Source organism: Gastrolobium bilobum, unplaced genomic scaffold (assembly GCF_033153095.1).
Source record: "Gastrolobium bilobum isolate Gb01-03AN ecotype WA unplaced genomic scaffold, APGP_CSIRO_Gbil_v1 utg2743, whole genome shotgun sequence".
Classification (NCBI taxonomy): Eukaryota; Viridiplantae; Streptophyta; class Magnoliopsida; order Fabales; family Fabaceae; genus Gastrolobium; species Gastrolobium bilobum.
In genome coordinates this window covers 155,620-227,014 of record NW_026897046.1, presented here as the reverse complement: position 1 = coordinate 227,014, position 71,395 = coordinate 155,620, and the positions used below count along the sequence as shown (strand labels likewise).

The window sequence follows — 71,395 nt, the reverse complement described above, 5'->3', positions numbered from 1 at the left end:
CTTCCCCTAGGGTGAGACGCCTCAATGAGGCGTCACAGTGTGCAATAGATCCGTAATTTTTTTCAAAACTGCAATAAATACGTAATTATTTAATTAAATAACATTATTTTAATTTTTTTGCCCACCCATTATATTTTGAATTAATGTGCATCATAAGTTCACAAGTATCTTTTTGTTTAATCTTTATGGCAGTTAAACTTCTTATGTTGGTGAAAAAAAAATTCTTCTAGAACAAACATATATTTACCATAATAAGACGTAGGATTTTGGTATTTTTTAATAAAAAAATAATAAATATCATTTTTCTGTGTCTGTTACAAAATTTTGTTTTCTGCAATAGTTGCAGAAAAAAAAACTCAATCTTTATATGGGAATAATTATCTCAAGTTGTATGAGATAATTATCTTATGCAACAGAGATAAGATAATGAGGTTCACTATCTTTTCTTTTTTTCCCTTTTTTTTAAAAAAAATAGTTAACCCCACTATCTTGTTTATGTTGCATGAGATAAATAGATTTCTCTTTATATATACAAAAACCAACAAAATGAAAGCTAATGTCATGTTGGTATAGTAGCATGTTGCATATCCTATTAACTTTTGTGTTAAAATAATGACTTGTGTGTAGTGTTATTAAACCCGACGCGGGCATTGACCCGGTCAAGATATTGGGTCATTGGTCAGACCGGTTGACCCAAATATATGTATAAATATATATAAATATGAACATATGAAGTTAATCATATCCTCCATATCTAAAATAAGTTAAACAAGGTTCACTAAATAAGCTATAAAATTACCCAATCACATTTTTACAAGTTCATGAAGCACAAATGAATGAAAATGCACGCTATTACTATGTCAATTTAAATTGCAACTTAAAATCCCCATAAACATACCTCTCAATGATATTGAACTCATATTTTTCAAAATCATCTATATTGAAATGACATATGTCACATTCTCTTAATTTATTATTTCGCAAATTGTTTCAGTATTGGAAGCTGAAATTTGAGGTCATTGTAGAATAATATACTACTAGCAAATAAAATTACAAAAATGAGTTCTACATTTTTTTTTGAAAGATGAAACAATTTTGATTTTTTTTTAATAAAAATGCATAAGCTGACTGGGTCACCAATTTTGTCCGAATTTGGTGGGGTTTTGACCGAATCTGATACATAACTAATCCAATATCAAATTGCCGGGTTCCAAATTAACCCAATCGGGACGAGCCGGGTTTTATGAATTGACCGATTCTCTAAACATTACTCTGCTTTTATTTATTTTTTGGTAAGCTAAACATTACTCTGCTTATAACTTCATTACATTTCTCATGTTCAACCTTACGTGCTTATCTTAGGATTTATGAGAAGAGAAAAGCAAATTACATGAAATAGTTAAAACAATTACTTTTTTTTTTGGTAAGCTAAACATTACTCTGCTAATAACTTCATTACATTTCTCATGTTCAACCTTACGTCCTTATTTAGGATTTATGAGAAGAGAAAAACAAATTACATTAAATAGTTAAAAGAATTACTTTCAAATTTTCGATGGTACTTATCCACTTCTATTTGTTTTTAACTTATAAATCTCAATCGAAGTCAAAGAAAATTAAAAGTAGCTTGTCGTGAAATATCATTCATCCACAAAAAATCAAATTAAAGACCTTGAGGAACATGCAAGATGTGATGGATTGATTTGAGAGTTCACCAATTCAAAATTCAAACAACGCAGGAATTTAATAGATTTCACACTAGATGAACCATTAATAAATAAATTTTATTTTAATATGAGATTATTTCTTCGTTGTCGGATAAAATTAAAATCTAATGGTGTCGAGAAGGATAGGTAAATATAAGAAAAATAAGGGTCGGCAAAATAACTTATCACCTTATTTTATTTTATTTTTCTATTTTGCAATGTATAAAATCTTACAAGAACCAAATAAAATTAAACTTGAACAAATCCACCGACACAAGTGAGAGATAATTATTATAATAATTATTGAGAAAAAAGACTATCATTTAAAAGGATACAAGTTGTGTTCTTTTAGATGATTTACACAAAATATGACCGGTTATACTTTGTGTAAATCGAAAAACTGTTTTTTTTTCTCTCTTCAGTCACATAACTGATATGTAAAGTGAAAAAAAAAAAAAATATGATCGATCATTCTATGTGTAAGTCAATAAAACATGTGTCGTTTTCATTGACATGCGCTAAACCCATAAATTATTATCATTGCGGTCACCAAATGCCCATGCTTTGGGACATAGTCAGAAACGTTATTATCTACTGAACACAATGGGCGTTTGTGGGGAATTAGTAAATTTTGATTCCCATCAAATCATGGTGAACATATGTCCCTCCGAACCCTAATACGCAGGGGATGAACAGGTTGGCGCAGACCAAGAAGATTATGTTCCACCAAGCTTGTTCTAGTCCAAGCTGTAGTGGAACTGCTGATGCAACATTTGGATAACATTGAACGACACTTTGGTGAGCGTCAAGGTAAAAATGCAGGACAACACCACAACATGATATCCAAGCTCAAGATTTCAAGAAATGTGACATGTATTGAGGGTTAAGATTTGAACATGTTTCTAGCATGATTCATTGTCAAGTTTCTTTAGTAAAATTTGCTTTAATTATTAGAACTATTTCATTTTAGTTGTTTTATCTTATTTTAGGTTGATTTAATGCTGATTTTAATTAACTATCTTTATTTTAGGAAAAACAAATTATTTAGAATTGTTTAATGTTGATTGTATTATAATTAGTCATCATTAAAAACCATCTTTATCCCTGATTATGTCTAATTTGTAATTGGCCTATGAAAATATGTACAATAATTAAAAGACATGGTAAATGATATTTAGGGTTTCAAGTTTAGACTCGTTTATAGTAATTTTCTTTGGTTTTTGGATCGTTCAACCAGTTCACCAATTCACTGATCATCGAATATCCTAGACACCAGTTATTTTATCAGTTCACCAACCTTTATTTAAACCAGCTAGTCTGACCTAATTTTTAAACAATTTGTAAAACATTAGTTGTACCAATCAAAACTATATAACTAGACAAACAACTCAATAGTATCTTACTATGAAAACCGGCACAGTGCTATATTAGACAATTAAAACGCTAGAAACCGATGAACTTGAAGATACTTAACACTCCAATTTTTACAAATATTGGTGTGCCATAATCAATATCTAATTTAATACCTTCATTAGCTGCTATTTAAGACAACTTTTAATTAAATTAAGATTCCCTCTATGAACAAACAAAATTGAGGCATGAAAATAAGACAAAACCCGTGACTGAGAAATTGAGCATCACCCTATTCTTCATTTATTCCCCTTTCTTCCCTTCTTAGCAGAGGCCTTTGAAGATCCTTTCACCTTCGGAGACTTACCCTTCATCTTGGAACCTCCTTTTCCTGCCTTACCACCCATTCCATGTTTCCTAGCATCCTTCTTCATTCTGCGATCAACAAGGACTTTACCCTTGCCAGTCTTAACTTGGACACCTTTCTTTGCAACTACATATGATATGCATCATCAAGTATCTGCTCCCTTTGCTTTTTCCTCATCATCTTCTTAGCATAAGCCAGTATCTCAGCTTTGGTTTCAACATCTTCCTCCTCCGACTCATCAGAGGATGAATCATCGCTTGAATCAGTAGCAGGTGCAGGAACTATCTCAAAATCCCCCTCTGCTTTAGATGCTTGAGATTTAGGCCCATCTATCACTGAAGCCATTGTTTTATTTTCTCTGACCTTTTTTGCAATGGACATCTTCTCCTATTAGGCCCATCTATATCCATCTCATCTTCACTCTGAGACTTCTCAAAGTCTCCTTCCTCTACAGCTTCAGCAAAGACATCCTGACTAAACCACTTATTTGTGATCTCCTCTGGGGTGGGTTCTGTCCCATCATTAAGTGGCACCATCAAAGGATTTGCTTCTTGATCACGCTGATCTTCATCTGAATCGTATTTGGACTGAACAATATCACCTTCCTCATCAGCCTGCACTGCCAAGAGGCCATAATCTACATGTAAAAAAAATTCTTGATATATATCTCAGCAGATTCAGAACGACTGGCTGCGGGTTTATCCACCTCAACCTTTTCAAACAACTGCAATGCAAATATTCCACCACAAAAAACAAAACAATTCTCAACCAATTCACACTAACACCCATTAAACCACATAAAAACACAAAATAGAATTATTATTTTTCTTAAAAAAATAAAAAAAAAACTATCACCTGCTTTAAGCAATACACCATAGAACTGTAATCCTGGTGTAAAGAACCTTGGATACACCACTCCAAAAGCTAGCTCAAAGGGTGGAAGTGCCGAAAGTCTTTAAAGACCATATTAACACGCCTCCTCACGCAAGAGCCCTTTGATGGTGACTAGAAGCGTGGAATTGCACAGGCCCAATTTTTGGTTTACCTTTTTGTGCTTTTTATTTTAATTCCACTTTTTAAAGCGGGGGATGGTAAGACTCTGATACCATGTAAAGAACCTTGGGATACACCACTCCAAAAACTAGCTCAAAGGGTGGAAGTGCCGAAGGTCTTATAAAGGTCATATTAATTGTTCATTCAATCAATGATGTGAGACTATATATAACCTGAAAATCTATCATATAACAAAAGAATTAACAATAATCAAAATAAGAATGAGAATCAGTCATAAATAACAATTAAGTTGAATGAAAAATACCTTAGTGACAAATATGCCCTTGGGGGCTAAGAACTGTGTGGCTAACTTAACCGCATCGATGACGAGAGCGTTCTGGCTCATTGCTTCCTGAGCCCACGCGCCACCGACGTTGGGCGAACCATCGTGCAATATAACGTCAAACGCGCGACAACCGTGCTCGTTCATGAGCTTCTTGATTCGAGACTTGCACTCGGGCCTGGTGATATCTTCCTGTATGGCGATGGCACCGCGGATGGGAGCGATGGGAGCGAGATCGACGCCGATGACGAGGTGGTCGACGGGGACGCAATTATTAATTAAACTTTTATATTAGCCCAAGATTGGCCTGTTAAGCAAAATAGTCAGGCCAAGCTGGTTCAGTAGCCGGCCTGTTAAGCAAAAGGGGGGAAAAATGCACAATTGAATGTATCGGATCAATTTGGATCAATTTTTTTTAAATAAAAAAATTATGAATTTATTGTTGTTTTGAAAGTAAGTATAATAGTTGGGATTAACATAATCAATCTAATGGTGGAATTGATTGGTAGTAACACTAATTGGTTGTAACAATATCCTATCCTCCATTTTAATCCATTAAAAAAAAGTCGACTTGTGGTCCTTCATAAATTTAAAATAAATTCAATTAATTGAAATCATGGTCCTTCAAAAATTCAAAGAAGACTTATATAATTTTTTTGGCTTGGAAGTCCGAAGCAGGTGATTTTTTTTTTCACATAACTTTTTGATATCTACGCACTGAAAAATTTTCGGAGAATTATTTCTTAATACTGGGAAGTAAAAATTTAAATAACATCATTCAAAGATGAAATTATGCCAAAGGAACATCCAATTGAAGGCTTTCTCATGAAACATGCTTTGATAAGAGGGTTTGAGGTGCTATACATGTTTGTAATAATGCATAAGAACATATTTTTAATGCATTATATCAAAAGTTTTGCATTCTTTGATAGAACTTAAAGAACATTATATTCTCACCAATCTCTCTCACACTTTTATATTGGGGCACTTTCTTTTCTCACAATATTATACATATTTTTTTCAAATATTTGGTAGAAAGTATATATTTTACTATAACATTAAGTATTTTTATTTAAAGATGGACTAATCCACTTTGGTGACATCATTAACTTCAGACCACGACTTACAAGATAAAGTCTCAATATTGCAAATTCAAATTGTGTTTGTAGAGATAAAATATATCAAATGAGGTGTCATTGCGTAGATCTCGAAAAGTTATGTGGAATCAAAAAAAAAATTACCTGATTTGGATACCCGAGTCAAAAGTTATGGTTTTTAGAAATTTTAAGGTTAAAATGTTAATTTTTTGTGACACGTGTCAACACCATATAAGTGACGCCTAATTTAGGCGTGACTGCCTCGAGGATGATGCCTAACTTAGACGTGACTGGTAACGCCCAATCCGAATGTGACACGCTGCAATACACGCATAAATAATTTCAAAACAGTAATATATTTATAACTTTTTATTTACAATTAATTAATTTTTTTGCCGAATTAGCTCATAGGAAATTATTTTAAACTTTACGGCTCGCTCACGGAGTTTAATGCGCTTTGCAACTATATGAAGTTAGCTAAATATTTATAACACCTTGCCTATACAAATTGGAAGAAATACATTAATCAATTGTGACATAACATAAATATTTATGTAATTATTGAAGTTAGCTAAATATTTATAAACACCTCCCTCCAAATCAAAATCCCTATGCACAAACCTAGAGTACGAATCAACAACAATCAATATCATATAGGTTAATGTAATCATGACTTTAGTTCAAACTTTCACTTGTTAGCAGCCATACCATCCCATCACTACATCACCTATCCATCATTGTTTCATATTCACATATAATCAAACACCTCATTTGCATAAATTTCATCATGAAGGCAGATTTGCCTATTGGACTTTTTTTTTTTATAAACTTTCATGCCACATTCATCTTTACATAGGTAGACAACCATCAACCAACAACAAGAGAAGAGACCTTAATACACATCTAGAACATATCAAAACATAATCTTCCCCCACTCTTTTTCATCATGGCCGAAGCATACATGTGGAGGAATCAAGTGCGATTCAAACTTTTAATACCAAAATCTTGTTATTTTCTAACAACTTTCCATTACATCAGTTAATCATTAAATCATCAACAAACCATGATTTCACATACACAATTTATCAAACATTTGACCTACATAATTTACTAGGCTTGGGCTGAATTCCATTTTTAATATTAGGTCATCCCATTTAAAGTTTTCATCATCATTCATGGTAGTTTCAACAACAACAACAACAACAACAAAGGACAAATTATAACCATTATCAAACTCCATCACAAGGGACCATCAAAACACTATGAAAACCATGAAAATCCAACCAAAACCTAAGCTTGAATCATGAAATATAACCATTGAATAGTAGCAAAATAAACTGTGTTTATTCAAATAATCCAAATATGAATATAAGGTACATTGAATCATGCATTTTATTCTATTCTAGACTTCTTGTAAATATCCCAATGGCCAATATGGTCGCACAAGGTAAAAGCATAAACAAAACTAACAATTCAAATAAATTTAGTGGTTCATACACATATCACAATGCCTTCTATTCTAGTTGTTATTCCACCTGAATTGTTTCTCAAGATTGTCCACTATTCTATTGTCCACTTGAAAAGCCTTTGTAAGAACTTCTTTAGATATGCGTGGATTGGACCCAAATACAGAATTAGCAATTGTTATAACTCCTGGATTCTGGCTGCTAAGTCCAGAAATAGCAACAGCATTTGCATAACCAACATTGAATTGGAAGTGAATGAGACCAATTGGGAACACAAAGACATCTCCTTTGTTGAGTACTTTGGTGATGAGACGGTTCTCTGGGTTGGATGTAACAAAACCAACATAAAGGGTACCCTCCAAAACTACAAGTATCTCAGTGCCTCTAGGGTGAGTGTGAGGAGGATTTAAGCCTTTAGGTGCAAAGTCAATGCGAGCAAGGGACATGCCAAGAGTGTTCAGTCCTAGTATCTCATTAACACTAGCAGGAGTCACTTTGAAACCAAGTGGATTAGATGTGTTTCCTTGCTTGAGTGAAAAGAAGAAATCATTTGCACTAACAAGTTTTGGGTCTTTGCAGAATTTTCCATTCACAAAAACTGTAAACAAATTTATAAGAGAAATCATTCACTTCTCATACTAAAATAGGATGGTCAAGCCTGTTAAATGCATAGAATCTAGTTATAAAGAAGGGATTAATATTTTTAGGAGATAAAATTATCTCCTACACACGTAAAAGTGTTTGCGGTCCTTATAGAACCATGTGAAGAGAAGACAGAAAAAAAGAAAATATGAGTCTCGCATACTTTTATGTGTGTATGAGATAAAAATATCTATCGCAACATGAGAAACACTAATTCCTATAAAGAAACATAAGGTACATTAAACTTACCACCCATCTTTGTGTCATTGATGGCCACACAAAAGTCCTGTAGAGGGCTGGGATCAAATGCTAAGGTACATGATGCCAAAGCCAAGAATGCTGTAAGGATCAAGTAACCACCAGTCTTCATGTTTTCTCTAGCAATAATTTGTTTTGGCAATTCTTTTGTGTAATTGCTTGATTATGTATATGAGGGTTTGAGGTTATTGGGCAATGCAAACTTCCTCTATTTATAAGCTGGAGACATTGAATTGGTTCATATTCTTAATTTCACAATGCTTTGTAAAGACCTAGTAAATCTTAATCAACTATTGTGTCTTTAATATTTTATTAGTTGGACATTGGATGAAACATTCTTTAACAACTATATACTACCAATTATTCTTCTTTTTCTAAGATCAAATTAGCACATATATACTTATTAAATATATAAGTTCCCACTGTTTGATGTAGTCAATTGAATTTTTGTAAGTAATTTAGAATTAGCAAGGACGGTTAATGGAACATGATTCCTGTTTGAACTTGTCCCTATTAACTATTCATGAAATGGAGTTTTCCATAACATACATATGCGAGTATGAAAGTATGAATTGGTTTGGTCAACTTAATGCGAATCGGTCAGATTAACATTTATTTAGTATTTTTCAGAGTTGTGTATGTTTATAATCAAAGGCTTCAATTGCAAGTAAGAAGAAATTTTTCCCTTACTTTCGGCAAACAATAAATATTTTAACCCTTGGTGTGATGCAAAAGCATCAATTAAGTTTACATATTTTGACTTTTCTGAGCAAAGAATTTCTCCATATACAACTTTTGAGTATGACTTGTGTTGGAACTATTATTATGATAATTAACTCCTTTTGGCTTCGGTAAGCGGAATTATCTAATATACTAGTGTCGAACTATTTGTTTGGTGCTATCAGCTAATAGAAATTCATGAATAACTGTGATATTTGTATACATAGGAGAGAGAAATATTTCTTTTATCCAAATACTAGTTGCTCAATGGAAGAATTACCTATTACAGTTGTACGAAAGATGTTCTCCCAGCTAGCCGCGTAACGTGAAAGTCCAAATAAAATCATTTAGATATGGTAATAATATTCACTTTTTGTTTTTCTTGAGCACATCCAAACCTTACTCTATCCAAAAACAAAATCGGAAAAATGATCATGTAATTGAGCAAGTTAGTACTAGTAGTAACTAATGAAACCCAATGAGCATATGTGCAAAATTATCAGATTTTTATTGTAACAAATTCTCACTTGGTATACTTTAACAAATTATATGTTTACTTTTTTCATGGTTATAGTGTGTCGATAAAGGTGTTAATTCTGCAAGAAATGGTAACTAAATAGGTCCATAGTTATACTTTTTAATTTTTTACAACCAAGTTTACAGAATATCTAAGTCAATATCAAAAGACTCATTAAAGTGACCTCGTGGAAGGACAAAAAAAAAAAAAAAATTGGTATGCTAGAAGGACCAAAATTTTACTTATAAACTAGGAGATGCTGCAGTTGAATATATATATATATATATATATATATATATATATATATATATATATATATATATATATAACCATAGGTTGCAATAAAATCCCAAGTTTTGTCTTATATTAAAATTAACTTGGCCTAATTAATATAAAAATGTATTGCAGCAGTGAAGCTGTTCTCTCCTTAATATCTTTACTTTTAAGTTTCGATCTTAATTTTTAGCATTTTATTTATATATTAATGTTGGAAATATTCAAATGTAAATAGTAACTATAATAACTCTAACCGGTGTAATATGGAATTTTGAGATGATTAATGATATAATTAGATTGAAAATCTAATTAGGTAAAAATAAGGCATTTTTTGAAAAAAGTGCAAATAGTGGGAGTTTTGAGGTAAAAATGCGGGTAGACAAAAATTGCGTGGAACTTATAAATAATTGAATGGAGCATTATGAAATACTTTTAGTGAAAATCTAAAATCAAGTTAGATGAATTAAATTGAGGGGAGGGTTATATTTACAAACTTTTTGTTTACAAACTCTTACAAACTACACTATATACTCCCGGGAGAACACTAAGTTTCACTATATTCTCCGGGAAGTACATAGTGTAATTTGCAAAAATTTGTAAACAAAAATTTGTAAACGTATCATTCCCCTTAAATTGATGAGAGGACATAACATGGAATACATAATAATAACATACGTTTTAAGAAAAGAAAAAGTTTATCCGTGTTTTAATCAATTGTTGTGATTGTAACTGCGCTTAATATCATACATAATAATAACAAATCGGTTCTAGAATGGGGTGTTACAGTCTATGATGCACCGACACCGACACGGGACACGACACGCCGACACGTTAACTCTAAAAAATGTCATATTTCGACACGTTTTGATATTTAATAAAAATTTTAATATATATAATATAATTTATATTTAATATATATAAGAGTCCATAATAAGTCATATAACCAATCAAATATTTAAATTTTATAACATAAATATAAATATAAATAATTTTCCGTACTTTGTTACTTTTTCATGTCAAATTTTATAATAGAAAAAAATTAATTTATAATTTTTTTATATTTAGTTAATAAAATAAAATTAAGATTAAAAAAAGCATGTCCGAGCGTTGACCGCGTGTCGGAAAAAATTGACCGCGTGTCGGAAAAAATTGACCGCGTGTCGGAGTGTTCACCACGTGTCCCCAAATGTTGACCGCGTGTCGAACGCGTCTCGTAGTGTGTCCGTGTCTGACACGCAAATTTTGAAAATTTTAGCGTGTCCATGCTTGCTTGGTTACAGTAACAAAGTCCCGCATCGATTAGAAATAAATTAACTAAATACCCTATAACCGCGAAAGACTCATAAACTTACTATCTTAGGTCTTGGATTGAGATATGATATTAATCTATTTATTGTGATTTATCATTTGATCTATTGGTAGAAGATCCTTTGTAAAGGGTTTTGTACTCCCGTACCATTATTTAACAATTTAACTAGTTTTGCTAGTTAATTGCAGAGAAAAACCACAACGTAGAACTTGCTTTCTTTTGCTCTGTTTTCACCTTTAAGTTGGTGTACTTGGTTTTGAACTTATGTTCTAGCTCGTTTCTTGGCTTAAAGATTGCTCCTTTTAATTGCTTCACTTTTAGTCAGTCTATGTTCTTAAAGGTTTGAAATTTAAGTGAAAATTTACTTGATCTTTTGTTTCTTTAATTTGAATTTATACATATGTTTAGTTTTAAAATTCATTATTTTGCTACTATTTTAATTATGTAGGCTAAACTTCAAACAACTTCGTTTTTTTTTTGTCCAAGTGTAGAAGATTTTGTGGTTAATACAATTCTACCCGGTTTCCGTTAATTTAACCTTCAAGGCATTCACAGGTATAATAATACTAATAATAAAATAAACTGTGTTTATTCAAATAAACCAAATATAAGGTACATTGAATCATGCATTTTATTCTATTCTAGACTTGTAAATATCACAATGGGTTTGGATCAAAGGCAAAGGACAAGATGCCAAAGCCATGAAGACTAAGGCGTTTGGTAGAAGGGAAAAAAAAAAATTATCTGCGAATCTCGATTTTCAAAAATATAATTTTTACATTCAGTTTACGATAATATTCGAAAATTAAAAATTTAAAAAAATTCAGTTTTTCGGAAATCCTCCGCGTACCAAACGCCCCACTCAGATCAAGTAACCAGTCTTCATGTTGTCTCTAGTAGCACGTTTTAGGAATACTCTTGTATATTTGCTTGTGATATATGTATGTGTATGATGGGTGAGATTTTCACAATGCAGACATTGTGTATTCAAAAGCAAGAGGCATTGAACTGGTCTCTATATTTTTCCTTACACAAAGCACATAAAAGATTTAATAAGTCTTCATGAACTGGTTTTGTCAACTTCATGAGAATATGTCAAAATTAAGCCAATATATATGGGGTGTTAAGTAAAAATTGTCTACCGTTATTTATTTATTTTTGTGATCTTTTGACATATATATCGAGGAGTATTATATTATTGTTTCATATTTTTTTTTAAAAATTTAATGAAAAAAAATTATTCATTCATTAAAAAGAGAGGTATTTTAGAATACCTCGTTTTTGTTGTATCATCATTCATCACCACATGCCCTCTTTGCTTCTTTCCGAATGCTGGTTTCGAACCGAACACTCGAGGATCGAAGATAAACTCCAATCCAACGAGCAATTCGGGAAAGAAGCAACGTCAATTACTAGAAGAATGTATTTAAATAATAATTTTATCGTTCGTATGGTCGGATACGAAGATGCAAAGCATAAATAAAATATGGCAACTCTTTTATTTTTAAAGCAGTGGGCCCCTTTTTTTTTGTTTTTGTCTCGGGAGAAAATTTTCTTTTATGCTACCGGCGAAAAATAACCTCAATCAAATGATGAGATTAATATTTATGAGGTTATAAAAGATAATTTTATTTTTTATTTTTTTGAATAACAAAAAATTTAAGTGGGGTTAGACATCGGTATCCCACTAGGGTCAGGGAAGACCACCCAACCTCAAATTATACACATAAAAATAGAGAAAAATATTTCTGCAGTTACAAAAGATAAGTTATCTGTATTTATTCTTAAAATGACGTCGTTTTGGTATTGAAATATTAAAAAATTATAAATACAAAGACTATTATAATCCTGAAATAAATTAAAATTACAAAAACATCATGATTTCTGCTCCAAAACGACGTCGTATTGAGCTTACTTCAGATAACTTATCTACATTAATGGCGGAAAAAGTGAACCCATAAAAATATGTGGGGCTCATAATTTTTTTTGTGTTTAATGTTTATCCGAGCACCGAAAATAAAGATATCTCCAAAAAGCTCAAAATAATATTATTTTGAGATTGAGAGATTAAAAAATTATAATAATAAATACTAATATAATACTTGAATAAATTAGAGTTCCAAAAATACATTTTTCTTAACATCAGATGACATCATTTTGGACATTCGAAAGAAAAGTTATCTCCATTTAATGTAGATATATTAAATCTCTTTTTTTTTTTCTTTTTTCTATTTACATGTCTTCATATAGAACCCCCGCTTTTTTTTATGTATATAGCAAACAAAATTATCTCATATATTATGATAAACCTTAATTCCTAAAATGACATATCTTATGATTTTCAAAGCAAAGGTAATTTACCTCAACAACTTTTGTGCACGTCTTCTGTTGGAGTTAAAAATTTTATACATATATATATATATATATATATATATATATATATATATATAGAGGCAGGATCATTTGACACCGGTGTCAAATTTGAAATTTGACTCCTCATCTGAGAGACGTTAGATCAAAAAAGATCAACGACTCTGATTTGTAAGCATGTGACACCATTGATCTTTTTTGATCTAACGTCTCTAAGATGAGGAGTCAAATTTCAAATTTGACACCAGTGTCGAAGGATCATATCTCATATATATATATATATATATATATATATATATATATATATATAAGGATAAAAGATATTGATTATTTTTTTAAGGAGGTTCAATTTTCTTAAAAATTAAAGGATTTTATGTTTGATTTAAAATATATTAATAAGAGATAATAGAATATTAATTATAAAAGCAATTTTTGTTTTATATTTTTAAAGTAAAACTTATAAACTCGATGATGAAAAGTGAAAACTCCAATTATTATATCTTTTTAGGTTAAAAAAAGTTTATTCTTTCTCATGTCGTAAGAAATAAATTTATCTCTTACTATACATAAAAGTGTATGAGACTCATATTTTTTATTTCTCTCTCTTCTTCTTAAATGGACTCACATGAGCCTCACACACTTTTATGTGTGTAGTAGATAAAATTTATCTCCTAGAAACATTAGTCCCTAAAAGGATCCATTTTTTCTCATGCTGCAAAAATAATCTTAGTATATCATTAATTATAACTATGTATTTCGAAGAGTACATAGGTATAATATTAAGAAAAAAATTCTCTCTTCATGTCAGCAGATAACTTTAAATAGAGAAAAAATAACCTTGATATTATGACTATGTACTTCTGATAGTATATAATTATAATGGGTGAAATGAGAAGATTTTTTTTTTTCAGCAAAATGAGAAATAGATTACCAAAAAAAAAAAATTGGTAAAAATCTAAGAAGAAGAATAAACAATTGGAGGCATGGAGCTCGTGGTAGGAACAGAACTATCCTTTGTCTCTTGTAAACAGAAGGGGTGTTAACTTTCTTGTGGTCAACATTCAACAATGCCAATGGAGTCTCTCTCTCACTTCGTTCAAATACCTTCCCTGTTTATTTGAATTTTAACTGAGAAATTTGCTGGGAATATTTGAGTGACTGAATCATAACTTACACACAAAAATTTCCCATGGCTAAGATCTTGTGGTTCTCTAACTTGAATTAATGTATTGTTTAGCCTTCAAATTCATTATCTTGCTACAATTGCGCTAAACTTCAGTTTTTCGAGTGTAGAAGACTCCAAAACAAATATAATTGAACCCTGTTTGCATTAATTTAATCTTCATGGCATTCACAAGTACAATAAAAAAATAAAAATAAAACTTTGTTTATTCAAAAAATCCAAATATGAATATAAGGTACAGCTAACCTTGCATTTTATTCTATTCTAGATTTCTTGTAAATATCACAATAATGACCAGTATGGTGGCACTGGGTGAAAGGAGAAAAAAATCCAAACAATTCAAATAAATTTAGTGGTTCAAATAATATCACAACTTCTAGTTCTATTTTAGTTGTTGTCCATCCAGAATTGCTTTTGAAGATTATCAACTATTTTGTTGTCCACTTGAAAAGCCTTAGTAAGAACTTCTTGAGATATGCGCGGATTGGAATATTATTTTGGATTGGAATATTATTTAAGATTAAATGGAGTGTGAGTCTTGGAACCGTGATAAGGTTATTTTTTGTGACCAGAAAGTCACGAATTTGAGTTAGAGAAACAACGTCCTTGCAAAAATGCAAGAATATAGTTGCATATTATTGATCCTGACTGAGCAAGCTATACCCCAAAATTAGCAAAGCATATTCGTGATTCTTTGGGACCTGAAAAGTGAAGATCTCATCGTTACCTAATTATCCGTTTTGTTAAAAAAATTAAAATAATTACTTGAGCAGACAGGGCAACAAAGTAATTCCGCCACTGCCCTCACCTATACATACTCTTGCAACTCAGAGAACCTTATGCACTAAGACTTACTCTCTTTATTATTTAAGATTAAGAGAAATGATATTCTTATTACCAAAATCTTTTATTACCAACTTACTATCTATCTGATCACTATTGGATCAAATAGAGAGAATGTTAAATATTGATCCAATGATAATTAGATAGGTAGTGAGTTAGTAGTAAAAAAACTTGATAATAATAATATCCTTCTTCTAAGTTTAAATGCATGATATGTGGAAATAAAAACAGCACTAAGGTACATACCACCAGTCTAAAATAATTCATTGAAAAGAGAGGTATTTTAGAATACCTCATTCCGAAGGAACATCCAAAGGTTCATTCATATGTTCACTGTCTCTCTCTCTCTGAATGCCGGGTTACGAACCGAAGACTTGAGGATTGAAGATAAACTCTCCAAACCAACAAGCTAATCGGGGAACCAGCAATGCACGTTACTAAAAGAAAATATTTAAAGTAATACCATAAGATGATGTGTTCTCAAGACAACGTTAGAAAATTCTATTGGATAGGATATAATTTATCTCTCTCGGAGTAGAAATACTCTCTCTCTTTCTAACAAAATAATTCTTCTTTTGGTAATTACCAACCCATGTCTAAAGCCCTAACGATGGTTTGAGTCTTATTACTGTCTTTGCGAATTGTAATTATTATTATTTTTTGGATAGGTTAAATTGTTAAAAAATAATATAAATCAATAAAAAAACTATCACTCAATACCTTAAGATTTTGGGATAAAAAGTGATTCTTTACATAATATAAGAGTATTAATGGCCATAAGATCACGAGTTTGATCCTTCCCGTCTTTCACTTTCAAGTGGAACTAAATAAACACAAGTAAAACAAAAAAAATTGGGCATGTGGAATATCCACGCTTCAAGCCCAAAAGGTGATGTATTTGAAAATAGTATAAACCATTAAAAAGACCATCACTCATCACCTTAAAATTTTGAATTGAAGTGATTATTTATATAAATTCTGAAATGTAATTGGAATGTCAGTGGGCCAATCACTCTTCGATTAAGAATTTTTTTTTAATACATTAAAATTTTTGATTTTCTCTTTTTTGGAAATACAATGAAAATTAAAGTAACATCAAAAAAAGCCCTATACTGGGCACAATCTTGGGAGACTAACTCCCCTCAAGTCATTACGAAGCAATTCCAAACAAGCCGTTGGAGGGACATCCAGCACAATCAGTTGTCCATCCTGATGAGGTGCATGAGTAGCAAGCCAATCAGCAACAAAATTGCCTTCTCTATAAGTATGACTAAGCTGAATAATCCAGTCTCTTTGAAGCATGCTACGAGCTCGGATGATTAAAGCAGAAAGAGGATGACTTACGTCACACCCTTTTCTTATAAATTCCAAAGCCACCTTGGAGTCACCCTCCACAAAGACTCTCCTAAATCCCTTATGCCAAGCCAGATCCATACCTGTCAAGAACCCCCAAATTTCCGCTGAAGTAGAAGTACCACTCCCAAGGAATTTTGTAAAACCAGTTAACCAGTTCCCAGCAGCATCCCTTATGACTCCACCACATGCAGTCCTTTGCCCACTGTCTATACTGGAACCATCCACATTAAGTTTAACATAACCCTCAGAGGGAAAATTCCAGTGAATAAGACGTTCCTTTCTTCTAAGCTCCTGATGACCAATCTTAATAAGAGTTTCATTAGCCAATTGAATATTACCACAAGTATAGGTAATGCGCCTAATGAGACCATACTTCGAGGTGATAGTTTGATCAAAGATCGCCTTATTTCTTTCCCCCCACAAACACCAAGCTATCACCCCAAAATACAAAGGCCAAGTTCGATCAGTTTGAAACGGACCTTTTAATCCTAGATTTGTCTGAATCCATAGGTGAAGATCCATGGAGAAAAAGTCACTACGGTTATCAGAAGGAACCCAATGCTCCCATAATTCCCATAATTCCCATAATTTTTGATTTTCTCTCTGGATCATTCTTCCATGTTTTAAATTTCTATATAATTAATGAAGAATTTTCTAAACATAGGGATTTGCCCCCGTAGCGTTTGAATGATATTTTATAGTTGGTATTGTCGAATTCATAGATTCAAAGCATAAATAAAATGATTTTCCGAGCAAAGGTAATTTACCTCAACTTCTTTTGTGCATGTCTTGTGTTGAGTTATTTTCATAAAAAATTAACATATTTAAAAGGATAAAAGATATTTATTATTTTTTTAGGGGTTTAATTTGCTAAAATTTGAAGGATTTTATGCTTGATTTTCAAAATAGTAACAAGAGAAAATAAGATATTAATTATAAAATAGTTTTAAAAAAATTAATGCTTCTTCTCCAACATGAAATAAAATTATTTTCTACAAACTCACGTTGTTTTGGAACACAGACCAAAATGTCACTGTTCACCAAGTTTTTTACCCAAATGTCACGCGAACAGTGTTATTTCTCAATATGCCACGTGTGCAAGTTCACTGGGTACTATAGCGAACTCAATTTGCTGACATGTCACGTTTCTAGTAGACACCAAGTACCAAGTTCGTTACCTGGGATAGCGAACTTGGTTGCAATGCATAATTTTTATGTATTGCAACCAAGTTCGCTATCTCATGTAGAGAACTTGGTGTCAACTATAAACGTGACACTTCAGCAAACTGAGTTCGCTACAGTGCCCAACGAACTTGCCCACGTGGCATATTGTGATATAACACTGTTCGAGTGGCATTTGGGTAAACAACTTGATGAATAGTGACATTTTGGTCACTGTTCCCGTTGTTTTGGGGTTTGAAAAAAAAATACAACATATTTTAATAAAATACATAATATTAAAAAAAAATTAAACAAATTATAAAATCGAGCAAAAAAAATTAAAATATTGCTATTTTAATAAATAATTACGAATATATAACTGTTTCAGAACTATTTATGAATTTATTACACTCATTTATGCCCAATTTGGGCATGACCATTGTAACGCCCCGTTCTAGAACCGGTTTGTTAACATCGCATTATGATATTAAGCGCAGTTACAATCACATGGGTTCAATTAAAATCCGGATAAATTTTTCATTTTAAAACGTACCGAACTTATAATACCCAATTTCGTGATCATAACCATATTACCTTGCGGAAATAGATAAATTAAGCTTAACATCATGTTCATTTTCCATTTTTAAACCATTAATTTACTTCTTGTTTAATTTTCTTCATTAGCTACCCGTGGCTTCAAACCGTGCTCAAATCAGAGCACTGTAGCCCAAGTTAGGACAATTTGAAGCAACACAAGAGAGTGTTGGTCACAGGCCCCGCGCGCTTCAGCGCGCTACCGGGAGCTCAAGTGCGCGCTATCGGGCGCTAAAGCCTCCATCTGGGCGCTTAAGCGCACGGAGGCAGTAAGCATCAGGCATTCCAGTGTGGATGGGCGCTTAAGCGCGCAACAGGGCGCTCAGGCGCGCTATCCTGGGCGCTCAAGCTCCCACGGGGATGTTTTAGCGCGCAGAGACAGAAGCATTTCCTCCTTCAGTGGCGAAGGGCGCTTAAGCGCGGACCAGGGCGCTCAAGCGCGCAACCCTGGGCGCTTAAGCTCCACCCTGGGCGCTAAAACACGAGGGGGCAGTAAGCCACCCAACTTTCTGCAGCAAAGGGCGCTTAAGCGCACGCCAGGGCGCTCCAGCGCGCAATCCTGAGCACTTAAGCCCCCACTTGGGCGCTCCAGCGCGAGGAGGCAGAATGCATTGGCACTCGCAGGGGCAGCAGGGCGCTTGGGCGCGCTCCTGGGCGCTTAAGCGCGCTGCCAGGGAATTCCAATTCCCACATTTCTCAAGTCCAAGCCTAGGGGAAGATGCATCCCCATTACAAACCCCAATTGTCCATGCCCCAATACTAAATCCTAGCACTCATCCAACCTCTCCTCATGAGATTTAGCTAGAATTTGGGCAGCATGACCTTTGTTTTCTCATCGTTTCCCAAATTTAAACAAAAGGTACCTAATTGATTCTCAGCCCAACCAATTCAACAACTCAATACATAACAAGCATGCATATATTGAATTTCAAGTAGGCATCATTTACATTACATATCCTTTACAAATCATAGAACTTAGCTTACAAAACACTATGATCATTCCCTTGGCTCCCATCAACAAAAGGTGTAACCAAAGGCATGAGCATAGGCTAAGTTCATCCAATGAATCAAGATATACAAATGACCATGGGCTTTCCAAATAAAATCCTATACATGTCAACTACAAAAGGCATGCATAAACTCAAAAGAAATGCCACATTTCATGCATAATCCAGATATGGCCATTTGCCACCAGAGGCTCCTGCAGCATCCTTACCTGAAAGGGGGTCCCCACAACACGGGGTGAGATATACGAATATATCCAGTAAACCAGGGGTCCTTGGAGCATCTCTCCACCCCACAGTTCCATATCAGTGTAATAGCAATAACAATAATAATGCAGTAAATACATATCCATGCAAAGTGCAATAACATCTCCAGGAGAAATCCCTCGAGCTCTCAAGCTGTCCTAAGGAAACTCAGATGCAAATAGTCCTACTGGCCAGCTAACTACCAAGTATGATTTACGCATCGTCATGCAACATACCACATAGGGAAACACCATCCTATGCCACACCAAATGCATACACATACGTATAACAAAGCATTACACTATTTTATTGCATTTATATACACAATCACAACCTCTACCCTTTCAGGGCTTGGTAGAACAGTCAAGGGAATTACACCCAAGGTCCGAAGGCTTACCTCAATGCTTCAGTCAACCTTTGTTCTTCACCAACAGTTTCAGGAATCAACTTTTACAAACATACACCTACACATGGTGTAATGCAATCAACACATTGCATCCAAGAGTATTTCACAATCAACCATCAATTACTCAATTCAAAGCACAACACAAGTATGAGCTTACCAATTCCAATGAGCTATTCAAGCTCCATAGCTTGCCCCAATGGTTGATCACTCACGGTTGGTCCAAATGTCTCAATCCTAGACATCACAAGGATCCAATCAATCATTCAACTCACTAATTGTTCAACATGCTAGAATACTAACCAATCCAAGCATGAATTTTCCAATATTATGAACAATTATCAAATGACTATCTAGGCTCATTTCCACCAATTAAATGACATTCCTAGCATTTTCCATAACATGCTCTAAGCTCCATTCTTCCTAGAACATAGCTAATTTAACAACATTCATCAAAATCCCTAAAACACTATTCATAAACCCTAACTCATGCAATTTTCAAGGAATCATGAGGTTCAAGGGTTAGAATCTTACCACCAATGGTCACACAACCAAGCAAGGAGTGTTCCTCAAGCTCCCATGGAGGTTGAAACTCTCAAAACCCCAATTTTCACCAAAGGGCCGAATTTTTGAGAGGTAATATCTCTCTCCACAATGCTCCCCACTCAAAACAAAGCTAGGATTATGAAAGAGGGGAAGATTTAGAGTGATTTAGGCTTTTGAATCACCCAAAACCATCAAGGTTTGATCTCTCTCTCTCTTCCTCCCTTCCTTCCTCTTCTTTCTCCTTCTTCTTCTCCTTCTCTTTGTTTTCTGGCGACGGGACTTGGGGGGAAATGGGGGTCATTTTGGCTTTTAGTCACTTAACATAGGTTAAGTGGCTTTAAGCGGGTATTGGTTCGTCTATCTATTCAACTCCAATAATTACCAAACTTTACCCAAAAGTCTGGAATATTATTCTAGGAATATTACTATTTTTATTTTTATATTTTGGGTACTTTTGCCAGTACCCATTTATACCCCTTAATTTTCACTGAGTACACTTTTTAACTCCAAAGTGACTCAGATTCATTTAATTAAGCCTTATACTTAATTTCACTCACTAAAACATGTTTAATTAATTAATTACACTTGATTTACTAATTAATTAAGATGGGCTATTATAACCATTCACACCTAAGTTAGGCGTGACTCACGAGACATTCATGCCTAAGTTAGGCGTGACTCATATGGTATTCACACGTGGCACGAAAAAGTCAATAGTTTTATCATGGGCCTGTTGCATTGTCCACTCTTCAAGCCCAATGGGCTCTTGTGTGAGGGGGCGTGTTGAGATAGATAGTCCCATATTGGTTGTATGTGCAACTAATGTGGTCTTTATAAGACCTTGGGCACTCCCACCCTTTGAGCTAGCTTTTGGGGTGGTGTATCCCAAGGTTCTTTATATGGTATCAGAGCCTCGTCGCCCCCAACTTTCTCTTATGGCGTTTCTTAGCACAGGTGGGCTGGGCGTGTTGCATTGTCCACTCTTCAAGCCCAATGGGCTCTTGTGTGAGGGGGCGTGTTGAGATAGATAGTCCCATATTGGTTGTATGTGCAACTAATGTGGTCTTTATAAAACCTTGGGCACTCCCACCCTTTGAGCTAGCTTTTGGGGTGGTGTATCCCAAGGTTCTTTGGACAATGCAACAGGCCCAGCCTACCTGTGCTAAGAAACGCCACAAGAGAAAGTGGGGGGCAGTGAGGCTCTGATACCATGTAAAGAACCTTGGGATACACCACCCCAAAAGCTAGCTCAAAGGGTGGGAGTGTCCAAAGTCTTATAAAGACCACATTAGTTGCACATACAACCAATATGGGACTATCTATCTCAACATCGTAAAATTTTGGAAGGCCATAACTTTTCGAGATTTACGCAATGACATATTATATGACATATTTTATCTCTCATAAATACAATTCAAATTTGCAACAATAATACTATAAGAGCGTTTAAATCCAAAAGTCCTTGAGTTTTTTTTGGAATCAACATCAAACAGAGTATTCATCCTACTAATCTCCTTACCCCTATCATATGGGCTGTATTCTTATCACTGTGAATTGAAAACTTATCTTGTAAATTGTGGCATGAAATTAAAGATGGATGGCACTAAAGTGGGTTAGTCCATCTATAAATAAGGATACTTAATGTTATAGTAAAATATATATTTACTACCAAGTGTTTGAAAAAAAAAGTGTATACCATTGTGAGAAAAGAAAGTGCCACAATATAAAAGTGTGAGAAAAAATTGGTGAGAATATAATGTGTGAGAAAGATTAGTGAGAGTTCCATGTTCTTTATTTTTTATACATGAATTCTATGTTCTTTAAGTTGGATTAAAAAATGCAAAACTTTTGATGTACTGCATTAAAAATATATAAAAGTTTCTCTCCATGTTCTATTTCTTTTAATTTCTAACATTTTGTAACTTCGTGACTACAGCTGTAGCATCTAATTGCAGGTTTTTTATCGGCATCCAATCCAATTTCTTATCCCAGGTTTAACTTGACATATTGATTGCACAACATAGAAACATATAATTTCCTCTAAAGTGAAGTACTTTGATTTCTTAAAAACAACCTCACAAAATGTGAAAACAAAATTTAGAGTGTAATTTCTTTTATTTTAGATCGTTAAAAAAAGAATTCTATGACTTATTTTAGTTCGGAAAAAAACTCGAAGGCTTATGGGTTTAAACACTCTTATACTACTATTGTTGCACATTCGAACTGTGTTCGTAAGAGATAAAATATGCCAAATGAGATGTCATTACGTAGATCTCGAAAAGTTATATTGAATAAAAAAAATTGTATGATTCGGACACCGAGTTAAAAGTTATGGCCTTCAAGCTTTTCGGTTAAAATATTAATTTTTGTGTACCACGTGTCAATACCAGATAAGTCATTTAACTTAGGTGTGAATGTATGATGAGTCATGCCTAAATATTTGTAATTATTTATTAAAACAATAATAATTTAATTTTTTTTCCCCTATAAACTCAATTATGAAGATTTGAATTATTATATCATTTTAAATTAAAAAAAATGGTAAAAATCTAAGAAGAGGAAGAATAAACAATTGGAGGCATGGGGCTCGTGGTAGGAACAGAACTATCCTTTGTCTCTTGTAAAGCGAAGGGTTGTTGACTTTCTTGTGGTCAACGATACCATGGAGTCTCACTCACTTCGTTCCCATGCCTTCCCAAGGTACTCTTTGATTCCCCCGTTCAATTTTTAGGTACCCATGTTCCTTCTCGTTCTATGCTTCACCTCAAAATTTCCTCTTTTTATTTATTTATTTTTCATTGGTGTTGTTCTCGTTGCTTTTATAGTTTTTCTGCAATTCAAATCGGAACAAACTCGAGATGGGCACCCTTGAAATCCTCGAATTTTCTCAGTTGTTCCTCAAAGCCTCGAAATTTAAGCATATTTTTGTGTCTCAGCACTCAAAGCGGTGGCTTCAGAGAAAACTCTGGTGGGGTTGGTCGCGGAGATGCAGTGATAATTGTGGATCATGGGTCGCGTCGAGAAGAGTCCAATCTCATGCTTAGTAAGCTGATTACGGTCTCTGAATTTGTTTCTTGTGTATTCCCACTTTTGTTGTATTAATTTGATACATGAAAATTTTCTTTTCTTTTCTTTTTTTTGAAAAAAAAAAAAAGTTTATGTACTTGGGAATACTTTAATTTGATGTCTAAAAGTTGTCTTGTTTTGAATGTCAGATGAATTTGTGAAGATGTTTAAAAATAAAACTGGGTACGAGATTGTGGAGCCTGCTCATATGGTAATTTGCTGTAATCTGTCGAGTTTTGGTTCATGTTAAATACAGAAAGTCTTTATAAAAAAAAATAAAAAAAAATACAGAAAGTCAAAATGAAGATAGAATATGAAATGTGAATAATAGTAGATAGATACTTGAGTTTCAGTATTTGCTATAGTCTCTATAGCCAATTGGGCATCTCTTGCTTCTATTTAAGGATAAACCTTACTTGGTCTTTATTTGATCATCTAATCTTGCAAGCATTTGTCATGTGACCTAGTCTGGCATTACGTCGTTTGGTACTCTGTAACAATTTGGATGACCAGGAAAGTGGAAGTGGGAAATTTTTATCCCCACATTTGGTAGAAGAAAAACATAAAATTTTTCTGGGTATAGTTTTTTCCCTGGCTTCCATATTACACTACCAATTGTGAATTCTGATTACCATGTAGAACATGGTAATTATTTGTTCCCACGTCTTGGTTTGTGTTTCACAAATTTATCAGACTAAATTACCCTCGGTGCCCTAGCTTATCGTCTTTAAAAGTTATGTATTACAAGGGTAGTTTTGTAAAATTTCATCGTATTCCCAGCAATATTTTGTTATCAACCAAACAGCCTTTCAGAAAAATTAACCAATATTTCCAATAATATTTTCGCCAACCAAATACCTTTTTCGTAACATTCTTGAAAAAATTTTGTTCCCACTATATTCCAAGTAATCGTGATTCCCGGATACAAAAAAATTTCTCCAGTACCAAACGTCCCCAATTCTTAGCATTTTCCTTGGGTTGTTTAGCATGCACAATAAAACATGATTTGCGTTCATGAGGAAATTTAGTTAGCTTCTTCCTTTCCTTTCATTCTATGTCTGGTAGCTAGAAATTAACAAATAGCTGTAAGAGAATTTTCTTTATGCATTTAGCCACATATTTGCTTTTGCATTTTTTGACACAATTGTAGCTATAGAGCAATTTCTTGGTGCTTTAATAATATTTATACAATTTTCAGGAGTTAGCAGAACCATCAATAGGGGACGCTTTCCAATCTTGCGTTCAACAAGGTGCGAACCACATTATTGTCAGTCCCTTTTTCCTTGCTCCTGGAAAACATTGGAGTCAGGTAGGCCTGCTTAGAACTCTGTCATACCCTTGTATAAATTGTCATATGATTTCTTCGACTTGATGAAGATAGAAAGTGGCAAAATTTTTGAACTCAACTATATTATGCAGGATATTCCTTCCTTAAGTGCAGAGGCAGCGAAGGAGCACCCTAGTGTGTCATACATTGTAACTGCACCCCTTGGAAATCATGAACTACTTGTGGTATGAATTCTCTTATTTTAGATAAAAATCATATAAAACCATTAATATAGCCTTCACCTAATATGTTGAATTAGTTCTTTTGTGACCAAATGGTCATAAATTCGATCCTTATCGCTCTCATTCTATTAATAAATAATTAAATATTCTGGAGTTTCTTAGTATAGGTAGGTGGACCTATGCATTGTCTATCCTTCAAGTCCAATAGACTCTCGTGTGAGGGGGCATGTCAGAGAAATATAATATAAAACCATTAATATTCATCTAATAGTTTGAGTTTCTGGGTTGAGTTGGTTCTTTATATCTTACATATGCTATATTTTATATAAACTATCCTGAGTTGAATTTGTTAAAGCATTCCCTGAAAGTTGTTTCTGTTTCCAAATTTCCAGTTTGATTGTATTTTTTTTCATGGTCTAACAACTTTGATTGGACCTATTATTTCTAAAATGTCATGTGTCAAAATGTTCTCTTTATTTCAAATAACATTTTATGAACCAATTGGAAATGTATGTGAAAGTGGAAATAGTAAAACACTATAATGGATCTATTTTGCATTATATCTGTTCATCTTGAACTTGAACACTCTTGTGTTGCAGGATGTTGTGAATGATAGGATTAATCATTGCTTAAAGCATGTAGCTGGAGAAGCAGATGAGTGTTCAGTTTGTGCTGGCACTGGAAAATGCAGGCTCTATAATGTATGATGAGTTGATAACTAAATTATTTTGGGTGCTCTTCCTTCAATGTAGATGAGGCTGAAAGTCAAAGGAATCTGTAAATTGAGTTGCAACTGTTCTGAAGCTGTGTCTTCAATTTGTAGATGGATCCTTGTAGATCAATGTTTCCTGTTTCAGGAGCCAAAGCTGGATTCAATATGGTTTCATAACCAGAATTGTCTCTGACACTTGAAATTGATTGTTCAATAAGTGATCAAGCTTGTTTTTCTCAACTGTGAACTATTGCTTTCTTAACTACTATGCCATGCTTCCTAAATGTAGTTTAGTTGAATTTGTTTCATAAAATAATTTGCAATGGCACTGACATTATAATTATGGTTTATATACGTCAAGTTGTAACATTATATGTAATATATATGCTGATGCACTTGAACTTAGTACTCTTGTTTGGTCTTCCGTGGATTCTTTAAGGAGTTTCTTTTATGTTTCCTCTTCTAATGTATTTTAACATTTATGAAAAGGCTGGTCTTTTGTGACCCAAAAACATGAAACAATCTCTTTCTAATTATACAGGTATAAGGTTTGTTTTTATCCCATTGTCCCTAGTTGGGGTTTAATTGGAGTGAATTTAAAAAAAATAAAAAATTAAGGATCTAATATTGTTTATTATAATAATACATATTTTTTTTTCATTTATATCAACTTTAATAATCCTAATTTAAATATAATGATCAAAATTGAGAATATATATATATATATATATATATATATATATATAGGTAAGATCTTTTAATATTGGTGTCAAATGAAAAAAGTTTGACATCAAATTTTAATCGTTAATTTTTATGGATCTAATAGTAATAATTTATTGGGTTATATTTATTAATTAATTTTTAATAAATTAGAACCGTTAATTTGGAGAAAATTAACTGTCGATATCAAAGAATCTTGTACAATATATATATATATATAAACGATTTTATAGCTCTCCTGAAAAAAAAAAAAAAAAAAACTTCTGTAGCAACATTAGGATAAAATTTGGATCCTAGTGTGTTTTTACTTTTTTTAAAAAGTAAATGGGATCCACTTGCTTGTGTCTGCTGCACCCAATAAAACTGTGCAGTGGCTGCGAAAAATTTGCACCCATATATATATATATATATATATATATATATATATATATATATATATATATATATATATATATATATATTTGAGGTAGGATCCTTTGACACTGGTGTCAAATTTGAAGTTTGACACCTCATTTGAGAGCCGTTAGATCAAAAAAGATCAACGACTCTGATTTGTAACCATGTAACACCATTGATCTTTTTTGATCTAACGGCTCTCAGATGAGGTGTCAAAGGATCCTACCTCTATATATATATATATATATATATATATATATATATATATAGAGGTAGGATCCTTTGACACCGGTGTCAAATTTTAATTTTGACACCTCATATGATAGCCGTTAGATAAAAAAAAAATCAACGACTGCACATGCTTGCAAATCAGAGTCGTTGATCTTTTTTGATCTAACGGCCCTCAGATGAGGTGTCAAAATTGAAATTTGACACTGGTGTCAAATGATCCTACCTATATATATATATATATATATATATATATATATATATATATATATATATATATAGAGAGAGAGAGAGAGAGAGAGAGAGACAAGATCCGTTTACAAACTTTTTTTACAATTACACTAATGTAGGACCTGTCGTACACTGTATGATTAATGTAGGACCGGTCTTACATAGTGTAGTTTGTAAAAGTTTGTAAACAAAAAAGTTTGTAAATATAACCTGCCCCATATATATATATATGAAATAATTTTTTTTATGCTGTAAGAAAATAGTTATCTTATGTTATAGAAATAAGATTGCAAGTGAGACTCATAGATAAGAAGAGAGAAAAAAGAAGTGGGACTCACCCTTCTTTTGTGTGTATAGGAAATTTAGTTATTTCATGCAAAATGAGATAAATATAACCCTATATATATATATGTATAGATGAGTTCGCTTTTTCTACGATCAATGTAGATAATTTATCTACAGTGAGCCCAAAACGACATCGTTTTGTGGTGGAAATCAAGATATTTTTGTAATTATAATTTATTTCAGGGTTATAATAGTCTTTTTCATTACAATTTTTAAATTTTTCAACACAAAACGACGTCATTTTGGAAGTAAATGTAGATAACTTATCTATATTCACTGTAGAAACATTAAAGCATATATATATATATATATATATATATATATATATATGCTCGTTTTTTCTGCAGTTACTGTATATATATAAGTTATTTACAGTAAGCCCAATACGACGTCGTTTTGTGACGAAAATCATGGTATTTTTGTAATTTTAATTTATTTCAGAGTTATTATAGTTTTTATAATTATAATTTTTTAATATTTCAATCCCAAAACGACGTCGTTTTGGAATTAAATGCAGATAACTTATCTTCAGTAACTATAGAAATATTTTTCTGATATATATATATATATATATATAATTTAAGCTGAACTCACCTTAATTTGTACCTACTTATGTAACTGTACTGGGGGTGATTTAAGTAGCATTTTGAGTTAAGTTTTCTTAATTTAAAAACATCTTTCGGATTTTATTTTTTTTTTGGTACATTGCCAGGAGATATCCCCATTCAACCTTCTCCGGGCACCATGCCCTCAGGATACGGCCTGTTTGGGCTAGCTCCTAATTGTAACAATGGCAGTGGGTGCACTAAGCTTCGCAACCGGAGAAAGGACGAGACTTTAGCTTATCCTCTAGCTTCCAAAAATTTTCCAAAAAATTACTTGAGGCAGGATTTGATCCCTACACCAAACAATCCCTTAAGAGCTCAGCTGCCAACTGACCTACCGTTATGTTTCCGAATTTTTATATGTTTGTTTGTTTGAATATAAAGAGAGTGAGGTAGCTTTACCAAGAAAAAGAGAAAAAGAAAAAGAGAGAGTGAGGTAAACAAATGAGGGGAGGGGAGAGGAGGAGGAGAAATGAAGAGTAAGGGAAGAAAGAAAAGATGAGAAAGTTTATGAATGTAATTAGATTTACTGCTTTCTCTTCATCCCAATATTATTCTTCAATCTCTCGTTTCAAACACTTCACTACCACTACCTGTAAGTGTACCCCTTCTTCCTCCTTCTCCTTCTTCTTCTTCTTTTTAATTTTACCTTTCATCGCTTTCTTTTCCTTATCTTTTTTTTTAATTATTATTATTATTATTATTATTTTTTGATTCAGATTACAACAAATTGAAATTCGATTCAGTAAGAACACTACTGAAAGTGAAGACCCTCCTCCAGCTTTCACTCTCTCCACGCGCCTTCCTTTTTCAATCGCCTCTTCGTCTTACCTCTAACTACCTCCGTAATTTCCGCTTTTCTGGTAAGTTTAACTAATTATGTTTCTTTCTTTCTTTCTTTTTAATTTTTTTTTTGTTTTTTTTTTCTCTTGCTCCAATCATCAACTCAATTGCTTCATGTAGACAACAAAACTTGGTGATTCTGTATTTTCCAGTTTTGAAGTTTTTTAAATACACTGTTTGGGTCAATCGGTTTAAACTGGTGTATTCAATTTGAAATAGAATAACTGCTTTTTAATTTTATTAATTTAATTCTCGTTAACATGTTTGTGCCATTTTACTTTTTCTATCAATGCCATGCACTAGCTACTGAATATTGGTATAGGTAATTGGTACAGTAGGATATATTATATAGAAATATAAAAATGTAAATGATAAAGTAATCAAATCATTAGATTAATATACTTTTTATCATGTTCTAAATCGAGTAAGCAAAAGAATTATGTGCTACAAGTTTGGTTTGGTGCTAGATATGCCCGGCAAACCAGTGGTCTCGAGTTCGAGTCCTAGGTATGCAGCTGTGTTAAAAATTTGATAGGGAAAGCCTTGTTTTGCCCTTGTAGTCCTAATGGATTAATCGATGAATCGATGGAGAAATCTCCCAAAAAAAGAAAAAAAAATGCCCAACACAGCTAAAAGTTTATTTTATCTGAAATTGAAGTGATATGCAAAAGGAATACGCTAATGTTGAAAGTTGACACAACACAACCCTTTGATTATCTGTGAGCATTATCAATTTTAATGTTACATGGGGTTTTTGGTACATTTATTCCAGGTAGTTACGTGGTCAGTGGAAGCATCTTAGGTGTGTCAATTACATCTGCATCAATTATTGCTCATGCCATGGATGGTGAGCTGCATATTTGATTGGTATTATGTACTTTAGCTTTTCAATTTTCTAATTAACTGTCCTCCCTATGGAAATTTTTTTAGTCCTAAGTAATATGTACTACATTCACTTAAATTATAACACATGGACTTATATGGTATTAGAAATGAAGAAGTTGTGAAGAAAATGGGTGTGAATACAATATGATGAGTCCATGTGTTGTAATTTAAGGTAGAACAAAAAATTTATCCACCCTTTTCCCGGTTTTTCTTTTAATAACTTGAGCATTTTTATTTGCAACAAGTAGCTGGGGATGCTTTGGTGGATGATCCTTGTAATGACTCACAGGACGATTCAGAGGAGGAAGAAAATGTGCGCCACTTGTGGAAATTGGCTAGGAAATTTTGGCTTCCTATTTTTTTCTTTCTTACAGTGTTGACAAACTTGGATGATCCAATTGCAATATTATTCATAAAACTTACCTTGTTCCTCCTCACCACAAGGCCCAATCCTTTCTCTGTCTATGTTTTTGTTGATCAGGTCAGATACCGCATTGATAATTTGAAAAAAGTGTAAACTACCAGCATATAATGTACCTGAATATCTTTGTTGGCTTTTTTCCAACAACCTTAAGATTTACCTTGTTGGTTTTTTTCAATATATTTCATTAGGTTACTCTTGAGTTTTCTTTATGTGACAAAATCATTTTTCTGACCCTATTTTTAACTAAGGCCTCTTCTATTTTGAATAAATGTTTTTTTTTTTGAACAATGAATGGTGTTTATGTGATTTTATTTTGCTTGACAACGTGTTTACAATTTCTTATATTGCAGTTGTGCCAACAATCTATGCATCAAGAAACTCGATTTCTTAAGGTTAAGGTTCGTGAATAGTGACCATATCTTATATTTGATTATGTTTTTAGCATGGATATCTAAATAAATATCTGTTTTTCCACGTATATATTACATGGATAACTGATGGAATGAATGAAGTTCCCTTGCTGTTCCTGTAGCACTTAATTATGTATTTGTTTAGATACCAGAGTTGTTATTTATCTGCTTCCTTATGAAGGCAAATTGATGAACCTTTAGTTTAGCACCACATAAGTGTCCCAGCAAACTAACTTTGCATGTTCAGTGATACTATAATCTGTTGTTACTCTCTATCTTTTGTTGCTCAAGGTCACCCAGGTGTAGTCAATTATGTGTCTGTTTATCTCCTTACGCCTATGGAATCTAATATTTACCAATGTGGCACTGGGTACATTGTTTGATAATATGCCAAATTACTATGCTTGTTTACTTATTTATTGACTATTATATGATTTCTGTTTGAAAAGAATTTTTCCACTATGGATTTTATAAAGTGGTGTCAAAAAGGAATTTCAGATATTCAGATGCAATAATGTGTGCATTGAAAAATTGGATCCTCAGTGTTGGTAGAACAAATATCATATTTTGACTGTGAATTTGTAATGTGTATACCAACACCAAAATTCAGGACATTTTAGATCTTATATGTGATCTGGATTTCACTAATTTCAACGGCTTGGAACACTTTTGCTGGTTGACTATTGCGTTTCACATCCGGTGATCCTTTTATCTGCAGTCACTATACGCCAGCAAAGTTGAAGTACAGGACTATAAGCTTCTTTGCCTGGCTGCTGTTGAAGTAAGAGATCAAAAGTTCACTTTGGTTGGAATTCTTGGTAATTGGTGGACTTTGCCTCATTTACCATCTTGGGAAGCATTCTCTATTGCTAGAAATAGACTTGGAAGCATCTTGGTGAAAACAATTGAACAAGGTAATCTGCTAATTTAAAATTAGCAGTCCTTCTATGTTGAACTGAAGTGTCTGTCATTTTAGCTTCAGGATGGCAAATATGTCCCATTGAAAAGCCATGATTTTTTTTTTTTTGGTTTCTTTTGTGATGAACAAGTTAATCATTCTAATTTAAGAGGGTTATGTTATTCATTGAATCAGATGAGCCCCCTCTTGGTTTTGTCCCCTTGGGAGCTTTCTAATAGAATTATGTTATTCATTGAAAAAAAGGAGGGGAAGAGTTAGGGCTGATGCTTCTAATTAAATTAGCCTATCTTATAGTAACTGCTTATACTAGAATGTCATACCCCTCATGTTCACTTAATGCGTCTCTCATGCAAAAGCCAAAATGTAATTCATATCTTGGTAAGGAATTAATTTCCAATACTCTTAAACATCTATTAAAATTAAAAAAATACGACTCGTCTAACTCCATTTACTTATTATTCATAAAAAATAGTTTTACCAAGAATTGTTTTGTAATTTTCCGTTTTGTTCATATATATTGAGAAGCCTTGGTGACAAAACCAGGTCACACCATTTCAAGTTTTTTTAACAGAAAATGAAGCCATTAAAGAAGCAATACGCTTGCAATATCTATATGAATAGAAGGACGAAATGCTTTTGAGTGAACAGTCAATAAATTTGGGTGTAAAATTCCAACGTAAATTAATCAAGAATAACGCTTTTAGGCTTATACATTTATCTGATACCTATGTTGCATTGACACGCGATACGACACGATATGATATTTACGTTAATTCTAAAAAAAATTAAATTTTGACATGTTAAGACACGTTTTGATATTATATAATATTTTTAATTTATGTAGTGTATATTATATTTAATATTTAATAATTTATTAAAAAAATAAAGCTACATGTATAATACCCATCAATTTTATAAAGAAACATAAGATATCCCAAATATTTATATTAAACTCAATAAAATGATAATTGTAATTCTACGAATCTAATAGTTGAAATTCAAAATGCAACGCAACGTAATCTTTGAACTTTTTTTTAATCTTTGCAACAAATATTGGAGTGTCAAAAAATATCAGAGTGTCAAAAAATGTTAGATACGACACGTCAAGATTTTTGAAGTGTCAGTGATACGATACGGATATGTAACATCTGATGGCATGGATAACCAAGGTTCCATTTGGTTTATATTTTAGTATAGTTACTTTTAAAAGATTTAACATTAAAACAATTAATTTGTAATTGAAAATTATATTTCAGAATTAAAAAAAAAAAAACGTAAGGATTTCACACTTTTAAGATGTGATTGTAAATATATTCTTAAAATCATGTAATAAATATTACATATAAAATCAATTCTTCACAACGAAAAAACTAAAAAATGTCTAATCTTAAAATCAATTCTACAACCCAAATAGATTTTCCTAAGAACTCCCTTGTTGCAGCCAAACATGTTTTACAGTCAATAGAATCAATTGTGACTCTTAAACCGTGATTTTAATTACCGCCACCACAAAAACAAACAAGCTCTAAATATCAGTGAATTACACTGAATGTCTTATTATGAAATGGCAGTCATGATGACAAACTTGCATCAAGAATCTCTTAAGACCCATTTTCCAACAGCTTTCTCAAGCTTCATAGAGTTAATTTGAGGGCAGGGCAGTGAAAAAGTTCCAAAAGTCCATTGGAATTATGCATTATCCCACTGAGATCAGTTATATGGATCGATTGATGTTGTTAGGCTCTATCAAAAACCAATGTTTCAATAAAATCATTGGTGTCCGCTGGAAGAATTTCTTCCAAGCTATCATATCATCTTGATAGTATACATCCATGGGCTCTCTCAAGAAAGGAATGACCACTAGGAAGTTATTCATCATCCACTGTAGTCAATACTGGAATTCCCTTGCTAGAAAAGCTTGAGCACACAACTTGCATCTTATCACCTATCTTAAAGTCCCTTTTGCTATCTTCCTGCATGACACAACAAGAATTGGTAAGTAAGTTAATTGGATGGTTCATGTCGCAGACAAAAAACAAAGGGGGTTAAGCGGTGATGCATCAAGAGGAAGAGAATAATACAATTTAATAATAGAGCAAAACAGATGGTATGTATTTCTTAAGTTTATGTGTAAATTGATGCAACCATGAAATTGATTAGTATTTGCAGAAATTGATAAACAAGAGGAAAGAAAGAGAGACATCAATTTGTAAGTGTGTAAACTTATGTGTATGACTGATCATCTAAGCAATTACTTTGAGAAACGGATACATAATGTACAACACATGTATCATTGTGCCACTAAAAATGCATATAGTATGATCAACTAAAAAATGTAACTGACTAGAGAATATCTCTCCAACACAAAATCATGAGAAAAGGATGTTAAGGCTGGCAAAGTGGTAGAAATCAACAAAAAACAAACAAATTCTAATAAGAAACTCTACGTTGCTTAGGATACAAATAAGATGAGTCTTACCTCAAACCGGTACATTCCTCGAACTCCTCCACCCAAATCCAATACTAACCCATGTGCACGAATTTGATAAACTTTGGCAGTAACTTCTGTTCCAAGTTTCAGATCTTTTGCAGTCACTGATGCCTTATCTTTAGCTTCCTCCTCATCCCCCGATGGCCTTTGAAAATCAGAATTTGATTCTTTTTGCATTGTAACTTTTGACTTCTTAGCATTTGTATATGGGAAGGGTCCTGAATGAGAACATCGAGAATCAGTCACATCTTGAGTTCGGCGAGATTTTGACTTGGGTGATGAATCAATCACATTTTGAGATCCACGAGATTTCGACTTGCGATCCGGTTGTACCACATTAACTATTGGAGAACCCTCTGAAGACAGATTCAAGCTGGTAGATTTCTCCTCCTCATCACACTCTGCAGCACTACGTATTAAAATTACTGGTATTTGGGAGGTGGGTTTTTTTGCTTCATCCACCTCATGTTTGCCTACAGGCAACTCAGAAGCAGAATTTTGTTGTTCTTGTGTAGTAGACACATTCCAAACTGGTGCCCAAATGTTGGCTGTTTCTTTTGCAGATGTAACAGATCCTTCAACTACATCATTAGTCTCCAATCCTCCAGAACGAGGCAAAGCCGCTTTAAGGGATAATTTAATGTTACCATGAACATCTTGGCCTATGCACATCACAGAAAGCTGCTGGCCAACAGAAACTACATCTGAAACTCGGGAAACCTAAAGAAAGGATACACAAAGTTCAAAAAAAATAAAATTATTTAAATTAAAGAAAAATCGTTATATACAAATTCCTATGTCTGTTGATAGCAGAGATGACAACAATATGGTTCTTAATGATGAGCAAATAAAATATTTAAATTAAAATCATACATACCGGTTCATGTGACAACTCAGAAATGTGGAGAAGCCCCTGCTGGCCACCATTAAACTCCACAAAAGCTCCATATTCTTTTATAGAGGAGACAAAACCTTTGTACATCCCCCCAACTTCAATTTCGCGGCCAACTATAAAATCAACCTTCGAAATGACAGCCACAAAGAAAAGGGATGAGGGCCAGATTATTTCACCATTCATGATTAATAATTACATGAAATTGCGTGTTCTTTTGGTATATACATGAACAAATATAGAGTAATAAAATGGTTTGTAGGAGAAATTTGTAAGGAAAACATTACTGCATGATATTATCAGCACATCAATTCCTGACATAGGCCTGAGACATTTGTCTCACTTAGAACAATGCAACATTGAAGGAAAAGCATGATTAGAGAAAAATTAATGGTTCAACAGAATGAAAGAACTACCTTTTCTAGTACTTTGTCCATTACAGATTGATTCTTAGCAACTATTGTAAGTGTTCCATCACCAACAGACATCCGTGCACCTGATTGTAGTGCATAATAACATGTTCAGTGGGCGTAAAGTGATACAATCGTGTTCTGTTCCACAAAAATTATATATAATACAGCATGCAAAAATTCTGTTGAAAGCACATACGTAATTAGAAGCCAAAAATGCAAAGTATTTTAATGCCAAGTTTTAATAGAATTTTGATATAAACATTGCAACAAATTTTGTAACTGATGAAACAAGATCAAGAAGAATCAGAACTGGCAGGACAACAAAATGTGAACAAATGAATTCTTCTTCCTCAAAAATCATAACAGGAAGTATAGTAGAACTTCATTACTTCAAAATACAATCAAAAACACAGAGGAAGATTGAATCAAGTAGTTAAAACAGGTGAATGATTGCTTAAGAATATTAAACAAAATTTCGTTTCTATGTGAAGTGCAAAGAAATACTAAAGGAACCACATTTCACTTTTTTATTTGTAAGAAAAATTTGAGGAACCACAAGCCTCAGTAAGAACTTAGCATGATATTTACATATCTTTTACCAAGGGAATGGTTGGCAACAAGAATCAAACCTAGCCCTTTCAAGCAAAGGGCTTTGATCTGAACCCATTGAATCAATTCCCTTGGCAGACCTCATATCAATTTCACTGTTTTACATCATTAATTGAAATGGAAAAAAATGGCAATGTTCCAATGACTACATGAGTGAAAGAAGCTTAACCAATATATTACAGCAAAAAATTATTATAGTAGAATAAAAAAAAAGGTGATCCCCAAACACTACATTTATACGTAAACCATTGAGAGAATAGAAAATTGTTAAACTTCAAATTTAAATTGACCTGTTTCCTCTTCCATTTTTTTCTTTAGAGCACCCATTGGCCCAATTAGGCGACGAAGAGCATCATTGCTGTACTTCAAGGTCGCTGCATCATCAATGGTGAGTTCCAAACGTAAGGATGTTGTATATTACCTAGAAGCGTAACTAAAACCAATAGCATACAAATACAAGGGAAAAGAAAGTTAAAATCTAAACCTAGTCGTGGAGAAGTACTGTCGTTCTTGTTACGAGGTGCATTAATTTCCTGTTCCATGTGATCAAGAATTTGAAGACGGGCTTTATGTGCAGGTTCTAAACATTCACATATGATATCTAGAGGAATTCCAGATGGTTTCATATCCAATTGAATGGCAGTCACTCCTTTTCGAGTTCCAGCAATCTTGAAGTCTATGTCACCCAAATGGTCTTCCAAGCCCTTAGAAAAATTAAAATTTAATAATACCATTGCATGAAATCAATAATCTCTTTTTTGTTCAGTATCTTCCTCTGTGCTTAGTAATATAGAATTACTGAATCACATCAGGCTACCATGAATAGAAGAGGTCAAAAGTGCAACTATGTTATTATTAAAAACAAATATTTGGTAGCCAAAAGTAGGAAACTCAAGTATCACAACAATGTATCTATATAAAATCATCTTCTCAACAACTATACAAACATGGGGCAGGTTATTCTTGTATCGGTGTAAGAATAAAAAGTCTTACACCAAATCTTAGCTATTCGTTTGGTTGGATCTAACGGCTCATATCTAGTAAATCAGAATCGTTAGATATAAATAGTATCAACAGTCAAGATTGAGAGTGTAAATTACACCCATGTAAAATGATCCTGACCTAAAATGTATTTTTGTTTTTTAACAGCATTATTTATGGGGTTTGGTGTTTGTCATTTTAAATGACATAAGTTATGTCATTTTAGGAGAGAGATAGACACAGAAAAACGGAAATCATGGGAGAGAGAAAGTGTGTGGTTTTTTTTAATTTAAAATTCAAATTTTCCGTGTCTGTATCTCTCTTAAAATGATATAACTTTCTGTCATTTAAAATGACAAACACTTTTCCTTATTTATGTATAGAAATGTCATTATAAAAAATATAGAAATAGTTCACAAGCATTGATATTAGTTATTTCAAAAAATCATAAAATACACTGAGAGCCCGTTTGGATGGGCTTTTTTTTCTTCAAAAGCTGATTTTCTTAAGAAAAAAAAGCACTTCTCGAAAAAAGTCTGTTTGGATGCCTGCTTTTAAAAAAAGCAGAAGTCATAAAAAAAGCCAAAAACCTGCTTTTTTTGAAAGCTAAAGTCAAAAGCCAAATATTTTTTTAAAAATCTAAATAGCCATAGCTTTTATAGAAAGTACTTTTAAAATAAAGAAGTCATAAAAAAGACTTTTTTGATAAGTCAATGCAAACGGGCTCTGAGTACCGAAGCAGTTTATTAATTAGAAAATTAAAAAATATTTAATTGGATTATGGATATTCCTCAAACAGACATTGTATGAAATGATAAAACACAGTAAGTTCTGAAAAATACCAAAATATCAGTCAATATACGATAATCCCCAATTTCGCCAGTGCTCGGATCAAGTTCAGTAACAAGACCAACGGAAACACCAGCAACATGTTCACGTACTGGAATACCAGCATCCATCAAAGCCATACTACCTGAAAAATAAAAAGGATTCACAGTGAATTTGCTCTCTATTTTGCCATGGACACAGGCCTGTAATTTGCTGTTGGTCAAATTACATTAAATTTCATGGCTTTCTTGTCCCGATTTTCTGTATGCGTACCTGGTTACAATCTACATCATACTTGCATATTGACTTTCCTTTTTCTAATAATAATTCCTCATTTGAAAAACACTATATGCAGTAGGACCCAAAAGTATAAATGGGAACAAGGTCAGAGTTAGTTAGACGGTGGGGTATTTGTTTGTTTAGTTAGTTACAGTTAGAATCTATCAAGGGAATAGGTAGTTAGGCACAAGGGTTCAGGCTTAAATTCATTGAGCGCTATAGAAAGGAGGGTTCGGGAATTTAGATTTGGGAACTAAACAAAGCTCTGTTGTGAAAGGGGCAACTCTTTGTGAAAGGGAAACCCTTAGAAGGAGAATCCTCTCCTTAGGTTCCTTGTAATTCAATAAACACTACCAAAGTATTCTTCTTCTGGACCTTTCACTGTTTTTCCCATCTCTCTTTCTGAAAACTCAGAACCCATTTCTGTGTTCGTAACAATATGTCACCTATCAATTTAAAACTACATCAGCAAGAAAAATATCAGAAAAGTATTCAATCTTCTGAGACTTTAACGTGAACTAAGATCAAGAAATGAATCACAGATGCTATTACTATGAGTTGAAAGACTACCTCCACATACGGTTGCCATTGATGTTGAACCATCTGAAGCCATGACTTCTGAGTTGACACGAACAGTATATGGAAAATCATTTTCAGGAGGCAAAACAGCAAGAAGTGCTTTCTCAGCAAGAGTTCCTACAAAAGCAAAACAACAAAAAAGCCAACCTCTCTAATTAATGAACTTTAGTTTTGTCTGAAGCCAAACTCCAATTATTTAAGATTAGTAAGAACTCCCTTATTTCTCTATACTTTCATTGTCCATCTGTTTATTATTTTATAAACTGCTGGAGCTTTTAATAAAACAAGCCTAAACCTGGAGAAGTCAATTGTCGTAAAGTAACTTTGTTCTTTCACATAAATCATTTTTTTTCCCATTCTATTGATAATTTTTTAGCCCCGTTTTGTCTTAAAATGATAGACCAATTCTCACTTTTCAAGCCATTTACAATAGTATTGAATTTATACCCATTGCTTCCATGTTATAAGAGATATCAAATTTCAAATTCAAACTCCAAAGCCTTCTGGTAATCCTATTCATTTCTTTTATTATCTGGAAGACAACTAACTTTGACTTTTAATATTGTGTATAATATTCTTTATATTAATTTATCTCCCTTCCCCCCTCTATTATTTCTCGATTTTTCATTGTATGATTCATGGCATCCAAAAAGCATCACAGAATCATCCACCACCAAAATCTTCAGATAAGCACATATCTGCAGCCATAGCCAATAACTGCTGAGACATAAAACATCCAGCCTTCATAAACTTCTCTCACTCCCCCTCAATTAGCAATCGCTGAAGCTTCCTCACCAAGACCCCCAGATTGGTTAATTAATCAAAAGTCGAAACAAATGAAATCTCCCATTCCTATTCTAGGGCCGCAATGCTCATCTTTTAACAATGAGGGAGTATTCCTGTCGTAATTTCTTAAACTAAATTAATATTTCTGTTATGTTTTAATGAACATTTTGATGAGACTTAATGTTGTGAAAAGAAATTATAATAGGGGAGATCTTAGCCATTTTGCATACACAGGAGACAATCTCCGTAACATACCCCAAAATGTCTAAACAGCAGGCAAAATTATTATGGATAATCCTAGCAAGTTACTCATTTACCATGACCAACTTCACGCCTGTTCAGACCAGCACGTTTACCAACTTCATTTATGCAGAAGGGAGGAAAACTATAGTGAAGCATAAATCTCTTTGTCGGAGGACCAACTAAAGAATCCAATCGTTGAGCATCTGTAGGTGCTCCAAGTGTTACTGTACATAGGACCTGTCCAAGATATCAATATATATCACCTCAGATGGAACTGAAACCTCTCAGGAAAAAAGAAAGAAAGATTATTTCACAGTTATCTAACTTTCAGCAACCAATAGCAGAAAAACATAAAATATATTTGACCTGTGTTTCTCCACGGGAAAAAAGTGCAGATCCATGCAATATGGACAAATATCCAGCTTCACAATACAAAGGCCTAACTTCATCTAGCTGTCTTCCATCAAGTCTGAATCCTTCTGCAACAATTCTTTTACGGACTATCTGTATTGTATGATAATATAAACACCAATCTTCAACAAATACATTTGAAATCAACAAGATAAATGAGATATATAAGTTAGAAAGCACAAATTTGATACATATATGGATACAAGAATATGGAAATGTTTTAAAAAAAAAAACAAAGAACAAAGAATACAAAAGAAGAAGAAGCTTCTATATGGCGGGGATATGCCTACTTATGTGTGTCTGTATGAAGAATTAAAGATTTAGAGATAACATGACCAGTAATACTCTTAGTAGCAGAGCACAATCATCTTTCTTTACATACCAATGCCATAGTGGATAATTATACACCGATAGTCCGATATAAGTTTGTAGGGTATCTTCAGAATAATAAAACAAGATAAATATAGCAACGAGCTTCACTAAATTAGATATAAGGGGAAGGGATTTCACCAAGATCAAATAAAACTTTCCTTCTGCATTATTTTTTCAAGTTTAGCATTAAAAACTTTATGTCAAAAACAGTTATTATTTCTTTATTTCTTTGGAAACTTTAAAGATAATGAATTAGACCAATATTCCTCTATAAGAAATATTGAATTAGACTAATTCCCTTATTTCTTTATATTTTACCCCAACAATGGCCCAAGTGAATACTCTACCCCAACAAGAATAATATGGCCTATGGAAAGATAGGGATTTTATAAACAGCCGAGGTTTCATATAAAATGGTCAAACTTTCAGAGTTAAGTGAAGTATTAAGGATAATATATTTGTCTATTGAAAACAATAAGCCCAATAATATCTAAATTTCTAACTAACCTATAACAATGCTCCATACCTTCTTCCTCACTGTATCTACTGCCTTTGGCAAAACTTTTAAGCTTTCTTCATCACCTTCTTCTTCAAGCACTCTCTTTACATCATGTGTAATATTGTCTAACGCTTCTCCACGTTCAAACTGGAAGTAATTATAACAGAAAATCCATAAATAAAACGGGAGAGTAAAACACCTAACTTTCTCAACACATACAAAGGGAGAAAAAAAAAAGGGAGGGAAAATGCGAACACCTTTCCATAGGTAGGATCAGTAAAAACAGCTTCGATAGGTGCTTCTGCCAATTTACGAACTTTCTCCAGCGTTTTGTCAGACATCATAGACAATTTGTATTCCTTCTTAGATTTACCAACTTTAGCAGCAAATCTGATTTGAGGTTCAATATACTTAACTGCCTGAACAATTAGAGCATTACATCTCAATAACATTCAATCAAGAGTCAAACATGTAACTAATTTCAAAATCACCTCTGGATGAGCCAGCCTTAACCCAGCTTCTAGGTCTTTCTCGGATATCTCACGAGATTGTACATCAATCATCAAGGTTTTGTCCTTCGTACAGGCATATACCAAGTTAAGATCACTTAAGCTGAGCTGCAATGCCAGAATGAGAAGCAATAAGAGAACAGGGAAGAAGGCTATTCAACCAACCAACTGAACCAAGTATAATTGGTAAAAAAAGTCATATACTACTACTATCTTTCACCATAAAGAATATTGCTTGAGATCAAACTAAGATGCAAAAACCAACCTCCAAAATATTTTTCTTTTTGCAGATAATCGCTTTTAAAAAGATATCAACAATAGCTGTATAAGAAACTGATCAAAGAAAAAAGCATTGGCAATTCAACTCAAAATTCAAATTCAAAAGAACAAGACAAGATAAATAAATAAAACTGAAAAAGGAGACTGTTGAGATATATAATTCCACATTGGTTGTATGTGCAACTAATGTGGAGTTTATAAGGTCTTGGGCACTCCCACCCTTTGAGCTAGCTTTTGGGGTGGTGTATCCCAAGGTTCTTTACATGGTATCAGAGCCTCGCCGCCCCCCGCTTTCTCTTGTGGCGTTTCTTAGCACAGGTAGGCTGGGCTGTTGCATTATCCACTCTTCAAGCCCAATGGGCTCTAGTGTGAGGGGGCGTGTTGAGATATATAGTCCCACATTGGTTGTATGTGCACTAATGTGGAATTTATAAGGCCTTGGGCACTCCCACAGGTAGGCTAGGCCTGTTGCATTGTCCACTCTTCAAGCCCAATGGGCTCTCGTGTGAGGGGGCGTGTTGAGATATATAGTCCCACATTGGTTGTATGTGCAACTAATGTGGAGTTTATAAGGTCTTGGGCACTCCCACCCTTTGAGCTAGCTTTTGGGGTGGTGTATCCCAAGGTTTTTTACAGAGACATTTCCAGATAAACTATCAAGTATCAAACAGAAAACATCAATAAAAATTTTAGAAACTGTCAAACTGCTACTAGTTTTTGAAGCTTCAAGAGACACACCAAAAGAAAAAAGAATAAAATTCAAGTCACAATACTAACAAACACAAGCAAAGTACACATATGCAAGATCACGTGATTTGGCCAAATTAGTGAAACTGCATAATGCAACAACGGTTGGGAATATTAATCAGCCAATAACTGGTGTAGTAAAAGAAGTTCAAAATTACCTCATCCATGGTAGGATTAACGATAAACTGCCCAAATATCCGACCAATACGAATCATTCCTATGGGACCACCCCAAGGAATATCCGACAACATAAGCGCAGCCGATGTTGCATTCGCCGCTAATACATCCGGATCTTGTTTTCCATCGGATGAAAGAACACTTGCCATTACCTACAAGTCAGGCGCAAAAACAATTCGGCTCAAAAGATGAACGTAACAAACAAACCAATAAAAGCGCAAATCCCGTTACACAAGGCTCTCTGACTTGCGAGGGTAGAAGTCAGAGTCAATTGTAGGCAGCCTTATCCTTACATTTTTTCAAAGAGACTGTTTTTTATACTCGAACCCATGACTATCACAAGGAACAACTTTACTACTGCTACAAGACTCGTCTCGTAACAAACAAACTAATGAGTGAACAAAAATTAAAAAAAAAAATTAAACAATAGCCACATACCTGAACCTCATGATAAAATCCAGGAGGAAATAACGGCCGAATCGGACGGTCAATGATCCTACCACACAACAGTTCGCGTTCCTTGGGTGCACCTTCCCTCCGCATGTAAGTTGTTGGAATCACACCCTGTGCAAATTGCTTTTCTTGATAATCAACCTATTAACAAGAAACGCAAGTAGTTATAACTATACACATGCAAAATATTAGAGTGTATAGACAGAGTAACTAAGCAACTGGAACTGTCTCTGTCTGTTACTTAAAACTAACTGCTCATGTCAGAATCTGTTAGGTTGTTATAACAAACTCGAACTGTTGTAACAACTTAACAAATCAGTTATGATTCCATTAGTTAGTTATCAACACAATGAAAAAAAACGAGAATGGAAGAGAACAGAGGAAATGCACTTTACGGTGAGGGGTAAGAAATCACGAAGGGAATCGCCTTTGGCGGAGGTAACGGTGGAGAGAACCTTTGTTTCTTCCATACCCAAAACGACAGCGCCGTTTGCGAAGCGAGCGATCTTGCCGGTCTCTAAGGTGATGATGCGGGAACCTATCTCGAATTCCTCTTTGAAAGTCTCGACGGACTTGGTTCCGGCGAAGCCGAGTCGACCGGAGCAAATGGTTCGGAAGCGAAGGGTTGGCCATGTTAGGAAGTGAGGTAAGGTGCGTAACAGTGGGTTCGCCTTCCCCATTGCACAATGCTCAAGTGGAGAGTAGAACTGGGTTCAGGTTATGACTAATGAGTAGGGTTTAGGGTTTTGTTATTTAAATTTAAATTAAATTAAATAATTATTTAACAATATAATATGAGGAGGATATTCTAAGAAGGAATTAGTGTTACTACTAATGTTATCATCAATCAATTTCACCGTTACATCGATTATGTTGATCGAACGGTTATATTTATTTTCATCTTTGTATGATTATAATTTTCTATATTTAATGTGAAAGCATTAAATATAAGAAATCATAACCATACAAAAGTACAAATAAATATAAAGTATTAAACATGAGAAATCATAACCATATAATGATGAAAAAAAATATAACCATTGGATTAACATAATCGTCTAAATGTGAAATTAATTTGTAGTAACATTGATAATAACACTAAGTAGTTGTTACAATATCCTTTTCATATAATATATGGGTTTTCGTTTTATCCTTTAACATAACACAACAAACTTTCCTACTCTCACAACATTTTGTGAAGCCCACACTTTTTAAAACAAAAAAATAAATAAAAAATTATGGCACGCAAAACGAATCTCTATAACGTTACACAATCACTTTTCCTACGACATAACTCTTATAAAACCCATAATATATTCACATTTTAAGAATATGAATTAAAACAAATCAAATATATTTAAGTGGTAAAGGACTAAGGAATTCTTCCTAGTTCCTGTCGTTTGATTGATCAATTAATCGGGCGAAAAAAATTAAAATCAAATGCGATGAAACTGAAGAAAAAAAAATTAATAGCAAAATAGATTAAATACTTTTTCAAACAAATTTTGGGCATAAAAAAATAAATAAAACTTCAGTAATCAACGGTATGAACCATTAAGTTGTCGTAAATTGTAATAGTTGAAGAATTTTCATTGCATGATTCAAGGTTTGCATGGTTTAGTATAACCAGATCATCTTCTGTACATCTGTAGTAGGTACATCTACATTTAGCAAGTGACACTTGAATAAAAAAATATTTTTCTCTCCTTTCCATGAAGTATAACAGTCATTCCTTATTTTCTATTGGATAAATACACTGAGAAAATGGTACACCAGGAGTACCATAGATATTTCCGCAATCAATCACACATTTTGGTGGATTTAACAACATTGCTTTTTTTTTTTAATTAAGACAACTTTTAGCGAAATTATGTCTAATTGAGGTATGATTATAGATTTAATTTAATTCTTTTACTATAGAATTTTTTTTTCTGTCACGTTAATATAAGAATAATTGGATTTAACTATCTTTTTCTCTTATTATTATAATAGGACTCACTCAATTTTATATGAGTTCCACATAAAATTATTTATGCAGTAAAAATAAAAATATTTTTTTCCTATGATTATTTATTAAAATGTGCCTCATTTGAAACATTAATTTTCATTAAAATGAGTCTCACAGCGATGTAATTTTTCATGAATGAATATATCTTACTTAATACATATTTATTTAAAGATAGTATATGTTACATTATTACCATTTTTTTTACTATCTCATAGTAAATTTTGTTATCATTGGATCAAAGTCAAATTAATAATTATAAAATAACATAAAGTGAGAATGGTTAATTTAATTTTAATCTAATAATAACAACATTGATAATAAAAGATAAAAAATAAAATAAGTATAACCTCCCCATCTACTATGTTTAAGGGTTTTATTAGTGTTATGTAACATAATGTAAGTGTTATTTCCAACTCTCACATCAAAAGGGAGAGAGAAAATAGAATGATGAAAGAGAAAAAAAAAATATGTGGACCTCACCTCTTTAATGTGTGTAGAAAAGTGAAGTTATATTATGTTAAATGATAAACATAAAACCCTATGTTTAATCATATTTGACGATGATAACTACCTGATGTTTTACTTGAGTTTGTGGAGTCATATTTTTTGCAATTGTAATGTATATCCTTATGTGAAGATACAACTATGTATATAATAAAAAATAATATTTATGGTGTTCACAATTAATTTTTTTTTAAATTTCGAGTAAAATGATCACTAATTATATCATAAAAAGTTAAAAATAATACTTAAAGACTTATGTAAATTTAAAGGTGTATTATTGTAATACGCCAATAACATTGGCTATTATAATCATATTGTATCTATGACTAAGCTTAAAAAAAAATTGATGTCAATTGTCAATGTTACATAAGAAAAAGCTATGAAAAACACTTCGGGAGTGTCTTATTGATTAGCTTGTTTGACACGAACGTTGTTGTTGTTGTTGTTGTCATCATCTTTGTCGCTTAAGTTTGTAAGCTTCACTGAACACTCCCAACTCAATGCTTAGAGCAGCGCTTCATCGAAGTGCCACCATGTTTTCCTCTGCGTTTTCAACGACGCTCAGAAACCCTAACTTGTTACTCTTCACTTCAACTCCAACCTCAACTCATGCTGCTCTTCCACCCAACACTGTCTTCTTCTCTAATCGCCTCTCCGTTCGATGCTACGCTGCTCGTGCCACCTTCGATAGAGTTTCAGTTCTCAATCCCATTGTTGAAATGGACGGTAACCTCTATACTCCACTTTTATTTGTTTCATCACAATTCACATCTTCATTTATGTTTTTATTTTTTATTTTATTTTATTTTTGTTGTTTAGGTGATGAAATGACGAGGATTATATGGAAGATGATAAAGGATAAAGTATGAAAGCCTATTTTTTTTGGAAAAAGTTCACCATTGTCGTGTGATTTGCTTCAGTATCACCCGTGCTCACGTGGTTTTTTTTATCACATATGTCCATGTAATTTGCAAAAAGTATGTTTTTTATCACATGTGTCTTTGTGATTTTTTATTTTTTACAAAGCATAAGGGCATATGTAATAAATCACAATGACATAGGTGATTCTGAAGCAAATCATGGGAGCTTTGATAAATTTTTCCCATTTTTTGTTCTTTTGGATTTTTTTTTTTTGACACGAACAAGTGGTTTTATGTGACTGCAGCTTATATTTCCTTACCTGGATTTAGACATAAAGTATTTTGATTTGGGGGTTCAGAATCGTGATGCCACTGATGATAAAGTTACTGTAGAAAGTGCTGAAGCTACTCTCAAGTGAGTAATTTTGGAATGAATGGAAGCGTCAAACATGTATATCACTTTTATTATTCATACTTATACTTGATTATTGTTGTTTGCTGAGAGTAGATGGTTGAGCTAGGTCTCTGAAAAAGGAAGTATTAAGAGAGATTATGCAAGTATATAAAGTTTAAGGATATGGTGAGAATTTGAAAGCCAAGTAATGCTACTTACTTTATTTCGCATATATTGTTTGAGAGATAAAGCACCTGCTTTCTAGGGGAGAGGTGATGTGTGGGAAGCTTTTTGGATTTGCGTTATTTGATGTTTGATCAGGATGCTTGAAGTCAAGTATGTTTTCGGTTTTCCGACAATTTGTTTAAGGTCCTTGATAGGCTTTGTGCATGTCCTCCTACTTTAACAGTTTTTTTGCTGGTTTGGTTTGAAGTTCTTGTTTTGCCATTTACCAAAACGGAGGAGGCAAAAATTTTGTGAAAATGTGCAGTTTATGTAATCCTTTGGTACATTTGGCTGGAGTGGAGCACTTGCATATGTTGGGGCATCTGTCTCTCTGCCCTCAGCTTACTTTGGCATAGGATTATGTTTTTTGGCATCTCTGTGGTGCTCTGCAAATCCCTGTTTCAAGGGTCTTGCCATCAGTTACTGACTTGTATTGGGATTGGGCAGCCTTGATGCATCTTTTACTCTCTTTTCAGCTGATGTATTTTTCTTTTTTCTGCTTCTGATGATTTGTTATCATGCATTTAGCTGGCATTCCCTCTCTTTGGTCTAATAATTATTATTTTTTTAAACAATAGTTTTTTAACACTGTTTCCATTTATTAATTGAAGCTTCTGTTTGCTGCAGGTATAATGTTGCCGTGAAATGTGCAACTATAACTCCTGGTTAGTTGTATACTGGTTTTTAAATAGACCAAATATTCTTTATCATGAATTAATGGGCAACCTTGTGCTGTACTCACGTATTTTGCTAGATTTATTGTACCGGTATCTTCATATTAGATAATATCCTACATAGTGCGTTGAAGTGGACGCTAGTGCATAATCTTTATTCATTTCTCTTCTTTATACAAACATAATATTATGTAAAACTCTTTCAAATTTTCAGATGAGACCCGAGTCAAAGAATTTGGACTGAAGTCTATGTGGAGAAGTCCCAATGGCACAATCAGGAATATTTTGAATGGTTTGTATTATGCACATAATATTGAATGCAGGCCTCAAATTTAGATTATTATAATATTATCCGTTGACTTTATTGCACGTATGGCTTTTTCCCCACATGTTTCCTTCTAAGTGGTGAACTTGGATGACCATGTATATAGTGGATGGCATGTTAGTCTGCACAGGAAAATATTGCTTTTGTGTGAAAAGTAGTTTATTCTATTATACTTGTAGAATCTGATTGCTTATTTTGGGAACATATACAAGTAAAAGTTAAATTTATGATGCTATTTCTACTTTTTATGATGCAGCTATTCATTTCATTTGATAAATTTGCTGATCCTGACAATCCAATTTATTTCCTTGTTTTTAATATATTGTCTGTAGCTTGTAAATTTTTTTTTCTTTCGATCATCTTGAAGCTCATCTATATTTTGTAGTTCATTCTTTATCTTTGATCGTAATTATATTGTTGCTTTTCTCATGACTGGAATTCATCATGAATTTCTCTATTGAATAAACTTCATATCTGGTGATGTTCCTACATTATTAAGAATCTGAAGCTGTAAATGATGATTTTTTCTGTTTCTTTTATAAACATAGATTTCCGTCACTATAAAGAATATGCAATTGGTTTCTGATGAGACTTTGGGATGCATCTCCCCAAAAGCTAGCTCAAAGGGTGAGAGTGACCAAAGCCTTATAAACCCAACTTTAGTTGCCCATACAACCAATGTGGGACTCCAAGTCCCATACCTTGCAAATGGAACCCAACATTCCACCACGCTTCGCTAGTGCGTGCCCCCACGCACACTCCACATGATAAATGCTCTGATACCATTTGATGAGACTTTGGGATGCACTACCCCAAAAGCTAGCTCAAAAAGTGAGAGTGCCTAAAGCCTTATAAACCCCACTTTAGTTGCCCATACAACCAATGTGGGACTCCAAGTCCCATACCTTGCAAATGGAACCCAACAGTTGTGCACTTGCTTAAATCAATATTATAGGTTTACATTTTCAGTTAAGTGCTAAGGGAGGAAAATCCTTAGAGGGCTGTGAATGTAAAGGGGAAAATCTGGTTTCTGGATCGTTTTAAATGAGACATTAATTTTTCAAAAACTATTTGGAACACACATTGTACAGATAGATGACACAAGGTGGAGTTCAATCTGTTGAATAATAGAATGTGGGCCTTTTTGGTTATTGCCAACTTTGCTGGCCATTTAAAAATTAGTGTGAATATGGGTGGCGGATATATTAAATATAAACTTCTGGTAATTCATTTTAACTGCGTCTTGTCAGACATCATGTGAATACAAGCAATCTCATTTGAAGATACTTGGTAATACATGTTCGGAACCAGAGTTAATTGAGCTTTGGTTCATTGTTTTCAAAAATATTACTTCTATTCTAAAACATTTTCAAATTTTGATTTGTAATAATTTTTCATTTTTTTTCTAGGTACTGTTTTCCGTGAACCCATAATATGCCGCAATATACCCAGAATTGTTCAGGGTAATGTCTTGACTCTAGTTTGATCCTAACTGAGGTGAAATACTGCAAAGCGCCATTTGGAACTTATTCTTCAGTTTACAGGATGGAAAAAACCCATATGTATTGGTAGGCATGCTTTTGGTGATCAGTACCGTGCTACTGATACAATAATTAGAGGACCGGGGAAGCTTAAGCTGGTATTTGGTATGTTAATTTCCAAAGCCCTGCTTGCAGATGGGATTGAAACTTCTTTTTTTTTCAATTTAAAAAATTATTGTTTTAAGCATCACGCATGTAGTATACAAACTTGTGTCTGTCTCTGATTTAGTCCCAGAAGATGAAGATACTCCAATGGAGCTTCTTGATGTTTACAATTTCAAAGGTCCAGGTGTAGCGCTTGCTATGTATAATGTTGATGAGGTTTGTTTCAATTTATATTTTCCCTTTGTATGTGCAGCAGTGTGTTTTAATTAAATATTTAGATACTTGCTTTTATTGTATTTAAATATTGTTTTTTCAATATGCCAGTCCATTCGAGCATTTGCTGAATCATCAATGTCACTGGCATTTGCAAAGAAGTGGCCACTTTACTTAAGCACCAAAAACACAATTCTCAAGAAATATGATGGCAGGTGATTACTATTATATCTCTGGATTAGTTCATGTTTTCAAGTGTCACCTTTGTATGCAGAACTTATTTGTAATTCAGGCAGCCTTTCTTTTTCGTTGTTGTTATTGGATATGTTTTACAGTTTTGAGATTATTACAGATTTAAAGACATATTCCAAGAGGTTTATGAAGAAAGGTGGAAGCAAAAGTTTGAAGAACACTCGATATGGTTTGTTTTGATGTTTATGAACCGATTTGCTTTGATGCATTACATATACATGTAGGTGGTTGACACTTTTAAGTAACTTCAGGTATGAGCATAGGCTAATCGATGACATGGTGGCATATGCTCTCAAGAGTGAAGGTGGATATGTTTGGGCTTGCAAGAATTATGATGGTGATGTCCAGAGTGATTTACTTGCTCAAGGTGATATATAGAACTTATTTTTTATGTCCAAAATGGGAACTTGGGGGAAGTATGATGATTGTATGTATGTATGATGTCAACAAGCATTAATTTGTTGATTAGCCAGTAGCCCTACCTAACATTTCAGTTTAGATCCATTGTTAAATACAAACTGTCAAAAGTGATTAAGTTTTACCAATATAAAAAGGTATTATATCCTAGTCCTAGCCATTTGGCTCAGCAAATGTGTAAATCTGGGATACTCAACATTAGAATCATACAGGGTGAGGGAGCTCTGTTTCTTATCAAGGAGGACCCTAAATATAGAGATGATAACATCATAATTTTCTTTGATTGGGTCTTCTAATTAGAGGTAGCTAATATTATCAAATAAATTAACTTTGATAAAGGCATTATTATGAAATTTTTTGTTATTATGGCATTATTCATCCCTTATAAAATGCACATGGGAAAATGGCCTTAAGAAAAAGATTTGATAGGAAATAAGCAATTACCAAAAATTGTTGTAAGTGGCAAGTTTTGCAAACAAGAAAAACCTACTATCTCTTGCTTTACATTCACATAGGTCTATATGTGTGCACAAGAGAAATGCATTGTGTTTTTCTTCATCGTGAAATGATACAACAATATGATCACTAAGCAGAAAGTTGCAAGGAATGTTAAGAACTCTTCCTTATTTTTGATTATTTGTTACTGAAATATTGAAATTCTTGTCTTCTATGGTCGGCTTACACGGTCAATTAACCCTGTGAATGTCTGTCTGTTCAGATTTAGTTGTTAATTTTATTTTTCCATTATTTGAGTGTATTTATTAAACGTGAAAGAGAGCAATTGAAAATTTTGGACAAGAATAATTCTGACATGCTAGGAGGTATATATTCAATCAAGTTTCTTAAAGTCTTTTCTTGTGTGCAGGATTCGGCTCATTGGGTCTCATGACTTCTGTGCTGGTACATATTAGAATATTATTATTTCAATATTTCTTCAAGAACATTGTTATCTTTATTTTGGTTATTTGATGTCATACTCTATTGCACCCCCAAAATTTTGCAGTTATCTTCTGATGGCAAGACATTAGAAGCTGAGGCTGCTCATGGAACTGTAACACGGCATTTTCGGTTTCATCAAAAGGGACAAGAAACTAGTACAAACAGTATTGCTTCCATATTTGCATGGACACGAGGACTGGAACATAGGTACTACTTTCTTCCAAACATTTTCCCTTGTTAATCGCATTTTCATGTATGAGTGGACACTTCTGTTAAAGAACCTTGGGATACACCACCCCAAAAGTTAGCTCAAAGGGTGAGAGTGCATAATTACAACTTCAAAGTTTTAGCTTAAGTTTTAGATTGTTGGAGATTAATATAATTGGATAAATTGTAATCTCTTTTTTAGTGCATAACTTCTATACTTACGTGGCCTTGGTCTTTTTAGTTAAGCTTTTTCCCAGACTGAGCAGTGTAACATACTGTATGCCATTTCTGAAATCTACCATGAGAATAAGAGTAACTATTTTCAAGGCTGATAATTTTTCTTTCCCCTCCTATCTTCCGTTGGAGACAACTAAGTCTTAATCTCTGTTGTGGCATTGTTTTTGTGATGACATGGATGCCATTTTGATAACTTTAGATTTTATAGAAAAGGATCATTGGGTGTTCATATAACTGGCTGAAAGTGAAAGGATGGAAAAACAGATAATTATATGCAGATTCTAGAAAGACCTGGATGGATATTAAACTGTTATCTAGTAAAAACAGAGCAATATGGTCAAGGGGCTGGGATTGTAGCCCTCCTTCTTTAGCGAGGAGTAATTCCACTTAAAAAAAAAAATTGCACCTGAATTTCACACCAATGTCTGGCATTTTTCTCATTACTTTCCTACCTCAGATGGAAAGGCCTTTATCATTTAATGATTTTGGGGCTAGGAGCCAAATGTGTTTCATCTTGTTTTCCATAGATTCGACAGGCTATCTCCATTGGGAAACAATACTCTCCATTTTTAAGATGTATTTAGCTGTTTAATTTTGGATGCATAATGGACTCTTGAATTATCTACCAGAGTGCATGCAGTGATGTTTCTTGTATAAACTGATTTACCTTTTTATTTTTTTCATTTTTCACATTCCTAGTTCTCCAATTTTTCTGAATCTGTTGTTGACATGATTTGGTATAATGTACTAGAGCCAAGCTGGATAATAATGAAAGATTACTGGATTTTATTCGTAAGTTGGAGACTGCATGTGTTGAGACCGTTGAGTCAGGGAAGATGACCAAAGATCTTGCAATTCTGGTTCACGGACCTAAGTAAGTGCATCTTCTTCACCCCTATGCTTACTCTCATTTGAATATTTTAGTATTTTTTTTTTTTTTTGATAACAATATTTTAGTATTTCAAAATACAAATATCTTTCAAAATTTTGCATTACAAATTTTAACAATCCATGTGTGAAACTTATGTATTGCAATAAAGACATAATTGCATATATGAAAATGCATGCATGTCCTGTCATATAATCATAAATAAAATACCGGGTCATGATTCCACCTCAAGTGGTCATGACACCAATCCTGATAAATAATGTATACAACACTAGTCTCAACATAAACATCAACTTATCCAAAGTGGCATGGACAACCACATGCTCACACCAAATAAACATACCTAGTCTGATAATAACATAAGAATAATAATTAGGTCATTTTTGTAAAAATATTTGTTGGTAAACTGTATGTGTAATTGTTTGGAAATCTGCATTACTGCATTTTGTGCAGGGTATCAAGGGAATTTTACTTGAACACCGAGGAATTTATTGATGCTGTGGCACATAATCTTGAGATAAAACTCCAAGAGCCTGCTGTGGTCTAAATACTATTTTTTTTTTTTGCTGAGGGGAGGAGGAACTGGAGTTGGAAAAGCTAAATAGTGGTTTGATAGATGCCTACTTTTTTACCATTGGTATTGATATTGATATTGGTTGAAATCTTGGGGACCTAGAGTGTCAAAGGAAAAATTTGAATAAGGGTGCCTCTCCTGACAATTTAACCATTGATTTTTTGACTTTGTCTACTGGCTTTCCCATTCTTACATCACCCTGTCATAATTATTATACAAACGGTAGAAATCAGTGAATTTAAACCTGCGGAATTAGGGAAGTACAAAATAATTTTGATGCAGATGAGGGAATATGGTTGTGAATTTGATGGCATTTTTCATGAACCCTTTATTTGGGTTTTTTTGAGTACTTAGTGGGTGAAAAATGAAAAGGCATTCGCGAATATTATTGACTTTAGGAGCGGGTTTTTTTATGTGTTATTTAACATGATTTTGTCATATGAGAAGATTTTAACTATTTACGGACAAATCAATGTTGATGATTTTGTTACTTTCTATTTTATTATTTATTCTCTTTTTTTCCTCATCACAATTAATTTGTTCACGAATAGTTAGGATTTTTTTACATGGTATGATTATATTAAATAACACATTAGAGGGATCTTTCCCATTGGCTTTAGGGAAATTTTTAAATAATTCCATTTCTCTCAGTTTCAGTCACCCCCCATGACAATGGTGTTAGGAAAAATCTCCAGCTTAGAAACTCAATATTATAAGACTAATAGGAGGACTGGAACCACTTTGACAAAAATTAATTTTCGTTTCCTCAATAAGCACAAACAACCCATAACATAATGTGCAACAATGACATCAACGCCATTTAGCAACGGCAAGTTGGATTAGGAATTTGTGCAAGAGGCCTTGGAAAGTCCTGGATATCATGCTACGAATGCTGTATGCTTTTTATTTCAAGGTAATGATTTCGATTCTATTTCTAAGCGAAGCTCTTACTTTTTATGTAATGGTTCTTTACTTTCTTTATGTCTAGCCACCATGGGCACTTCGTCGACAAATTTTTGTTATACTTTCTATATCAAAAATCTTAAAATGTCCTTTTTAAAATCTGGATTAGTATGAATAATGTCAAACTTGTCAGTAAAACTTGGGAGCAATATTTTATTGGGAAAAATGTTTGTCATTTTAAATGACATAAAGTTATGTCATTTTAGGAGAGAGATATACACAATAAATTATTTATTTATTTAAAATTTAAATTAAAAAAATCACTCACTTTCTCTCCCATGATTTTTATTTTGTGTTTATCTCTCTCCTAAAATGACATAACTTATGTCATTTAAAATGACAAACATCAAACCCTTATTTCTTTATGGGAAATATAATAATCATGTTGTAGAAAGAAAAATTTGGTCATATTACACATTATAATTATGCACTACGGGTATTGTATAATTATAATATTAAAATTATTTTTTTTCTCTATCTGTTATGTCAGCCGAAAGAAAAAAAATAATTTTTATATTATAATTATATATTATCCATAATAAATAGTTATATTTTTTTTGCAAAATCAAATTTCTTTCGTGACGTATTGAAACCCCTTTATTTAATACACAAATTACATGAACCCTCTTACCCAAATAATTTATCCTTTTTTTTCTCCATGGCTCTCCAGCAGTTTAGCTGCTTTACACAATTCATAAGGTGTTACAGTTTAATAAGCATATTGTTATTTAATTAAGTTCTTTGTATCAACTACAGTTAGTTGAGACAGATCGAATTCATATTAGTGTGGAATGCCTTTTCATTGGTATTTACATTTTAAGGAGCTTGAAATTGAAATTCATTTGTAGAAAACGAGAAATGAAGTTCATTGTCACTCTCACTTTCATTCCACCGTTATCTTGTAGACATGGCCTACCAAGTGAAATAGAAACAAAATCCTCACTTTCTTTTAATTGGTTGAAATCTCAACATCTTTTTCTGGTTCTTTTCAAAATCATTTTCAACCAATCACTTGTGTAGCATTATTGGATATATTCATTACTCAATATCTACAATCAGAAAGCTACAATAATTTTAAATTAAGCAAACCAAATTTGCATAACGTGGTCCATTATGGCTTTGTATGATGTGACCACTGAAGCACAGACACATCATTTTATGTGAAAAATGTGTGTCGGACAGTGACATGCATTCAACATGCGATCAACATTTTTCTATATATGGTCAATGCTTTAACACGCGATTAACGTTCATACAGATCATAATTTTATTTTATTTTATCTTTTTAACTAAATATGAAAAATTAATTTATAAATCAAACATTTTATATTATGGAATTTGACATGAAATATTAACAAGATATGAAAAATTATTTTTGCTTTATATTTGTTATGAAATTTAAATATTTGATTAATTATATATATTCAATGTATCAAACATTATTTAATATTAAAACGTATTCTAACATATCAAAATTTAATATTTTATAAAATTAACATGTCCACATATCATATAGTATCCCATATTAGTATTGGTGCAACATAAGCTATGACGATATCAACCTCCAATGTGAAGTAAGGTGGGTCTATTTTATAATAGTATTTGATTGATTTATTTATTTTTCAATTTCTTTTTGCTCTTTTTATCAATTTATCAGGTTGTAAGAGTTTGTATAAAAATATACCATTTTTAGAGTTATTTATTAAACTTAATCGCTTTCAAAGATCTTTCTAAATCTGTACAGCTTTCCCGCAAGGGGAATTTTGCAAAATAGACTTTTAGAAAGTAAGCCATCCATTGAACAGTCTACTAACTATTAACCAATATGAGGGTGTTAGCTTGTAGGAGAGCCGGCTAGGTGAAAAGATAACGGTTTTGGTTCGATTTTCATATATCAAAGGGATTTAAATATTTTTATCTTTGATCCGCTTCATAATCTGAATTAGTCTCATAACCGACTCAAAAAATTAAAACTTATGAAAATATTGAAAAAAACCAACTCACATCAAAAAAGTAATTAGGGTTGAGGTAACTTCAAAAAAAAAAAAAAAAAACTATTAACCAATATGGATAATTTATATTTTTTCAAAAAAAAATATATGAATAATATTATATAAATTTTGCTAACGTGTAATCTTAAGACATATGTTAAAAAATAAGTTCTGCTATGTCCTACTTATTTTTCGCATGAAATATTTTGAAACCAAACACGTAGTATATCATTTTTGTCTTCTACTTATAATAATTGCTTCTTATCTCGTACACACTTCTAATCCTCTCAAGAGAAGAAGGAAATCTTATCAACATGCCTTTTTCCCTATAATTATGGAAACAATTCAAGCCACCAAAAAATCGTGAGAAACAAAACTCGACCGCGGTGGAGCCTAAACCCATGGATATAACATTTGAGCACTTAGAACAGACGTCCTAAAATTTATTTGATTAAAATATGTTAATCTTAAATTTAATTAAACTTATAATCAATCTTTTTTTTTTGGTACGCGGAGAAGAAAACCAAGCAGAAAAACTACAAAACAGACACTGTTCTAACTCTATAAACAAAAGCTAAATCAGCAATAAGAACAGACTGAATCTGAAAAGGAAGAAAACAGAAAACAGACATATTAGGAACAGTAAGATTGTCCAATGGATAATTTGCCAGCCAATCAGAATCAGCACAATGATTCTCTTCTTTGTATCTGTGGACAAGATGAATTCTCCAATCTTTTTGAAACCAAGCCCGTATTCGAGCCACCAAATGAGATTCACGAGGTGCAACACCATTTTTAGAAAGAATGGCGATTCCAGATGTTGGATCAGATTCAACAATTAAATTCTTCCAGCTTTCCTCCCAAACCATCTGCAAACCTTTGAATCTAACTCTTTAATAAACGGGTAAAAACTATCTAAAAAAAATATTATTGATCAGTTTAATATAAAATAATTTGCAAACTATTTTTTATGATGCATAGAAATACACACACAAATAAATAAATAAATAAATAAATATATATATATATAATATTATGTTAAATAATTCATTTGTTATTATAATCATAGAATAATTCAAAATAAGACCTAATATAAGTAAAATTGAGTTTGATTTTGATTTAGTATTAATTTTTTTAGGGAAAAAAATTTCTGCAGTTAATGCAGATAAGTTATCTGCATTTATTCCCAAAATGACGTTGTTTTGGTATTGAAATCTTAAAAAATTATAAATATAAAGACTATTATAACCCTGAAATAAATTAAAATTAAAAAAAAATCATGATTTCTCTCCCAAAATAACGTCGTATTGGCTTACTGCAGATAAGTGCAGAAAAAACAAACCTTTTTTTTATATATTTTTATCCAAACTTTCATTAGCATATTATTCAATGAGTTTGATTATATTAATAATAATATTAAATATCAAATTTAATATGACATAATGAATTTGTATAGTTTATATAAGGTCATAAGTTCAAATCTAAGTGACATCAGTATATATAAAAAAATATAATTAGTTTAAGTGTTCAATAATAACGGTGTATTAGAATTAAGATTAATAAAAATATATAAAGTAATATAATTTAAAATTATGTTTTGGCTCTAAATTTATTATGCTGCTTAAATTTATGTCTTCAATGAATGAATTGAGTTCGGCTTATGTTTTGTGTGTACGATTAGGGGTGGCAATTTGGGTTGACATACTGTGACCCGCCCTGTCCTGTTACCAACCCGCTAAAAATGGGACTAGGCGGGTTGACCCGCTAAAAAATATGGGTTGAAAAAATGAACCCATCCCATTCTATGGTGGGTTGGCGGGTCAACCCACCAACCCGCCAATTAAAAACAAATTAATTAAAATTCAAAAATAAATTATATTTTATGAATTTTTTAATATTATTTTATTTTATTTCACACTTCTCTATAATTTTTTAGTCTCAATCTTAAATGTATATTAATATTTGTCAAACATTCTTTAGGAACTTATATATTTATAACATTTGTCATAAATAAAATTTTTATTCTTTATTTTTTCTAGGAAGTACCAAGATAAAAAAAAAATTGGATATCACAAAAATTTAAGGACTAATGAAATATTACCTAATTGTAAAAAAAAATAATTATTATAACCCAACGGGTTAACCCGCCCCGCGGCGGGTTATACCCGTTTTGTCCCACTTCTAGGCGGGGGCGGGTTGAGGTGGGTTGGTGGGTTGAAAACCTCAACCTAACCTACCCTGTTTTGGCGCGTTGACGGGTTGACCCGCCGGGCTCAACCCGTATTGCCATCCCTAGGTACGATAAGTTTGAAATAGGGATAAGAAATTTTATTTTATTTTTTTGTTTATTTTACCTATTCATTTTTATCGTTAGATTAGAATCTCAGCTAACTTTTACATAACATTGCTTTTACCCTTTTCTTCTTCTTTTGGAATTATAATCAAATGATGTTGGAGATGAGTAAATAGAATAAGTATGAAAAAAGAGATCACAGAAGTTACACTTATTACCTCTTTTTTATTATTATCTCGTATTACTAAATTTTAACAATTGATTTCCGTCAATCTAATCGTTGTAATTTATTGGGTCATGCTTATTATTTAATTATTAATTTTTAATAAATTATAATCGTTAGATTGACAAAAATCAACCGTAAGATTTAATAGTAAAAGATAGTAAGAAAAATAGATAGTAAGTATAATCTTTCACAAAAAAAGATATACATAACGGGATGATTATATTTATAATTTTTTTATTTACAAACTATATTACACTAAATACATAATATAATTTACAAAAATTTATAAAAAAAAAAAATTATAAATCGGATGATTTTCATTCGTAATATACTCAAAGTTTGAAATTCGAGACCTAAATAATAAATACCAGACCTAAATGCAACCAAACGACGTCGTATATTTCTGTTTTTCTGTCACCTCTGAGAATCAGAAAGAACCTCATTTTATTGTCTGAAATCTGAACATCATGTTCTTCTTCACTTCATGCACAACGGCTATGTCTCCTTATTCTCTCTCTTTGTTGGTCTCTGCGAACCCCATTGCGCAGAGACTTTCTTTGTTAACTCCTCCTTCAACCCTTTGTGTTCCTAACCACATAACCATAGCCAAGTTCTCGCATTTTCACTCCTTTTCTTCTTCACCACTCAGTCTCACTATGAATGGACTTTCATGCCCATCTTCTTCTTTGCTATTCAGTGCTCCAAAGTCTTTTTCTTTTCACATTTCAACTCCAAAAATTGTATCTTTCAGGGTCTTTGCTACTTCTCTACCTGAGGCTAAAAGTGATGACCCAATCAAACCAAGTGGTTTGTTTCACACTATGCAGCTTGGAGCCATGTTTGCAACTTGGTACCTCTTGAATATTTACTTCAACATTTATAACAAACAGGTTCTTCATTATTTCATCCTTCTTTTAACATAGTTGCTTGCTACTTGCTATTATTAATGGGGTGGTATGCAATAAATGAAATTATTGGGTGGAAAGGAAAGGGGCATTTTTTGGGGTTAAATTTGAAATTCTCAAACACACAAGCTTGTATCAGTTTATAAAAAAGAATGCTGGGTGTTCTTACTTTTTGTGTGTGTGTGTGTGTGTGTGTGGGGTCCATTTTTGGTTGTTCTCAATTGCAATGCACTGGTTGTCTATTAGGTTCTAAAAGTCTATCCATTTCCAGCAACAGTTACAGCATTTCAATTGGGCTTTACTACGTTGATGATTAATTTGATGTGGACTATGCATCTCCACCCTAGACCAAAAATCAGTGGTTCACAGGTACTTTGGATTGGATGAAAATGGAGTAGAGTAGTAGTCTATCATTGAGTGGGGTATCCCTCTGATTTTCAAACTCTTTAGTGTTTAACTTATTTGTATTCACAGCTTGCATCAATCCTTCCACTGGCTGTGGCTCATACAATGGGGAACCTGTTGACCAACATTAGTCTTGGCAAGGTTTCTGTGTCTTTCACTCACACAATCAAATCTATGGAGCCCTTTTTCACTGTTGTTCTTTCTTCCCTTTTTCTGGGTGAGGTAATGTTGAAGTCTTCACTTTTTCTTTTATATGTGTATATATATATATATATATATATATATATATATGTATATATATATGGGATTGAATTCTTTGACACCGGTGTCAAACAAAAAGTTCGACACCTTATTTGAGGGATATTAGAACAAGGTAGATCAACAGTGTCATATGCTTACAAATTAGAGTAGTTAGATCAAAACAAGATCAACGACTCTTAAATGAGGTGTCAAACTTTTTCTTTAACACTGGTGTTAAAAGATCCTGTCCTTATATATATATATATATTGGAAAGGATAAACTTATATCTATATCCAGCTGATGATATCAATTACATCTACTTGCTCTAATTTATTAGTCATGTGAACTGTTAGATACAAGTGAGATCAACAGTTAAAATTGCGTGTAAGACTTATTATTCTTATATTTGTGTAAATTGATCCTCCCCTAAATATACATAAAATTTTCTTTCTGGATGATCTACGGGCTTGGAGCACCTGTTGCTTGTAGTTAACATATTAGAGGAACTTTATACTAGTCTTGCATTTTTCAGCCTCTTCTGGCAGAGAGAAATGAAATTAGAGGGGTTGTGGACCGTACATATCATAAATCAGAAATGTCATTTTTGAGACCTTTAAATGATCATTGATTATATAAGACATAATTGGTAAATTTTTTGACCTAAGAATGTAGAGGCTCCATAATACTTTATAAGCAATTATGGGCAGAGAAGTATATATGGAGTGAACAAATTTCTTAGAATTGGAATGTCTCATCACCTCGAAGAGTTTCAAGACAAAATCGAAAGTTGGAAGAAGCTTCAAACTTACTTTCGAGAGCATGGTTGGTGGACTTGCACCCTGTGTGTTACTTAATTTACATACCTTAGTTTGAAAAACCCGTGTATGCACATACATTAATTTACATTCCTTAGGGTTATTTTGATAATTAACTCTATGTCATTCGGAAATGGATCCTCTCATGTTTAAAAAAACATGACATGGTCATGTGGGACAATCATAATCATATAAAAGAGAATCAACGGTTATGATTTAGTAAGTACCTATTTTAATATTTTTTCTCTCTCCTCTTTTATCACTATTGGTCCACCCTTGTATTGTTATGATTTCCCACATGACTATGTCATGTCTTTTTCAATATGCAAAATAAATAGATTTTTCTTTAGAGATGCAAAGTAATAGCTATATGTGCTCTTTTGCATGTTGTGGTGGTCAGTGCTAACGCATATACATCCTACGCTACGAATTCATCTGGAAATGCAGGATAATATACTTGTTTTAGTGTTCTGACCTTCTTTGATCCTTAAATGAACAGAGGCCCACTTTATGGGTGGTTTCTTCACTTGTACCAATTGTAGGAGGAGTTGCACTAGCATCAGTGACTGAAGTCTCTTTCAATTGGTAATTGATCAAACTAAATATGTTTCATGCATAGAGTTCCTTCAAGGACAACATTGAATAATTCTGCTACTGAACATAAAATATTTTCCAATATTTGTTCGATGAGTAATATTCTAGCGTTTGACATGTTCTGTAACACCCCGTGTATACCCGGAATATTAACATTACATCGTATTAAGCGGTGCTTAATTAAAAATGCGGAATATTCTTTTTCTTTTCAATTATGACGTCATTATCAATTACCAACTTGATTACTTAATCAATTTCATAAAATATCGCCTGTATGTAAATTGCAATAAGACATCTACTGAAATACCTCAATATATAGATAAAGTGTGTATCTAAATCACGGCATTACATCAAGTAATCCGGACAATATCCTGGTACATTATTACAACTCCAAAAGGCTCAAGACATAAACAAGACATGACAATACTATGTGTCATGGGCAATCCCCATGCTCACCAAATAAACATAGTAACCAACGAGTCTCAACATAAAACTCCAATACATAAACTGAAGCTATAAGCATAAAAGCAGCATACAAATCCAGTATCCAACCATGGCAGCATAATATAATAGCAATCTAACTCAGCTCCGGCCTCCTGCCGCCTGAGGTCTCAACATTACCTGACCCTGGAATAAGCATTCCCCAAACGTGGGGTGAGATCTCTAAACTAGAAATCTCAGTAAGACAAGGGGTCCTCAAGGATCTTCCACCCCAAGCTCACTTACATGTGCAATATAAGTTCAAAAAGCATTTATATCATTATCAGTTCCAAAACTATGTAGTGCAACAGATATCTATGGCATGTGTGTAATCACTATCTACTGGCCAGAGAAATGTAGGAATACGTCTATTCCCTACATGTAGTACAAGGAACACCGCTTGCACCTCACCCACAGCCTCACCCTCTTGTATGTTCTACATACTCAGGCTTACCGTATAGGTGGAACACCTCCATGCATATCAACAAGGCACTAACATATAATAGCTCAACAGCATTTCCAAAACATCAAAAGCATGTAACACGGCATGCATATACCATTTCCCCATGGGACATGGTGGAACCACAACATGGCTAAACCGAGGACACGAAAGCTTACCTCTAAGCTAGCTATCCAATGCCACAAGCTCAAAGTCCAATCACAGCAGATCACAATCTGATATGGACCAAATATAAATCAATAACATGTACCACATGCATACAAATTAAGGACAACGCCTTTTCATTACGTTTTCAAGTCTTAAAGCTTCTAACAAAGCCACAAGCCCTTAATCCCATGATTCTGGCTTAGTTCATTAAATACAGAAGTTCAACTTCATCAATCTAGGGTCTACAAACCTCCAATAGCCTACTGTATGCACAACACAGCCACTGTTCTGCGAAATCCCAGAATATCCGGATACTCCTCGGGACCATATCCGGATATGCAATATCCGGATATCTCACTGTCCATATCCGGATATGCAATATCCGGATATACAGATTCACATATCCGGATATACAATATCCAGATATCCCAAAACCCCATATCCGAATACACATATCCGGATATCCAATATCCGGATATTCCACGGGCAGATATCCGGATATTTCACGACAGAATGCAGTTTCTGCATTTTCGTGAAGATATCCCAAAAAGGTTCCCTTTTACCGATTTTAAACACCTAATCATGCATTTCTAGGTGTGTTAAGCCTTACCCAACAACAAGTTATCATCTTTTAACCTTAACATGCATCAAGCTTCCATTTTTAAGCCTTAAAACTCAAGTTAAAGGTTGGTACAACATACCAAGGCTCAAAACTCAGAATGGAGATGCTCTTGGAGCTCACCAACAGCCCCTCAACTGCTGACCACACAGGGTGTGCGAAAATGGAAGACAAGCAAGACTCTTCCTCACCAAAGGTGGCTCCTTGGACCTCAAAAAAAATGAAGTACAAGGTTCACTCACTCCACCAACCCAAAGTCAGCCCCCAACACTCCCTCAAGCTGACTTCCTTACTCAGAAACAGCACCACAAACCCCTTCCCAAAGGTGACTCTCCCTCACACAAGTGTTTAAGAGAAGCTTTCAAGGAAGAGAAAGCCTCAAAGCTCAAGAAATGGTGAAGAAAGGGATGAAACAGTGACACACTCAGACCAGCCACCAAATCCCACGAAGAAGAGGCAGTTTTCTAGGGCATTGTGCCCTTAGTAAGTGTATTTATAGTCAAAACTCACTTAAGCACACAATATTAACTTTAATTGCTACGCTTAGCATCTTAATCCCAAACTTTGGATTATGAAACTACATAATTTTCTAAGATTTATCATATTTTTCTTATATTTTTTTGAGCACCTTTTCGGTACGCGCTTTTCAAAGCCAATACCGGTTTCTAGCACCGGTTCTCATTATTTGGACTTGAAACTCGTTTTACAAGTCCTACATATTATTCTAGTAACTATCATGCACTTACATTAATTTTCCGGGATATTTTTTCGGTACACATTTATACCGACTAGCAGAACCGGTATATGCACTTTTCTTCCGAAAAGCGACTTTCAGCATTCTTAATCACTAATTATGATTATTAAGCCTCATAAATAATTATTAGGTTCAATTATGGATTCATTTTCTATTTTCACATAATTAATTAATTAAATACCTTAATTAACGGTGCGGGTTCTTACATGTTCTATCTCAAAACAGGATTGGGTTCATTACTGCTATGGCATCTAACCTTACTAATCAATCACGGAATGTTTTGAGCAAAAAACTAATGGCCAATGAAGAGGTAAAGAACTTTCCAGATCTATATAGTACATTAACTTTGTTGTTGTTACAAGGTAGTTACAAAATGAAGTTTTTCTATCTTTGTTTGTGCTAATTAGCACATTACTTATTGGAACTCATATACAATATTCTGTTCAAAATACGGCTCATAACTTGAAGCTTGTTCATGACAGGAAACTATGGACAATATCAATATCTACTCAGTTATAACCATCATTTCCTTTATCATGTTGGTCCCATGTGCTATATTTTTGGAGGGTGTCAAGTTTACTCCTTCATACCTGCAATCTGCTGTATGTTTATGAGTCGTACATTTTATTAAAAAAAATTATATGCTTGTTGTCTCTATTTTTCCTTTTTTAAATAATTTGTGAAGAGAAACATCTTCCTAAGATTTAGTATGCTTTTCTTCCCTATATAGGCAAGCCAAGGATTGAATCTTAGAGAGCTATGTGTGAGATCAGTTTTGGCTGCATTCTGCTTCCATGCATACCAACAGGTGATGCCTTTCTTATTGTTTTGTTTCACTCATGTAAATAATGGGGGCTTCCCTATCAGGGAGCCTTGTGTATCGAGGTTTACCCTTTTGGTGGCAGTATACTCTCGTTCAGCTTACCCTATCCTTACAAGTCGAGGAGCCTTGTGTACCGAGATTTACTCTTTTGGTGGCAGTATACTCTCATGTTCGGCTTACACTATTTTGTCATTGTTAAGAGCGAGGAAAACGAAAGACATATGATGTAATCCGCATGTCAAAGATACACAGCGCCGAGACTATTATATAAATGGATAAAAAGGATGTCACTTATTCGAATATTGTGGTATCAATCAATGTCTTGGTGCTAAATGAATTTTTTGGTGGCAGGTTTCTTATGGGATATTACAGATGGTATCACCTGTGACTCATTCAGTTGGAAATTGTGTGAAGCGTGTGATTGTCATAGTCTCTTCAGTTATCTTTTTCCAAACTGCTGTCTCACCAGTTAACACACTTGGTAAGTCTCTCATGGTCTAAAAATTATTGGTGTCTTTTGTAACTTGCACTCTCAAACATAAGTGAATCAAAATTCCTCTAACTTCTTCTTCCCTTTCTTGTGTGGTCTGCATGTGACTGCAGGAACTGCTGTTGCACTTGTTGGAGTTTTCTTGTATTCAAGGGCAAAGAGGATAAAGCCAATGCCAAAGACAAAGGCAGCATAACACTTCCAAAGGAAAAGGGTAGAGGGAAAAGTAACCTTAGATATAACCAATTAGTGGATTAAATATTGGCAACTAATTATTAAGAATCATGGTACATTAATGAAAACAAAAGATACCAAAAACTAACTTCTTTCAGTTAGTTTTTCTTGTATAGAATATGCTTCTTCTCCAAACAAAGTCTAATCAATGAGAAATTTATCTAACACGTTAACAAGCGCTAAATAATTGAATAATTCAAGTTTAAATGATTTTTATTAACTTTTTGTATTGTAGTAAGGGATTTATAGATTTTGCACAATAGTATCCTCTCCGTTCATATGTATGGCAATCTTATTTCTCATACCCAATCAACCAATTTATGTACTTAAAAAGTAAAAAAAGTTTAAATGAAAGACTTTAAAATTATATGATTCATTTGATGATTCATTTTTTCTTTTTAATGTTTAAAGTATATGATTTTTCTTAATAAAATCACATTTTTTTTAAAATTATAGTAGTTATTCAATAATTATATTTTAGGTTTTATCATAAATTTATGGTCATCATATTTTTTTTTTAAATGAATAGTATCCAAAATGAATTAAAACCTATATTTTCTTATAAATGTATCGTTTACAAAAAGAAACAATATGATGGAAATGTTAATGTTGAAATAATTAAAAATTAGTTGTATTTAATAAGTTAAATAATACCTCATTTTAAAAATTTAAGACCTTTGTTCTTTCCAGATGATGGATGAAGTTTGATCTAAGCTTTGATGATATGCAGTGATTCTTCAAAATCTTCAACGGTTTAAAAGTTGTTGCTCCTGTTGTGCGAGTCAAATAGGGAGCACGAAAAGAGGAAAATTAATACCTATTGACATAAATCCACTCAGTATTTATATGGAATTATGTTAAAATTCTTATGATGTCATTATAGATGTGGAATTTTTGTGCATATCTCTCTTGTTGTATGTATTAAATAAATAGAATTTGACTATAATTTGTTAACATTAATGAAGAGAACAATAACATGTTTACCACAAAAAATAACACAAAAATTTCATATGATTGTAGGGTTGGCAAAAATGAGCTAACCAGTCAAAAATGAGTCAGGTTGGGTTGGCAAAAATGAGCTGCCAACCCGAGTCAACCCGACCCGAACCAACTCGTGAAAAAATGAGCCAACTCGTGAGTTAAACGAGCCAGCTCGCGAGTTTCTTTCTTCCCCAACCCAGCTCCGCCAGTTTCTTTCTTCCTTCTTCCTTTTTTTTACCCTAATCTTCTCACATCAACACACCATTATCAAGGTTCTTCTTTCTTCTGCTTTCAATGATAAAAATCGTTCAATGGTGATAATATTACTACTCTTATTTTGTTTTGTTTTGTCGATTAGTGTTGTTTCATCTGTTCCCGATTGCGACTGTGTTTTTATAAAGAAGCTTATTTATGAATGTTTAATTTTCGTGAAATTCTCTTGCACCCCTTCAACTCTAAGTGCAGTGTTTTATTGTTTACGAATAAATAGTGCACGGTTCTTTACATTGGACTTAGTATTGATCTATGCTTTTCGGTAATTAATCGAAGTCGGTAAGAAGAAAAAAAGCATCTTTGGTGATTTACAATGATTTCTGTACCTTTTTTTGTTTGTTTTGTGGATAAAATAGCAAGTTCAGTGAGATGGTTATGTCGATTGCTTTCAGTGAGAATATTTTTCTTTTTTTATTAGCTACTCTCTTTACCATTATCATTGGTGATTCTTACACAAGAGTTTTGTTGAAGAAGAGATCAGAGTTCCACAGCAACCCACCGAGTTATTTTTCGAGCCAACTCGTGAGTTGTTTTTCGAGCCAACTTGCGAGCCAACCCTAACTCGGCTCGGGTTGAGTTGGGTTGGATTTTCTGGCTCATTTTTTTTCCGGACCAACCCTAACCCGGCTCGTTTTTTCGAGTTGAATACGGGTTGGGCCGGGTCAAGCCGGGTTGGCCTGTTTTGCCAACCCTATATGATTGTCTCCTCCATTCCCATATTTATATATAAATTAAGTCGCTACTTTAAGATCTTTTGAGTATCTACCACATAGGGTAAAAAGCAGGCCTATGAGGAAGAAGAATGTTTTTTTTTGTGTGTGGAAAGAATTGAACATATAACCTAACACAACTTAGACGGTCATTGGGTCATGTTAGTTCTTTAGCATTCAAATATCTCTCAAACGTGCCACTGTCATGATTTTTTATTCTCTTGTCTTTTCTTCTTCTTAATTCATTTTGTACCCTAAAATGGCTATATAGAAGACTTTTGAAACAATGAAACCCAAATATTCCTCTCTTTGAGTTGGAGATGTGTCTAAACTTTTTGGAGAGATAAGTGTATATAATAAAAGAAAAACTCATATCATTTATGGTTTTTATAAGTTATGTTGTAAGAAAAGTGATTGTGTCATGTTACTGAGATTCGTTTTCCGAGTCTTAGTTTTTTTTTTTGCTTCAAAAAATGCGGGCCTCACAAAATGTTGTGTGTGTAGAAAACTTTACCATGTCATGTTAAAGGACAAACGAAAACCCCATCATTTATACAATTACATGTACCTATACTTAAGATTCGATTTAAGCAATTAAAAGAATAAAAACGTTCAATATGAACTGGAAATTTCTAAGAGTATTTGTGAGGAAAATGAAGACAGTCGCTAGTAACTTACTTATTAAATACACGTGACTCATTTTGAATGACCGTATCCATTAATGAACGCGACTAGAGTACTAAAAGTGTTCTCGTGCCAAGAAATAAGGGGGCGTTTGGTTGAGGAGAATTTTTTGAATACTAGGGAAATGTAATTGATAAGGAAATGGTTGGAAAGTGAGTTTGGTAGGAAAATGTAAAAAAAGTTGTTTGGTTAGAAAAAAATTTACTGGGCAAATTAGGTAAGATTTATAAAGTTTATGTTTGGTTGATGATAGAATATTGATGGAAAAAAAGGGTTGAAATGACGAAAATAACCCTTTATTAAAATATTAACATCTGACTTATTTTTTAGAAAAAATGCTTAGCACTGGTTGAAGAACCATGTAGACAGATTCATGGTTGGACTGTATTTACAGTTGCAAGGCACCTTTCATACAAGTCTTGAACCTTCATGGTGATATGCACATCTTATACCAATTGATAGTAGTAAAAATAGAAACTCCTCAAACTTCATTGACAGACAATAGTCATCACCATTATGCTGTTTTCCATGGACTCTACCAAAATATTGCATCAGCTATCCAAGACCTCACAACCAGCTCAGGTGCTTGAGACACAGTATCAATAACAATGGCTGGCCAAAAAGGTTCCTTCCTCCCAGCTTTGGCCCACACTATATCACCAGCATAAAAAGCTTCTGGTCCATACAACCCATATTTCTTCTCCCCATTCTCCTTCAAAACTCTCTCATTGCTCATCAAATCAACTCCTTCCACCTCCAGAAACCTTCCTCTCTTATCTTCAACCAACACCTCACGCCTTGAGGCCAATGCTTCAGCGTGACCATTTCGTGTTCATCAGAGCTGCAAAAAGGGAAAAAGCTTCAGTGCATCATAACTTCAGATATGCACAATAGGGTATTATGGTCAGATTTGTCGTACCCTTTTTATTCATTTAGTCGGTTAACTCAATATACCATGTCCCAAGTGGTTTTATTGCACAGTGAATTTAGTCCCTTTTTACACACAAATGTTAAAGCATGGGGAAATACGTTTCCTACCAAAATTTTGTAACATCTTGAACCAAACATGGAAATCAAAAAATACCTATTTCTAATGCCTGGGTATCTTCAAAAATAACCCCAACCAAACACCACCAAAGAGATTTTTTTTTTCACAATAATTGCATAAAGAATCCCACAAAATTAACAATAACACATAACATTATATATATATATATATATATATATATATATATATATATATGAGGTTTATATTTTTGTAGCTGCTGTACGTGCAACAATCAAATACTTGCTATATATATACTTGAAAGCATTAAATGCTGGGAATCATAAACATAAAAAAGATGAAAGCATTAAATGTGGAGAACCATAACCATACACCTGTCGTTGTTGTACGTAAAACGGTTGCAGAAATGATTTTACCTATATATATATATATATATATATATATATATATATATATATATATATATATATATATATATATATATATATGGATAGGATCCTTTAACACCGGTATCAAACTTTAAAATTTGACATCAAATCCTAACTGTTAATTTTCGCTAATCAACGATTATCATTTATTGAGAATTAATGATTGATTAATAAGTTTGATTAGCGAAAATGATAACCATTGTTGATTGGCGAAAACCAACGGTTAGGATTTGATGTCAAATTTCAAAGTTTGACATTGACATCAATGGAGGTTGGATGAGAATAAAGCTTTATAAGGGAAACACAAAATCTCTGGCTTTGTTAGGTTGAGTGAGGCACTTTTGCGGATGAAACTGTAAGTGTTGTTGTTATTCTATACTACACAATTGATACCTTTTTGTCCGTGTATAGTTTCAAATTTTTTTTGGTACATGTATAGTTTCAAATTTTTTTGGGTACATGTATAGTTTCATATACTACTATATATTTCCTTAACCAGAGAGACCTCGAGTTTGAACTCTGCGAATAGAGAAAATGGTTTTGGAGGAGTCGTCCCTTATAATGAGTTCAACGGTGCTTGAATCGGATTAATCAGGTAATTAATGAACCAGTATATTAAAAAAAAAAAAACAACAACAAAGAATATGTAGAAGAATTTTGAAACTCAAACATTCTTCTGCTTGTAGCTGGAGATGTGTCTGAAATTTTGGGAGAAATAAGTATAAAAAAGAGAGATAAGATATTGTTACTACCAATTAGTATTACTACCAATGTCACTACCAGTTTGTTTAGATTGATTATGTTGATCCTATAAGAATTATTTTAACCCTGGATCATGTATATGATTATAAAATACCGAAACAATATGAAATTAAAGTTGGGATGATGCATACCTTCATGGATCATCACAAAGCGGAA

The 71,395-nt window shown here is 33.1% G+C and overlaps 7 protein-coding genes across 10 annotated transcripts; 4 read left to right on the top strand and 3 right to left on the bottom strand.

Annotated features, from left to right (window-relative positions):
• Positions 1-7,278: 7,278 nt before the first annotated feature.
• LOC133303670 (germin-like protein subfamily 1 member 11) lies at positions 7,279-8,334 on the bottom strand. Its single transcript, XM_061503621.1, has 2 exons — positions 8,214-8,334; positions 7,279-7,920 (listed from the first exon to the last, which is right to left on the bottom strand). The coding sequence occupies exons 1-2, from the start codon at positions 8,332-8,334 to the stop codon at positions 7,376-7,378; spliced, it is 666 nt and encodes a 221-aa protein (XP_061359605.1). The 3' UTR covers positions 7,279-7,375.
• A 14,977-nt stretch (positions 8,335-23,311) lies between these two features.
• LOC133303678 (sirohydrochlorin ferrochelatase, chloroplastic) lies at positions 23,312-26,458 on the top strand. 2 transcript variants are annotated; one of them, XM_061503630.1, is made up of 6 exons: positions 23,312-23,450; positions 23,576-23,793; positions 23,966-24,027; positions 25,015-25,125; positions 25,236-25,328; positions 25,925-26,458. In XM_061503630.1, exons 1-6 carry the CDS (start codon positions 23,413-23,415, stop codon positions 26,030-26,032), a joined length of 630 nt encoding a protein of 209 aa, XP_061359614.1. In that variant the 5' UTR covers positions 23,312-23,412; the 3' UTR covers positions 26,033-26,458. The 2 variants fall into 2 exon arrangements, with proteins under 2 accessions (XP_061359614.1, XP_061359615.1); XM_061503631.1 differs by having other exon boundaries at positions 23,330-23,450; positions 23,687-23,793.
• Positions 26,459-28,987: 2,529 nt separating this feature from the next.
• On the top strand, positions 28,988-32,259 carry LOC133303679 (uncharacterized). Of its 2 annotated transcripts, none has more exons than XM_061503632.1 (6): positions 28,988-29,157; positions 29,282-29,425; positions 30,178-30,252; positions 30,536-30,771; positions 31,065-31,112; positions 31,843-32,259. In XM_061503632.1, the coding sequence occupies exons 1-6, from the start codon at positions 29,061-29,063 to the stop codon at positions 32,053-32,055; spliced, it is 813 nt and encodes a 270-aa protein (XP_061359616.1). In that variant the 5' UTR covers positions 28,988-29,060; the 3' UTR covers positions 32,056-32,259. The 2 variants fall into 2 exon arrangements, with proteins under 2 accessions (XP_061359616.1, XP_061359617.1); XM_061503633.1 differs by having other exon boundaries at positions 30,539-30,771; positions 31,843-32,258.
• A 1,169-nt stretch (positions 32,260-33,428) lies between these two features.
• Positions 33,429-44,271, bottom strand: LOC133303676 (polyribonucleotide nucleotidyltransferase 2, mitochondrial). Its single transcript, XM_061503629.1, has 16 exons — positions 43,987-44,271; positions 43,577-43,732; positions 43,120-43,290; positions 41,918-42,043; positions 41,684-41,845; positions 41,454-41,573; positions 40,511-40,648; positions 40,219-40,381; positions 39,107-39,232; positions 38,272-38,402; positions 36,933-37,152; positions 36,739-36,822; positions 35,843-35,922; positions 35,412-35,555; positions 34,523-35,254; positions 33,429-34,016 (listed from the first exon to the last, which is right to left on the bottom strand). The coding sequence occupies exons 1-16, from the start codon at positions 44,269-44,271 to the stop codon at positions 33,912-33,914; spliced, it is 2,943 nt and encodes a 980-aa protein (XP_061359613.1). The 3' UTR covers positions 33,429-33,911.
• Positions 44,272-46,477: 2,206 nt separating this feature from the next.
• Positions 46,478-54,146, top strand: LOC133303669 (isocitrate dehydrogenase [NADP]-like). 2 transcript variants are annotated; one of them, XM_061503619.1, is made up of 15 exons: positions 46,478-46,829; positions 46,923-46,966; positions 47,269-47,378; positions 48,210-48,247; positions 48,471-48,548; positions 49,991-50,044; positions 50,126-50,227; positions 50,358-50,443; positions 50,552-50,655; positions 50,793-50,861; positions 50,944-51,059; positions 51,975-52,009; positions 52,113-52,255; positions 53,244-53,366; positions 53,835-54,146. In XM_061503619.1, exons 1-15 carry the CDS (start codon positions 46,604-46,606, stop codon positions 53,926-53,928), a joined length of 1,422 nt encoding a protein of 473 aa, XP_061359603.1. In that variant the 5' UTR covers positions 46,478-46,603; the 3' UTR covers positions 53,929-54,146. The 2 variants fall into 2 exon arrangements, with proteins under 2 accessions (XP_061359603.1, XP_061359602.1); XM_061503618.1 differs by having other exon boundaries at positions 50,352-50,443; positions 53,835-54,145.
• A 3,299-nt stretch (positions 54,147-57,445) lies between these two features.
• LOC133303675 (uncharacterized) lies at positions 57,446-57,778 on the bottom strand. The gene has a single exon (XM_061503628.1). It carries the CDS (start codon positions 57,776-57,778, stop codon positions 57,446-57,448), a length of 333 nt encoding a protein of 110 aa, XP_061359612.1.
• A 2,147-nt stretch (positions 57,779-59,925) lies between these two features.
• LOC133303674 (phosphoenolpyruvate/phosphate translocator 2, chloroplastic-like) lies at positions 59,926-66,357 on the top strand. Its single transcript, XM_061503627.1, has 9 exons — positions 59,926-60,318; positions 60,580-60,702; positions 60,808-60,960; positions 62,294-62,379; positions 65,074-65,158; positions 65,331-65,450; positions 65,579-65,656; positions 66,023-66,152; positions 66,275-66,357. Exons 1-9 carry the CDS (start codon positions 59,926-59,928, stop codon positions 66,355-66,357), a joined length of 1,251 nt encoding a protein of 416 aa, XP_061359611.1.
• The last annotated feature ends 5,038 nt before the right edge of the window (positions 66,358-71,395 follow it).

Excerpts from the sequence above, each read along its gene's own strand:
- LOC133303678 (XM_061503630.1), top strand. The coding sequence starts at position 23,413 with ATGGAGTCTCACTCACTTCGTTCCCATGCCTTCCCAAG. Across the intron at positions 23,451-23,575 it reads CGTTCCCATGCCTTCCCAAG|TTTTTCTGCAATTCAAATCG; the intron begins GTACTCTTTGAT and ends TTGCTTTTATAG. Across the intron at positions 25,329-25,924 it reads GAAATCATGAACTACTTGTG|GATGTTGTGAATGATAGGAT; the intron begins GTATGAATTCTC and ends CTTGTGTTGCAG.
- LOC133303675 (XM_061503628.1), bottom strand. The coding sequence starts at position 57,778 with ATGGTTTGGGAGGAAAGCTGGAAGAATTTAATTGTTGAATCTGATCCA.
- LOC133303679 (XM_061503632.1), top strand. The coding sequence starts at position 29,061 with ATGAGAAAGTTTATGAATGTAATTAGATTTACTGCTTTCTCTTCATCC. Across the intron at positions 30,253-30,535 it reads TATTGCTCATGCCATGGATG|TAGCTGGGGATGCTTTGGTG; the intron begins GTGAGCTGCATA and ends ATTTGCAACAAG. Across the intron at positions 30,772-31,064 it reads TCTATGTTTTTGTTGATCAG|TTGTGCCAACAATCTATGCA; the intron begins GTCAGATACCGC and ends CTTATATTGCAG.
- LOC133303670 (XM_061503621.1), bottom strand. The coding sequence starts at position 8,334 with ATGAAGACTGGTGGTTACTTGATCCTTACAGCATTCTTGGCTTTGGCA. Across the intron at positions 7,921-8,213 it reads CAATGACACAAAGATGGGTG|TTTTTGTGAATGGAAAATTC; the intron begins GTAAGTTTAATG and ends ATTTGTTTACAG.
- LOC133303674 (XM_061503627.1), top strand. The coding sequence starts at position 59,926 with ATGTCTCCTTATTCTCTCTCTTTGTTGGTCTCTGCGAACCCCATTGCG. Across the intron at positions 60,703-60,807 it reads CAAAAATCAGTGGTTCACAG|CTTGCATCAATCCTTCCACT; the intron begins GTACTTTGGATT and ends TTGTATTCACAG. Across the intron at positions 60,961-62,293 it reads CTTCCCTTTTTCTGGGTGAG|AGGCCCACTTTATGGGTGGT; the intron begins GTAATGTTGAAG and ends TTAAATGAACAG.
- LOC133303669 (XM_061503618.1), top strand. The coding sequence starts at position 46,604 with ATGCTTAGAGCAGCGCTTCATCGAAGTGCCACCATGTTTTCCTCTGCG. Across the intron at positions 50,228-50,351 it reads GAAGCTTAAGCTGGTATTTG|TCCCAGAAGATGAAGATACT; the intron begins GTATGTTAATTT and ends TCTCTGATTTAG. Across the intron at positions 50,444-50,551 it reads CTATGTATAATGTTGATGAG|TCCATTCGAGCATTTGCTGA; the intron begins GTTTGTTTCAAT and ends TCAATATGCCAG.
- LOC133303676 (XM_061503629.1), bottom strand. The coding sequence starts at position 44,271 with ATGGGGAAGGCGAACCCACTGTTACGCACCTTACCTCACTTCCTAACA. Across the intron at positions 35,556-35,842 it reads TGGACAAAGTACTAGAAAAG|GTTGATTTTATAGTTGGCCG; the intron begins GTAGTTCTTTCA and ends GTCATTTCGAAG. Across the intron at positions 34,017-34,522 it reads GAGGAATGTACCGGTTTGAG|GAAGATAGCAAAAGGGACTT; the intron begins GTAAGACTCATC and ends TGTGTCATGCAG.